The 72,089-nt window shown below is 26.3% G+C and overlaps 3 protein-coding genes and 1 pseudogene across 3 annotated transcripts; 2 read left to right on the top strand and 2 right to left on the bottom strand.

Annotated features, from left to right (window-relative positions):
* Positions 1-3,640: 3,640 nt before the first annotated feature.
* On the top strand, positions 3,641-8,193 carry LOC145836739 (peptidase inhibitor 15-A-like). The gene is made up of 4 exons (XM_082944516.1): positions 3,641-3,898; positions 4,313-4,486; positions 7,038-7,142; positions 7,651-8,193. Exons 1-4 carry the CDS (start codon positions 3,653-3,655, stop codon positions 8,191-8,193), a joined length of 1,068 nt encoding a protein of 355 aa, XP_082800642.1. The 5' UTR covers positions 3,641-3,652.
* A 3,049-nt stretch (positions 8,194-11,242) lies between these two features.
* On the bottom strand, positions 11,243-17,823 carry LOC145836738 (multidrug resistance-associated protein 1-like; annotated as a pseudogene).
* A 9,745-nt stretch (positions 17,824-27,568) lies between these two features.
* Positions 27,569-28,719, top strand: LOC145836737 (uncharacterized). Its single transcript, XM_082944515.1, has 2 exons — positions 27,569-27,668; positions 28,177-28,719. Exons 1-2 carry the CDS (start codon positions 27,585-27,587, stop codon positions 28,717-28,719), a joined length of 627 nt encoding a protein of 208 aa, XP_082800641.1. The 5' UTR covers positions 27,569-27,584.
* Positions 28,720-31,754: 3,035 nt separating this feature from the next.
* LOC145836736 (multidrug resistance-associated protein 1-like) lies at positions 31,755-56,461 on the bottom strand. Its single transcript, XM_082944514.1, has 32 exons — positions 56,399-56,461; positions 48,489-48,656; positions 46,955-47,092; positions 45,228-45,289; positions 44,892-45,020; positions 44,647-44,722; positions 43,916-44,052; positions 43,160-43,337; positions 42,777-42,938; positions 42,340-42,498; positions 41,774-41,911; positions 41,314-41,460; positions 41,158-41,242; positions 40,570-40,636; positions 40,087-40,213; positions 39,589-39,789; positions 39,141-39,308; positions 38,529-38,730; positions 38,193-38,304; positions 37,668-37,758; positions 37,396-37,482; positions 36,872-37,001; positions 36,417-36,571; positions 35,982-36,137; positions 35,439-35,638; positions 34,959-35,085; positions 34,561-34,662; positions 34,207-34,353; positions 33,244-33,402; positions 32,648-32,814; positions 32,206-32,400; positions 31,755-31,866 (listed from the first exon to the last, which is right to left on the bottom strand). Exons 1-32 carry the CDS (start codon positions 56,459-56,461, stop codon positions 31,755-31,757), a joined length of 4,347 nt encoding a protein of 1,448 aa, XP_082800640.1.
* Between the last annotated feature and the right edge of the window lie 15,628 nt (positions 56,462-72,089).

Raw genomic sequence — 72,089 nt, 5'->3', positions numbered from 1 at the left:
GAAAAAAGTGTGATCTAAACTCTGCATGTAGGAAAAAGTCACAGTTACAACTTATAAAGACAAAGGCTTTGAAACAAGCTCAGAAGTTTTAAAACTTTACAGAGGTTCAAAAGATTTTTTTGAGCTGTTTTCTACCCAGTTCACTTTACAATGATGTTTCAAAGATTAAATACACTGAGATGCAAGTTTTAAAAGCCTCTTGATGATTTGTTTTAGCATCATGTAAGTAGCCAATTGATCTTGTAAATATAAAAGTGCATGATGAATTAGAAGATAAAATAAAGATTTTTTTCAAAGGTTTTGCATGAGAAAAATAAATTAGGTTATCAACTTTCAAGACTGTTGATTCCCAAAATAGGTCTTAGACTTACTCACACAATGAAAAAATATAAGAATTTTAGAAGATAAAATGTGCAACAATCATCAAGTTTGATCTTCAAGAACATTGAAAATCAAATAGAGTTTGCTAAAGTGTCCTACAAAGCTCACATAAACAGTATAAAAAGAAAAAAAGGTAAAGTTTACACATATAGCATCCAGAGCTCTTACTACTACAAGTGCTTTTCTCAAAAGAATATTCATTGAAAAAATTAATTTTGCAAAATACTATTTTGTTGTGATGTCACAATAAAATGTAAGATTTTACAGAATTCATTAAAAACTACAAATTGAAACACTATGTTAGCATAGCAGGGTGGTTTTTAGCTTTTTAGAACGTAAAATACTTAACATAATTTTAAACCTTAAATATTTTTTTTGGTAAAAAATAAAATATTATTTTCATTATAATTTATTCTTTTCAAAGTCTTTCTTAATATCTACCTTTTTTTTCTGCATTAGTGATAAATGGTTGAACACATTATTTAATATTTAAGCTACAGTAATTCATTGTGATCATAAAATTACAATTTATAAAAGTATATAAACTAAGTACTTAACTCTAAATTTTACGAAATTGTTTTTTATTTGTTTTAAAGATGTTTAACACTTAACAATTTGTATAAGATTTGTTATATTTAGCTTCAAGTCTTTAATTGCATCTGGTTACATTTAACTTTTGCAAACTCATTTTAGTTATAATTTAGCTTGAATCGTTTTGCCATATTTGCCACAACTAGTTAGTTCATTGTTGTACAACTTTTTGAAGCAGGTAGAAAAAAAAGTTTGCATAGTGAGTGAATGCTAAACAAACACACAATTATAAAAACATTTATGACATAACTCTTTAACATTTTAGTTATAATTTAGTTTGAATCGTTTTGCCATATTTGCCAAAACTAGTTAGTTCATTGTTGTAAAACTTTTGAAGCAGGTATAAAACAAAAAGCCATATTGTGCGTAGTGAGTGAATGCTTAACAAACAAGCAATTATAAAAACATTTATGACATAACTACTTTTATGTTACAAAAAAACTCTTGTAGAACATTTTTGAAACAAAGTTCAAATAGTTTAATAAATAATTTCTATTATAATTCTCACACAACTATTACTTGTATGTGCACAAATTTGAATCTAAAAGCTGATTTTTTTATTTTACTTAGAAACATATTTTGCTCAAACAAAACCATTATTATATTAAGATATTTGTAAAATGTTTCAATAAACAAACAAAATATGTCAACTCTATTTACTGGTTTTTTGTCTAAACACTGAACTATTACATTAACATTAACTTGACTTATAATGTCACATATTTCATTGATACAATTTAAATAATGTTTCCAACATACAACTTTGTTTTTTTGTAATTAACAAAACATAATGTTTTTTAAAACATAACAAAGCATATTTTTTTAATGAAAATATTGTTGTTATGGCCAAACTATAAATTTCAAGCAGTTTTAAGTCGCAAAAATGACCAGTTTAAGTATTTCTTAAGTCATCTATTTGTTTTATTTAACTGAATAAGTATAATACTGCTTCTCATGTAGCTAGACTAAATAATGATATTTTTGGAAAATTTTAATTATGAACATTACCTACTTGTGAACTGTATTCAAACTGTTTCATTTATATGAAACTTTAGTGCTTATAACTATTTAAATTAATCTTTAAAGTCCTTGAAACATTCAAACCATACAACTATTTATACAAATATTTTAAACAGAAAAATATTATTAAGATACCCATCACAAGTAAAAGCTTAATTAAAGGTTAACAATATTGTTAAACTTCTAACAGAAAATGTATTATAAATGTCATCACCAAAAACTCTTTTGACTTCTTCTATGTATGGTATTGTGAGAAGGCTGATCTGAAGCAATCACCTAGTTTTGAAAATGAAATTCCTTCTGAATTTGAGTTGAGATATAGGAGTGAGTGACCCAAGTTCATACAAGAAGTTTTGTAAGTGAGTTTTTTTTAATTTATTTTACTTTATCACAAGTTCATACAGTAAGTTCATCTGTCTGCTGGATTTTACTATTGTTTATTTTACTATGATATATAATCATATTTTAAATCAAACATAACCACCATTATATTATCACATTTTAAAAATGTTTGAACGAACAAGCAACAGGTTAGATAATAAATATATTTTGCAACATAATATTTTTTCAATGTTATTATACAACTTTAAACAGTTTTTAACCTTGAACTTATCATTAAACTAAAAATAAACCCTGAAACGTATACTTTTGAAGGGCATAGGGGGGTTAAAGCACTTTTTTCACAATTTGATCTTATTTTATATAGTTTTCTAAGCTGAATAAAAAGAAGTAGGATGGATTCATTAAGCTTTTATTTTTATTTTTGATTACTTGTGTAATGCCTGTGCTTTTTCAAGCTAAATAAAACTGGTAAGTTAAATATATAAACTTATGTTATTCTAATATTAGTTTTATGTTTATCATTTTTATTCTAAAGCTCTTGTTGTAATTCTAAAATAAATTATATATTTTTTAATTCATGCTGCACACTTTAGATTTTAATGATTTATAAAATATAAAAAGCTTCTTTATAAAATGGAACAGTTTGTTATAATTTTTACCAGTTTATTGTAGCATTTAAGTTTTTCATCAAAACTTTATTGGTTGTAAAAATATTTAATCTTTTTATTGTTAATTAAAAACTTTCAAGATAATTATTAATCTACTTACAGTTCATAAAGAGATAAAAACTTAGTTTAGTATATGCTTTTTAAATAAATGTTAAATATCCGTTCAAACTAAGTACATAATCAACTTAGGTCTTAAAGTTGTAAAAACCAATAAAGAAATTTTAACCAAAAACTTTATTTTATAAAAATTTATTTCTTGTTTTCACTAAATTACTTTCTTTACATTTTGTGAATGAACTGGTGCTATTAGTGATGACAAATCAACTTTTTTAGCTCATGTTTTCCATTTTGACTACAAAACTTTACAAAAAACATCAGGTTTTGTAAAATTTTGATAAAAAATAATTTTACTTTTGTATATGAATGGTAAATAACCAAATGTTTTTTTTTTAATGTTTAAACAACCTTTTAAAAAGTAAAGTTTTTAAAGTATTTTTAAGAGCAACCTTAGTTGAAAACAATCTTACTCTTTAAACTTATATCCGCCTTAGCACTGCTGTTTAACAGATATAAACGAAGACCTCCTGTCCCTAAAAAAATAATGAAAGTTCTAACATTTCTTTCCATTTGCAGAATTTTATTAACACGTCATGTTACTCAGAACAATACTCATACTCTACCTGGCATCTGCAACCCGCCAGATGCAGGTGAACAACTTCTGGTCTGGGGGAAATCCCTCTTACACAAGGAGGTCCTCAACGAGGAGGATGCTGAACAGGAGGAATCCTCTTATTTGGCCTCAAGCCCGGCCAACTCCCGCTCCCAAGATATCCGAGGTGATCACCGAAGACATACAGAAGAGCATCGTGGATGCTCACAACAAGTGGAGGGCTGAGGTTTGTTAAGTACACGTGTAAAAAAGTTTAAAATTATTTTTGTGGTAGTTACTTTGTAAATACTATGATGGTTTAAAACAAACAATCAGAGTTTTTTTTTCAAATTAATTTACGTAGCTTTTAATGATAATCTACAGTAACTTACTCTAGAAGTGTTGACTGTTTCAAGTTCACTAAAATCTTCCTCAAACTATTTAAGTGTTATATAATGTAATTGTCAGTGAGGAAAATCATATGTTGCTAAACATCTGATTAAACCGCAAAGTTAATATTTTCAAAAAGTTAAAAGTTTATATTTTTATTAAATACAAATAGTAAAACATAAAAAAAATGTTTTAAAAGATTATTTACCCAATCTACCACGGTCTATTATATCTTAGAAATGTATATTATATATATATATATAAATTTAAGGTTCAACCAGAAGCGACTAACATGTTGAAGATGAAGTACGACAAGGAACTCGAAGGTTTGGCGAGATTGCACGCGAGCACTTGCTTGTACGGACACATCAAACACGCGGGTACCACAAAGTACAAAATGCACGGCGAGAATATTTACTTCAGCATCAACAGGCTTACTGGCAAGGTAGCTGACATTAGTTTTATTATTTCATTTGAAGTATCAAGCTTGTTATAAAAATACTTTTTTATTTCAAACTTGGAAGGTAGTTTGGTTGTATGAATATAAGCAATAACAAAGATTTGTTTTTTTTTGTGCCACTGCCAGTACTCAGAATAGTTTAAAACATTTATAAAACGTTTTTTTGTCATTGATTGTTATTGTTTTTTAAACTTAATTAAATTTGTGTTTTAGTTAATTTACAATGCACTTTAGATAAAAAACAAACGTATTGATTGAAACACTTATAAAGCTTTTTTTAAAGTATAGATTTACTTTAAAATAAACGAGCTTTCTATAAAAATAGTATGCTTAAAATATAAAATATTTTGTTATTTACATATAAAGTTTTGTTGTTCAAATTTTTAACAGTTTTTTTTTATTTTTCATTTTGACGAACTTATTTAGTCATAAGTAGTATGATTAAAAGGTGGTTTGGTGTTCATACATATATAAACATTGAGGATACAAAGTTTTCGTTTATCCTTTATGACAGTTTATCTTTACTTTATTAACCGACTTAAGCTAGAAAATTGTAGCCACCACTTCATAAGAAATAAAATAAAAACTGTATTTTAACTAGTGATGTACCGGACCCACAATTTTGGGTCCGGCCGGACCCGGACCGGACTTTTTTTTTCAAATTAGAATCCGGCCGGAACCGGATCCGGACTTTTTTTTCAAATTAGAATCCGGCCGGAACCGGACCCGGACTTTTTTTTCAAATTAGAGTCCGGCCGGAACCGGATCCGGACTTTTTTTTCAAATTAGAATCCGGCCGGATCCGGATATCAGACAAAAATGGCAATATCCGGCCGGACCCGGATAGTGAGTCCGGTACATCACTAGTATAAACTAGCCTAAGTCAGAATGAGGTTTTTAAAAACTGAAAAAAAAAGAACTTTAATATAATAATAAGTAGAACAGCTAGCCACAAGGTTTACAAATTTAGGTCTTATTTACAATTAAAAATCTGAAATCAAGTTCTGGAACAAAATACACTAGAAAAATACAAGATATTGAAAGCTGGATCAGCTCAAACTCATTCAAAATCTAAAAGAAAACTAGCCTGAGTTTTTATAAAAAACTAAACTAGCCTAAGGCAGTCCAAGATTTTCTAAATTTCCCAAAAATTTTCAAACTAGCAGGGTTGCCACTGTTTAAGTCAATAAAACTAGCTAGAGTGAGTATAAACAAGCATAAGTCAGAATGAGGTTTTTAAAAACTGAAAAAAATACTTTAATCTAATAATCAGTAGAACAGCTAGCAAAGATTGACAATTTGGTAATAAAGTTGTGGACTGATTGTGGTACACTTAACTTATTAGTACTACCCATCATAATTAAATCCTACCTTATTTAATTAATATCTAACAAATACTAAATTCTAACTGAGACTACTTTCTATAATCAGACATGACAGTTTTGAGTGATGAATCTTTTATATAAAACACAACAAGAAATACTAGCATATACAAAATTATTAATTACTTTGGTAACACTTTAAAAACTGGAAGCTATTTAAATCTATATCAAAAGACTTAAAACAACAAACTAAAAATTAAATAAAACTTTTAGTAAACAAGAAACTGTAAAATTTTTAATATACTATTAAACTTTAAACCTGGCTTAAATATTTAAACAATTAAACACCAGTTGAAATATTCACTTTTAAAACAAAACACTACTTACAATAAGTATTCACAAAAAAGTTCAAGATATTTTGTTGCTTCAAGCTGCACACTAAACTAACTAACTGCTTACATATAAACTACCTGTCATTTTCTGATGTTTTGTTGCATCAGTATTTAGTTTGGAACATTTTGTCATATGATTCTCATTTGCTCGTACATTAATGTATTAACTCTAAATATTCTCTGAGCACAACTTAAAACAATAAATAATGCAAGTATTCATTCCAAAGCTTTTAATTTTACAAGATATGTAAAGAGTTGCATTTATGAAATGATTATTTTTAAGTTCAAATGTAAACAAATGTAAATTAGTCTTGGAACAGAATGAGCCAACCCCGGTAGGTGTTTAATTTTAACTGACGAAAATGACTCTTATTAATTTACACAGGGTTTGTTTTTGAAAAAATACTTTTCAGTATGCTCTTTTTTACTAACTAGATCCGGGTCCGGCCGGATCTCTGTTAGGATCCGGCCGGACCCGGATCCGGACTTTTTTTTCAAATTAGAATCCGGCCGGAACCGGACCCGGACTTTTTTTTCAAAATAGAGTCCGGCCGGAACCGGATCCGGACTTTTTTTTCAAATTAGAATCCGGCCGGATCCGGATATCAGACAAAAATGGCAATATCCGGCCGGACCCGGATAGTGAGTCCGGTACATCACTAATTTTAACAAACCTTATAGGCTTAGTGTTATACTTTGTTTAAAAGTTAAGCATTGAAAAAAAAAATCAGTTTCAAATATACGAACTAGTCTATAAATACAAACTTTAAAAAAATTTAATTTGAAATAAACTATATGTTGGTAATAAGAAACCATAAACAGGAAAACATAGAAAGAGCAATCATGCTTTGGGGTGAAGAATATAAAGATTACAATTACTACACTAGAAAGTGCAAACCCGGTAAGAAATGTGGACATTACACTCAGGTTTGTTTGAAACATATTTACATGAGTCCAGTTAAACAAGTAAACTTTCATGTTGTAAGTGTACTCAAAAAAAGTATTACAATGTGGAAACTATCAAAAAAATATAAATCGAACCTAAGTTTTATAAAAACATTATTTACATTTACAACTTCATAGATTATTAGCTTATGAAATCACAACTAAAAACTTAAAAAGGAGACATAAAAAGGAACTTTACATGCACAAATTTTCTTCTATAAAAGTATTTAAATTTATTTAAATCTTAAATGATAATTATACACTCATTATTCATACGTTACAGTTTAGAAAATGATTTTAATTTGCATAATTACTTTGAGTTTAACTTCTTACTTGTTAACACGTCACAGAAACTAAACGGTAAATATTATTAATTATTTTTAAACCGAAAGAAAGTTAACATTTTTAGATTTTCATTGCTACTTTAACCTTAAACACTTTATAAAATTTGTTAACTAAATTAAACATCAATTTATTTTTTTTTTCACAGATTGTGTGGCATTCCAGCTACGCAGTCGGATGCGCCATCAAGTTGTGCCCCCTGCTGAGAAGAGAAAGGTCCACAAGCACCTACAAAAACGCCAAGTACGTAGTTTGCAACTACGGGCCTGCCGGTAACTGGATGGGGAGATTCCCGTACACGAGAGGGGCTTCCATGAGCCAGTGCCCCGCGGGTCAGGTTTGCGTTGGCAAGGGCGCCACCGTCACAACGACGACTCCCGTGGCAACCAACCAGACAACTGTTGCAATTGAACATGGTATTGATGTTGAACATAAGATTACCAAAGATCTTCAAGTGAAGAAGGATCTCGTCAAGAAAATTAGGGACAAGGAGGTGAAGAAAACCAAGGATCTGAAGAAGAAGGAAGTCGTTAAGAAGACGAAGGATTTGGTGAGTAAGTTGAAGGATCTGCCGAAAAAGACCGATAAGAAGGAGGTGTTGGAAGAAGACAAGAAGCTGCTGAAAAAAATCAAGTGGACCGTGACCAAGTTGGAGAGGCTGCTTAAGAAAATTGATTTTGAAGATATATAGTTTTGAGATTTATGTTTATGTCAAATTGAATTGATTCAATAAATAATTACTAATAACCTTATTTAATAAAGTTTATTCATTGATTTCGAAGACATAAAATATTGATATTTAAGTATATATATCTTATATTAGCTTGTTTTGGTATTTATTACATTTTCAAGTAAGTATTATTTCAAGCGGTTTAATATATATTTTGATTTTGATGAAAAATACTGGTTAAGCTATAAAATAACTGTCGTTATAAACAGTTAACATAATCTTATTTTCAACAAGTTTAACTAGTCCTAAAAGCGTAAATGATATTATTTGAAGTGTTTTTAAATAGAAAACTATTAGCAAGTTTTATTTAAAAAAACACGATTTAAATCTAAAATATGTTTAGTCAAAGTAAATAATTAATACTAAAGAAAAACCTGTTTATATAAGTCTGTTTAATGATGTTAAATATTTGTTAAATAATGTTCAAAACTTAATTTAAGCACAACTTCAACTTAATTTAAGCAAATCGAAACATTTATTATTAGACAATGGGGTTTTTAACAGGTAATACTAAAAATAAAATAAAGTAGTTTTGTGAATATTTGATAAAAATATAAGTCGAAACCTATGATGTTCTTTATTTATATTATTTTTCTTTGTATTTATTTGATTAACAACATTAATAATATCATAAAAAGTAGTCGCATAAATATAGTTCTTTTTCACAAACTTATAAAGTATCCAAAACCTTGAATAAAGGAAAAAAAATGGTTTATACTGAATAATTTTTATTTCGAAACATTTTCTATATATGTCTATATATATCTATATATATTTTCTTAAAAAAACAATAAAAACAGACTTTGTACAAAACTTAATCTAATTAATAATAGTATTAGGTTTTTTTCTAACGTAAAAAAATGTTTAGTTAAATTTGTTGTTTTATCATCTTAGTTGTATACAAACCAATAACGCGCAAAGTAAACAAACGTTAAAGTTACAAAGTAGTTCACTTAAGGTGTATTAAATTGTACAGTATCAACTGAAACCAGTTTTTATACATTAAGATTTATACAAAACATCCATTTTTGTTCTTAAAGAATTAATAAATGCTAGAAATAATAAGTTAAAACCTTAGAGCTATAACTATCTACCTAATAAACTGTGTAAGGTCAAACTGTTAATAAAAATTATCTACTTACTATGTACTTTTTGTAATTTGAATTTGTATGATGTTCAAATTCAGATACAAAATTATTTAAAAAGGAGTCTTGGCCCTTAAACTAAAAGTTCAAATATTGATTTAAATATTGTTACCAGTGTAAGTAAAAATGACTACATTATAAACTTTAAGTCTGTCATACTTGTAATTAAATAAGTTAAATACAAGACCATACTGTTTCTACTTTTTAGCTTGAGTTTCAAATAGTACTGCTATAAGTTACTATTAACAGTTGTATGTACTTTTAATCTGTGCTATTATATTAAACAATTCGTTGTAAAAAAAAGGCTAAAATTAACTTAAAAATATTTAAATTTTGTTAAATTATAATAAATTTAAAAAATTAATAAAGTAAGATAAACGATGCATTTTTTAATTAAAAAAGCTAATATGAAAAGTTAAACAAAATTTATTATTAATAGAATATGTCAAACCGTTTACTAACAGTACATATTTAATATGTTTTGAGATATACATAAGTTTGTCTACAAAGCCCTGCTTAGCTCACCCTTCACGTTTAGAATATTCTTACTTATATTGAAATTTTGACGGAAGTTTAAGCCATTAATAATTTGTACCATACAAAACTAATATTTTAAAACTATCATAAATCGTACAATTTTTTTAGATTTTGTTTGACATATACAGTCTAAAATTTTTTTTTAATTATACTCATGTTTTGAAACCTTAAAATACCATAATCGCTAAGCTACAAGCAATAAAATAGTTTTACAAAACTAAATGGTTTTGCAAAATATGTTTTAAGTTTATTGACTGAAAAACTTTATCTTAAGCTTTAGGTATTTTACGATAATAAATTCTTACTAAACATAAAGGTTTATTTATTTGTTAAACAACTACTTATATAGAAACATGTTTAAAAAAATTTCTAAGTTGATCAACTGTTTAAAAAAAATTAAATTGTAGCTCTTTAACTAAGACATTGCTATCAAGTTTCTAAATGTTATCTTTATCACTGTACTGTACATAATTACAAAATAAATCTAAGACACATTTTCGATGGTAGAAATATAAGCAAGAAAATAAACATATTAAGTCAAAATCAAAGATGAAAAACTGTCAAATTTTTTAAAGTGTTTGTTTTGTATAATTAAAAACATAGAACTATTAACTTGTTTAAAAAAAACTTGGTATATTACAATAATAAAAATTTTAGATAAAGCTAAGTTATAAACAGCTAAAAATAAGTAAAAAAAAGTACAACCGTAAAGACATTAATATTCTGATTACACTAAGTAAAAAAGTTAAGTTGTTTAATATTAATAATTAAAAAATTACTAAAAGATAAAGTATTATTTTCAATATACAATATTACGACGTTTACTCAATCGTTTAAGTTTTGATTAAAACATACTTTCAAGATAATATAAACTACTTTTATACGAGTTTGTAATTTCGCTAGTATAATATAAACAAAAATGAGTTAACTAAACAAGCAAGTTACTCTTTAGTTACTCAACTTTAGGTTTAGCTACAAAATTTTTTAAATGTCGAAAAAAGTTATTTAGGTTAGTGGTCTCCACAGTGTGCATAAAGTTTATTTTGATTTGCACAAAAATTTAAGGGTGCTTAAAACTCCTTTTGAATTTCATGTTAGATTTATGGAGTTAATGGTAAAGGGCAAAAAATAGGTCCGTTGCATTTTAACAGGGAGTTTTGCTCTTGGAATGCACATAATTTTTCTTTTTAGATTTGTAAGCACAAAAGTTAGCTGGTTACAAAGAATTAAAAGAAAAGTTAAAAGTTTATAAACTTTTATCAACAAAAATTTAAAAGATAGTATATAATTCGAAAAAAAAACATAATGGCAAGTATGTTATTTTATTTTTACAATATTCCCGCGTCTTTTGCCATGGCATAAAATATTGAATTTTGATTTTCTAGCAGAATTTTCGGACTTTCAAATTCTTTAACCTCTCCTTTACTTAAAACTAAAATCCTGTTTTTAGAAAAATAAAAATTGTAGTAAAATAAAGAAGACTATTAGTTGTTTTGTTTATATACAAGTAAAAGTTGGGAACTTTTTACAAAAAACTTTCAATTGGTTTTTACTTTTAGCAGAAAGAATTTTAAATTTTTCGCATTATTCAGTGTAAATATAAATGTTTTATACATTTATTTTTAAAAATAAAAATTTTTAAAGCAATTTTGATCAATACAGTAAAATAAACGTTAAATACTATCTTAAAACATTTACTAAAAAAGTTTTTAACCAAAAAAAGTGGATATAAAACCTCTATAATGCAGCAAGTGGGTTATAACTTATAGTTTTACAAACTTATCGTATTCGAGGACGGTGTTCAACCGGTGAGCAATCGCTATTACGGTACTTTCCCGAAACTGATCCTTGATGGTCTTATGTATGAGATCGTCGGTTTTCAGGTCGACTGCTGCAGTCGCTTCATCCAAAACAATAATTTTGCTTCTTCGCAGCAGCGCCCTCGCCAGGCAGATCAGCTGCCGTTGACCCACACTGATAACAAGCATGGTAAAGTAATAAAATGACACTTTTTGGATATCTTGGTAGAAGTTTTTTTTTGTTTTATTGAGTTAAACATGGTTACTTGCAATAAAGTTTGAAATGTAGTATAGTTAAAGCAAGTTTAATAAATAAGTTTTACTTTTTTTTTACACTTTATGACCTTCAAATCAACATAAAACTCTACGCAAGTGAAAATTAAAACTGAAAACTATAAATCAAAAAATCAGCAAAATAAAAACCTGAAGTTTTGTCCCCCTTCAGAACAAGTGTGTTGCAGTTTATCAGGAAATAAACTGATGCATGCCCTCAAGTTGCAGTAATCAAGAGCCCGCCAAATATCAGAGTCTGTGTATAAGTTTAACGGATCCAAGTTTATACGAATTGTCCCTGAAAACAGAACTGGATCCTAAATTTAAATTGTTGACTATGTCAAAAATAACTCGTGACTTTTATTAAGTTAAATAACATCATATTTTGAAGAGTAATTTACTGATTTTAATAGAAACAAAGTCTTGACTGTTGGTTAAATTTAAAGTGTATATAAGTAATAAACAAATTATTATTTCATTAATTAAAAAAAATTGTCAATTAAGGTTTGTTAAAGTAAATATAGTTTTAGTTTATTGAGAAATATTTATAAGTGCACAACGATTATTAATATGCAATAAATATTTAGTTCTTCAAAATACGTACCTTAACTTATAAACTAGTAACAATTAAACTTGAATTTTTTCGTCAATTCAATTAGTTATTACTTTTTAAATCAAGGTAAAAAAACAAAAAAAGATTAATTTACACATCTTAGTATTACACCGAACACCGTTTTACAATAAACCTGCGGTATTATGGTGAGTTTGGATCGTAGTTGGTGCAGACCAATTTTTGATATGTCGATTCCGTCAATAGTAATGCTACCGTGGGTTGCCTCAATTATTCTAAATAGCGCAAGTGCCAGTGAAGATTTTCCCGCACCGGTTCTTCCCACTATTCCTACCTGGCATCGTTCAGAACTATTTTACTCTTACTGCATTTTTCTTATGTACATTGCTTTTTAACGTTTTTATTATCAAGAAGTTAAATATTAAAATCTTCTCACATCTCGATTTGATTTATGTTGCTTGTTAAACAAAAGTATACTGAAAGTTAATGTCTATTCATATAAGGAAGTATTTAAGACTTAATGTTAGACAAAACTTGTTTTGTAAAAGTTGTTTTAGTGTTTTAACTGTTAAATATTTTTAATAAAGTTTTAAAAAGTTTACAGTTTAAGCGATGTATACATATTTGAAATAAAAAGTAATAAAATTTTGAAAGAACATTTAAATTTAATTTAAATTGGTTTTTTATAGCACAAAAAGTTATTTTAAAAAACTTTTCTTTTCTAGTCGATATGAATTACGTAACATAAAATGAGAAAGAAAACTATTAAGTAATATAACAAGAAAAAAAAATGCTATGGTAAGAGCGTGTATTTGAAAGAAGTTTATAAGTTAAACATAAAAATTCCAATCAGTATCACTTTTCACGAGTTCGATTTCTAACAAAACAATATTTTTAAACTATTTTTGATATTACGTAAAATTGGCTCTATGTTAAAATAATTTCAGTTTTCGATCTTTAAAAATAACAAAAAACACGCTGATATGATAATGAATATTATTCAATTATTAGATGTCTTATTAACTTGTAGTATACAATACATTATACACAATACACATATACTAAAACAACAAACATTTTATTTTTTCGTACTTTTTTTAGAAAAACCTCTAGTAAACTAACATTACTATTAAGTACTCACCTTTTCACCAGCTTTAACGACAATTTTTATATTTCTCACAACAAGATCTAAACCTTTTCTGTACCTCGTACAGTAATTGTTAAACTCAACCTGGCCTTTGCTGGGCCAGTTATCTTTCAACTAACTGCATTTTACCTGCCAAGGTGCCTGTGAAACAGCATGTTTTACTAATTTAAAATATTTGGTGTTTGTTTTACTATGAAAGTATGAAAAGCTTGTTGTATGCAAACCGTAATTTTTTGTTTTTTCTGTTGAACAAGTTAATAGCAAAACACATGAAAAAATTTTAGTAACAACTCAACAATTAATGTTTATGTTATGTATTTAATACTTCTTATACTGATCAAGCTAACTTCCGATTCAATTTCCGAATATTCTTTCAACCGCTCAGCCGAGACGACATACAATTCCGTCTCACTCATATTTTTGACCAACATGGAAAGTGAAACTGTCACCTAAAATTTACTATGATACAAACTGCACTGTTTATTGACTGTTTGCTATAATGTAAGTAATTGAAAGTATATCTTCTAGTGAAGGAAAACGTTTTCAATTCTAAAACAAGTACGGTATAAATAAATAGCTTATGTTCTTTACGTAATGTACTAATTTAATTGTGTCTATAATTAGGTAGTCGTATCTTGTTGTTAAAAATTTGTCTTTTTTTAACTCCATAAATTCAAAATTTATTGTTCATTGTAGAACTTAAATTATAATATTGTAGTTAGGAAATAAACAAAATCGAACTCACCTTTAAAGCATAAGACAAAGAAAGGCCGGCGATGGAGCCATTAACAGTTTCTCTTTGAACTACCGCGAACAACGCAGCAAAAAACACTATTGCATTTCCGACCGTGTTTAACCTTATGGCTAACCATCTGTTTATTACCAAAAAAAAACTTTTATATACATATACTGTGTAAATGAATATGTATAAACCTATCACTGTCGATTTAAATATAAAAAGTATATATGATTGTGTTTAGAATAACTTAAATACTGCTAACAATGTTAAAATACAAAAAATATAAATTAAGTAATTCCTTCAAAAACATAGATGCTAGGAATAACATTGGGGCATTTTTTTTAATATCAAGGCAACACCGAGAATTAAGCACCTTAAAATTTTAGGCATCTAACGTGAATCGGTTTAAATTAATACACAAAACAAACTATGTAATGATTAAACACTTTAGAAGCAAAAATAAGTAGGTAGAAGTATGCAGAAAAGTTTTTGTCACCTGTTCGAAACGATGTTCGAGTAGACGAACTTCTGGTTGAGGTCAACCTTATTCATGGAAGTCTGTGTGAAGCGATGTTGCGCTTCGAACGCCCGCAACACTACAGCACCCGACACTGTTTCGCTGAAGTGCTGGTAAATAGGAGATCTCGTTGCACTTTCCATTCGCTTCAGCTGCCTCGAAGTACGAATGAAGTATCTCTGTAGATTGCATTATGAGTAAATGGAAATATATTTAATAACTCTATAGATATGAATAAAAAAGTTAAATCACATGATCAAATTACACATGATCAATAAAATAATAAATATTCTGTTAGGTATTGTGTTTATACTTCATTATTTAAAAAAATGCTTATTATGCAATTTTTTTATACTTATTATTAATACTTTTGCACATATTGCATTCTATCAGCATTAGTTTAGTATAATTTCAAAAGTAAAAGTGTTCCTTAAAACAGTAATAAATTTTGTAAAAAACCATAAAGTCTTATGTATTAAACTTGTTTTCATTTCAATTCTAAACTTATTTACAGACAACACACCTGTACAGCATAGTAGAACGCACCGACTGGTATGATTACCAATCCGAATAAAGGAGTTGAGTAAATAATTACAATGACAACTCCCAACACTGATAATATATTGAGATTGCTGCTTCGAATTGACCAAGGCAACTTTTCGTCTATTACAAACACGTCCTAAATCAGATACAATATTTTTTTTTTGTAGAATTGTTGGTTTTGTAAAAGAATTTAGTTAATACATTTTACTAAGAAATACTACTCTTTAAACTGTTGCAAACTTTTATTAAGTTATTGATTTTTCACAAAACTTTTTTATAGTATAAATTGTTTTTTTTTCTAGTAAATAATTGATATTTTTAAAATAAGTTTACTAACTTATTGTCCAGCACTTATACTTGTTACAATTTTTTGAGTTACTTTGATATATTGTTATAATGTTTTTTGTTTAGATAACAGCATGCAATATTAAATACAAACTTTTGAAAATCTGTTGATAATTCTTCCTAACGGAGTTGTATCGAAGAAGCTGGCCGGAGCCGTCAAAATTTTCTGCAAAAGTGTCTTGTGCAGTTTACTTGATGCTGATAAGCAGCCAACAGCAAGCAAGTATACTTCAACCATGACGAATAGAGCTGTATGTTTTCGTGAATTGTAAACATTAAAATTCATTGAAGTTGTCTTTAAAAAATAATAAATTTACTATTTAGAAAGTTTCAAACTTTATTCTTTTATGTTAACCATCAGGTTTTAGCTAAATATTAAGTCATAAGGAAAACTTGAACTATAAACTAAAAAAAACTACAACCCTATTTATAGATAAATACGAGTAAAGTGTAATTCTTACTTAAACTCTAAACAAAATCTACAGACAAACTAAACTATTTCCTTCAAAAAACAAACATGAGATGTTTTATAAAATATCAAGTTTGAACCTTGTAAGCAGCCGAACCCCGCGTAGACTCCCATTTTAAGACCAGTCTGACTTCTAAACTCAGTGGTGGATAGGTTGTCGGCATCTTCAGACCATTTTTGTATCCACACGGATGATCCAACTACTGCCGTCTGAAAACAATGCATGTAAGCTTTTTAGTTGTTCAAAAGTTTATTTACTTATCTTCATATGTTACGGAGAGTTTAAAGTAGCTGGAAATGTATTTTTTCTAAGCTAATTGTTATAATAAAAAATTAGTGGTCATGGGTTAGTTTAAAAGGAAGTTATTTTTCATGCAAAAATTCATGATTTTTAATTTATTCGCTTTTGAAACTATAGTTTTCTAGTTAAACTATCTGTATTTATTTTGCATTATAACTTAATAAAAACTCTGCCCATAAACTAAATGATTGTCAGGAAAAAAAGTTTGCAAAAACTAACTATGTAAATCTATTTTTTAATAACTTAATATGAATTGTAAATTTATTAATTACTATACAATATTTTTTTACGGCAGCACAAACCTGGAACAAAAATTCAGTAGTAAGAACAATGGAAAACATCGATACTCCTACAGCTTTGATATACGATATAAGCACGGACAGTTTCACCTGGTCATAAGTTTTTCAGATAAAGAAAAAAAAACGATTATTCTTAACAACTATAGCAAAAGCGTATAAATAGTTGTCTAAAATGTTTGTTTTTGTTTAGTTTGTAAATACGCATCGCTATATTTTTCATTATTTTTACAAAAAAAAAACTAACTGAAATAAGTATAATAAACATAGAACTAACAGATCCTTTTTCTACTCTTTCTTCCTTAATCAGTTTTCCTTTGATCAATTTTATTTCATTTTTAGTTTCTTTTTTTAGAGTACCAGTTTTACTAAACAAATTTAGATATAAAAATTCAAAAAAGTACTTTTTAAATAATAAATATGCTAAATATAATATTATTATCTTTTAAGTATGCAGTTTCGTTTTCTTTCCAGAATTAAATTTAATCATTAAATGATTTATCTTCGTACAATAAAGATTGATAACTTATTTAAAGACCTTGTTTAAGCATAAATTTAAAAAATTATGTTTTTTTAGAATCTATCTAAAACCTTGTAGCTCATAACATAACAGTGGTCATAGTTATTTTAGAATGTAGACTAGTTGTGCTATATACAGAGATGAAGTTTTTTTTAAATAGAACTAACAAAAAAGGAATTAGTATAAGCAGCATTGCATAAGTATCTTATTTAACAAAGTTTTGTATCAATTTATCAAGTAAAAATTAAAAACGCTTTGAAAAATAGTAACACTAAAACGTACCTTAGACTTTTCTTGACTATAATGAATTGTTCTTTTAATTTTTCTTTTGCCGATTTTGCATCAAGATAGTTGTCATAAAACTCGTCGTTTAATTTTTCAGATGTCATACTTCCTTTATTTTTTAACATTTATAACTAAAAGAAAACTAATTTAGTATTTCTAATTTTAGTATATTAAAGAAGTTTTCAAAGAATAAGAAACAAACAGGACAACTTTTAATATTACGAATTAATTATAAGCGGGTAAAAGTATCTGTAAGCAAAAAAAATGTGTTTTTTTTAAGTAGAGAAAAATTAGAGAAGTTTGTATTATTATAAAAAACTACACTAGTCTGTTATAAGCGAAAAAAAATATTTATTTATATTGGCAATACACATAGTTTTTTAATTAAATTAGATGTAGAGTAATTAGATAAGATAACTCAAAGTAGGATTACTTGTAGAATGAGTTACGTTATAAAGTAAAAATAAAGGAAAGAAATACTAAATTTGTAAACAACTGCTTCACTTAAACAAACACATGCATAGATTTCTAAAGATCTAACGTTTAGATGTAAGTAAAATTACCCATTCCACATTATAACTCTTATTAAGTAATGCATCCAAAATCAAACTACTGTGATACTTGATTATGGAGCATCTTATAATTTGTTTAATTTGAGGTCATAATTAAACTTTATATTTACAATGAATAGTATGTTATTATAAAATAAATGTGCTTAAAGCAATTTGAATGAATCCTGTTTGTAATTTAATTTAAATTTAAAGGTTATTTTGTGATGCTTGATTGTATATCGTAAATTGTTTAACTTGAGGTCTAAATTAAACTTTATATTTATAATGAATAGTACGCTGTTATCAAAAAAAAAAGGCTTAAAGAAATTTGAATGAATCTCGTTTGTAACTTAACTTAAGTTTTTGCAAAGAAATAAATAGTGAACATTTTACCTTGGGAAAAAAACTGACTACCATAAAAAGTTTAGTTTAACTATATTTAAATATAACTTGTCAACTAAAATAAAAATCAAAACTTCAAAAATAAACAACTAGCCTAAGAGGCAAATTTAAACATTGATAATTTTTATTTTATTAATTATAGTTAACCATTAAATTGTTATTTAAAAATAGTTTAAAGTTCTATTTATACATACACACAGAATAACATCTCGCAAGTAATTTTAAATTGACAGGTTAGAAACCAAAAAGTCTGACAAATGTCGGATTTGAACACATTAAATATGGATTGCGATTTCACCGCCTTAAAAACTCGGCCACCGGACTGCTTGTCAGCTTATTTGATTCGAGGAATATAAAGGTGGGAATTTTGCTAGGGTCGGAACGAAGCGTGTCCCTTTAATTGGAGGACTTTCTGTTTTCAAGGTATTATTCAAACTAGAATTTTAATGTTAGAGATGTGTTCACGCTAATATGTAAGTTTAAGTTTCAAACTAACATTGAAAGTAAAAACAAATTTAAAACAGTGTTTTTTACCAAAAAGGGCTACATGCGCTGAAATATTATAGATACTAAACTAATAGACAAATAAGTATACAATACCATATAAAATAGTATAAATACAAAACGTTACCCATCTCTAATCTATTTTAAAAGGATCAAGTTTAAAATGATATAGTAGGAAAAGTAAAAAATTTAAATAAATAAGTTTGCTCTTTAATTGAAATAAAAGAAGTAGCTTTTAAGATTTAAACTGATTTAAACTTATTGTGGAATTTAACAAACTTAACTTATTTTTATGATAATTTTTTTTATTATAATTTGTTTTTCTTTAATGGTTGTAAAATCTAAAGTATTTTAGTATAACCAAAAATAGTTATTTTTTTCTAAAGTTGTTCAATTGCGACTTCATATCGGCGTTGATAAAGATTAGATCCTTGTGTGTTACTGAAGCTTACAGCTTGTGATTTCTGATTCATGAGTTTCTTAAATATTTAAAACTTTAAATAGACATCCAACAGAAAAGTATTTATCGATTGCATATTTAACAAGCATATGCTGTTTACGCTGACCCATAAATTTTTAATTAAAACCAACTTAATGAACTAATCGAAAAAGAACATAGTTTTAGGATCACTAAGACTTACAAACTTATTAGTAACAGTTTTGCAACCAAAAGTAAAATAAAACCAAAAAAAAAAGTTTATTACCATTTGGTGACTATGATTTCGATAAATAAAGTGTTTACTATTTTAAGTGTAGATTCTTAGCTAAAAACAAACCATCAAAATGCAATCATAAAGAATCGTAAAAAAAACTATACATTTGAACAAGCTGTTATTGGTGTTAATATATTATATCATTAACCTTTACTCGAAACAGACTAACATTGTACAAAGCAAAAATAAAGATATGAATTTAAATGTTACCAAATCAAAAAGTTTGTCTATGTAAACGCCAGTATATATCTTAATTTAATTAATATTTTTCGGTATTTTAAAACAATTCTGAAATTAAAGTGTTTATGAGTTACACACTTGAATATAAATTGATCCATCAACTAAAAAATAAGAACTACAACTAAGCTAACAAAGTTTAAAATGAAAGAAATTATGTTGGTGAAATGTTACGCAGCGAGGGCTCGAACTCGGGTCTCTGTACCGAAAGACACGAGAGATGACCTTTACGCCATCATTCCACATGAAAACAACATGTTTTCGAGCATTATAATTTAAATGAATATAACTTATTTAGTTTATTATATTGTTAAATTGTTTACAAGTTTGTAGCGCTTATGCCTAAAATAAAAAGCTTGACAACTATCAATGAGACCCAAAATATTTTATTGGAATAAGCACAGTACCATGGATGAATTTAAAAAAAGTATATAAATACAACATTAGACACACTTTGATGCTTTTTATACCTTTCAAAGACAGTTAACTTCAAGACAATATATATCATTAGTTCATTAGTAACTAGTAAGATAAGTTATAGGTTTAAACTTTGATAAACGTAAAGTAAGTATATTGTTATTATTATTATCATTTAATGCAAGTTTAAGTAGATTTTTACAAGGTTTTGATTGTCATGAATAGCTAGAAAACTTCCTCATTTTAAAGATAGAATCTAAACAGTTTATAGGAAAGATAAAAATAGACTTGATAATGTTTTAGTACAAAAAGCGAATGAATAAATAAAACTAAAGTCAGGTAACTTGATTGTTACGTCATCTTAACACTTAAGAACATTTAAAAGCCTTTGGGTAATAATTTGTAATTAAGTGACTAATAAAATGGACAGTTTACTAGTTTACTAACATTAATATGATGTCTATTTTAAAACCTAAACTTTATTAAAAGCTTTAAACCAAGAAATAATAAAAAAGATAAAAAATAAAAATAATTTAACCTTTATTAGTTACTTAAACATTAATAATGTTGTCTATGTTGTCAATTACTTATAATGGTGATATAGAGCTAAGGCTTGTTTAAATATTAACAAGTAGTATAAATTGTAATTAAACTGAATTAGTGACATAATTAACTTTAAGTATACGCGAAAACAAGACTTATAGGTGTACTTGAACATTAAAAATAGACAAACTGTGATATATTTGGAATGACAGTTATTTTAGTTAGTAACTCTTGTTTTATCATTTGATACTTATATGACATATTTCGCACTAAATTATAATATCTAAAGTCTAACTCTAACAAATTTATTTACAATAACTGTTTTAAAATTGTTAAAAAATTGTTTTTATTGTTGTCAAATAAATCCATGTGGTATAAATTTTAAGTAAAACAAATAACACGTAGTATGGCTAATTGTAATTAAATTAAAATAGTGACATGAACAACTTTTAACTAACTTTTATAAACAAACAGTCTACAAGATAGTTAAATACTAAACTAAAAATTTATTTGCTATTTATGAGACTTAGCATTAAATAAAATGAAGTAATTTAACAATATGAATTACAATAGATACTGATAAATTAAACTACAACGCAAAACTGTTGTGTTACTTATAGAATAATACCAAGGTTGTCTACTATAAAACTATACCACTCATAGTACAACACCAAGGATATATACTATAAAACATTAAGTTTTACATTTAGTTTAAACCTATATGTTAAATAATAAAATTCTGTTAAGTATTTAATTAGCTTTGGGCTGTTAGTAGAATTAAATACGAAACAGCATTAACTCTCAATAACAAACACTACTAGTTCAGGTTGAACAAAAGTTTAAATAACTTGACAGTCATAAGAAATCATATGTTATCTAAAAATGCGAAATTCGATACAATTTAAAATCGGTAAGAGTGGAACATATATTTTAGTTAATCCAAGAGTTTTATTCACTTATAAATCAATGTTTATCCTACCTTTAACGACCTTATTAGATTTCCAAAACATACAAAATCATTTTAAATATAAATATACATAACTATATTCAGTCTTTACTTAACCTTGGGCCAGATGTAGATTACGAAACAATAAAAAACATAATATAACAGCAAAATAGACTTATACACAAACAACATTAATTAAAGAAAACCCGTAGATTAATTTTTAAACAAACCTTAAAACAGTTTTACTGTAACAACAACAACAAAACAATGAAGTGGTAAATAAAAGCTTTAGTATTGCTAAGGTAAATTAAATCATTGGGTAAAACATACTTTTAAATTCAGAAACCACTTTTTAACCGAGATTTATCAAAGTAGAATTAAATTATGAAATAATAAATTTAAAGTATAATAACAAATCAGACTTATAGATAAACTATAGTATAAATTCATAAGAAACCATACTAACATTTTTATACACAAACTTTTAAAAATTTCCACAGTGAAACATTAACTAAAATATGATCTAATTTCGTTGAGAGGGAAGAAATAAAGCATTATTAAAACTCCTTTTTGAACCATTTCCAAGTTTTGTAAAAAGCCAATACTTATCCAATAAAAAAACTACATTGTTTACAATGAATGCTACAACGAAGTAGTTACATTTGTAAAACTCGCAGACATTTAAAAACGAGAATTAATAAACATTTGCCTAATCAAGTTTTATATTGGTGATAAACAGAAGAAGTATGAATAGTCAAACTCAGAATCGTTAAGAAAAGATGTACAATAAAACATAACATAGGATTTTGTTAACTGTTTTACTTATGGAAACATATATAATACTTAGAGGCATTGTTAAACCAAACAGCTTAGACTTCATAAAACTCAAAATGTAGTACTTATTTTAATGTTTTCAACATTATTGACATATTTTCCAAAAATACAACTTATACAAAACCATTATGTATGAAATACAAAAATACGTCAATTGAACGCTAAATGCTTATTAAAATTTGGTTCATTTAAAACTAAAATCTCTAGTAAATAATTTGTAAGGTAAGCAATTCGTTTAAACAAGTACGTTGCAGAAGTTTAAAAACCAGATATAGGGAACATTTGCTTTATTCAATTGAATTTTATATTGGCAATACACATAATTTTTAATTAAATTAGATGTAGAGTAATTAGATAAGATAATTCAAAGTAGGATTACTTGTAGAATGAGTTACGTTATGAAGTAAAATTAAAGGAAAAAAATATTAAATTTGTAAATAACTGCTTCACTTAAATAAACACATGCATAGATTTCTAAATATCTAACGTTTAGATGTAAGTAAAATTACCCATTCCACATTATAACTCTTATTGATTAATGCATCCAAAATCAAACCAACCAAATAGTAAACTAAATTACGAACAAAAATGAAAAAACAAGAACGTGAATGGTTTATAATAAAACATTAAAAGAAGCTCTTCATCCATACATTTGGACACTTAAAGCATATATTACTAAAATTTAAAGAAACATTATATACTTAATGAGACTATATAATGACGTAATATTATTGGGTGTAAGACAAACATAAATTTCAACTAAAACACCTAAATTAAATGAAAAAAAAAAAACACTTTCGTACTATAATAAAGCATTTAATTCTACGTGGGTAAACTAAGACGTTTATTATGAGAAATTTGAACTTAACTGGTAGTTTTGATTTTAAACCTTTTTAAACTTTATTTGCTTTGCATGGTTATTGTAATGAATTAATTTTGTAATATATCATAAGTGTTAGCACAACTATGTTTGTATGGTTCTATAGTAAAAGCAAGCTATACAACAAAATAGTTAGTACTTCAGTCGGAAAGCAAGTTTAATCTACTAACTTTATTGTAATACTTAAGTAAGTATTTTTACCAATAGGATGTAGCTAAAATTTAAGGCTTTTACCTACTTTAAACGGGTTATCAAAAAAATTAAACAAGAAAATTCATAATATACTTATAAATTCCACACTTATGAAGAAACAAAAAGTTTGTAAAACAACGTAAAAGAATCGCCAAGTAGCTTATTCAGAAAACAAAATTGAATGATCTAATGTTAAACTTAGCCAAAGAAGTAAAAATTTATAGCATAAACATAAATGCCAAACTAAAAATTTAAAGTAATACTTCGCAAGCATAAATAACAAACAAGGCAACTACAACAGACTTTAACACAAAAAAAAAATTAAAGCCATAAAACTAGTTTTGATACACGTTATGAAGTTAAATCAATGAAATTAATGGAAAAAACTGTTACATCCGTAATCATCTGGTTTAATAAAATTGATATTAAGCACAGATTGATAAAAATCTAACGTATGTTCTTGCATATACTGTAGGTTTGAAAGAAAAAACTTCTGAAATAAAAAATGACTGAGTTAGTTTCGTAAACCAGTGAAACAACAGTATTAAATAAAACGTAAAGTTAGAAGCCAATTAAAATTTGAATTGTTTTTACTTATTTTATAGCAGATTGAATTTAGTAGAGAATATTCGATAAACTAAGACAATAAAATGTAAATGAAGATCTATTCAGCCTTTTGTTAACTTAGGGTTAGAAGTAGAATTAGATACGAAACTACAAAATAGAAATGTAATAACGTTTTAGAGTTATAAACAAATGCTATTGATTTAAAAGAGAAACCGTATAAAATGTTATTTAAACTAGCTTTTAATTAATTTTACAGATGCTGAGCTACTAACTTAAAATACAAAATTGGATCTACTCTTAATCTTGTTGAGAATAAGGTATGTTTAATCACGAATGAGACATAATTTACAACAATACCCAAAGTTTTGTTATATTCTAAACCAATATTAATAATTATATTAATTGAAATGAACGCAACAACGTAAATAGTGACAAAATTGAAGAAAATTTACGAGCCACTGTTGCCATAACTGAATACTTTTTAAACGGTACAATAAAGGAATAATTTGTTTTTATTTTTTTAACGTTGGTTTATTAAAAGCTGAAATCACATGTTCGTGCAATTAATTGGTAAATAAAGCAATTTGTTTAAACAAGTATGTTGCAAGTGTATGTTTAAAAATCGAGAGCCAATGAACGTTTGCCTAAATTAAATATTACACTGGTGACAAACAAAAAAAATATCAATAATCGGAAAAGCAAAGAAAAATAACAGAGAAAATTAGTTAACTTTCATAATTGTGAAGATAAATACAGAATTTAATTTAGTTAATTTTGATTGACTTGTTAACAAACTAAAAAACATAAGGCAGAACTACATGATGCCGCATTACAGTTTAGAGAAAACTGTTACCCTTCTTTTCTAAATAGACAATATGTCTTCATTTAAAAAAAACATGAATAGTATTGAAGTTAAACAAGAAAAATAAGTGTTACATAATAAATACATACATGCAAAAGAATAATAATTAAAATAAAGGACAAAGAGATTTTTTGTTTTTCAATTTCATTGACAGCAAGTTTACGTTGTCAAATAAAAGTACCACTAATATAATGTATGGTATACACAACCTTATAAAGAAAAATAAGAACTTACGCTTAAATAACGAGATATAAAGCTACAAAAATTTATGTTGATAAGTTTCTAAGACATCAAAAATAGTTAGTTACTAAACTGGCATAACGGTAGTTATTGAAAAACAAAAGTATAAAGCTGGTAATCGTTTAATCAATTTGTTACTATTTGGTTTACTTAACAATAAAAACAAACTCTGCGTAAAACTAATTGGATACAGAGCGGGAAAACAGATAATAGAGGAAAGATAGTAGGGATGTATTACTGAAAAGAAACAGCTTATCCGTCTAAGTTATAAGTTTAGTAAACACAGTATTTTTGGAAACTTTGAAAATAATCTAATAAACCACCGCAACAAGATGATAATCAATGATATTAGCTGTAGTTTGAACAAGCTTTAATGATATGTAGACACTAAAAAAAAACAAAAAAGGGATCACTAACAACGAATTAAGTGATAAACTTGGTAATTTAGACTAAACTGGTGATCTTCATTTCAAGATAAAAAGTATTCAATCATAACTAAATAACAAAATTAAATGATTATGAGTTCATTATCGTATATATAAATATGTAAAAATCTAATTGAAGCACAAACTATCTAGTATTCATTATGCACATATTATTAGTGTTAGTAATGTTGTTGTTTCATAATACATGAGTTGCACTACTTTGTCCATGCAGTATAAAGAACTTTAAACTAAGATTTAATTAAACAAAATAGTATCTAAAGCTTGTTATGGATTAGCATAGATAGTTAGTGATAGCACTGTCTGCATTAAACAAAATTTAAGTTTAGTTTCCAAAAAAGCACAATTATCTTATACATACTTGTAATGTACTTATTTCTATAATTAAAAGGAAAACTAGTAAGATAACACTTTATGAGACTACTGGATTATGACGTAATAATAGGTAATAAAAAAAAAAAAACTAAAATCTTAACGAATTAAATGAAAAATTATGGACAAAAATAGGATTTTGTTAGTGTTTAATTTAAAAGATGGCCAAAATTTATTTATACAGAACAGAAGACATAAAAATTTACTTATGTAAATGGAAAACTTTTGCTTAGTTTCTCTATTAGTGATATACATACAGTACTTACAAAAGTATATGGATTTGTACTGCTAAGAATGCAATTTATTATTAATAATTTTTGCCCAACCACTTCTTTCTCTTTTAACACTAGTGACGCTTAAAACTCAGTAAGTAATCTACTTAAGCTCTGGAGTATTTGTACTGGTTTTATCTGTTACCTTAAATACAACGCGAGAGTGAAAGTAGCTATTATAATAGATAGTTTAACTTCTAGTAAAGTTAAAATTTAATTCAGTCATGACTTAAAAGTACTAGCACATTTACTCGTACATCCAAGTCATAACTAAAAGGGGTGCCGACCAGCAGAGTAACCGGGCCTAAAGGACAAGAATTAAAAAAAAACTAAGGGCAGGCCGGGGAGATGACAGGTGCGAAGCACCGTGTCATCAACCGGCCGTAGCCCTTCGATGTTTTTTTTTAATTCTTGTCCGCTACCTCAAACTTAACTTTCAAACTCATCAATACAAAACCACTCAGTTAATAATTAAAAAACTATAACCGATATTACCGTCAGGCCTTTAATGGTTATACATCAACAAGTTAGATCATATAAGCTCAAGGTTGTTTAAAAGATAACAGATAAAGACCGTACAAATACAACGCAATAACGTATATTTGTTTGGCAGTTACGCTACTCACGGTCTACTTGACAGAAAAAGAGGGCCTTCAAGAGAATAGGCCGTAAAGAAAAAGAGAAAAGGAAAAGGTAAAAAATTTTCTGTATTTTAACAAACCTTATAGGCTTAGTGTTATACTTTGTTTAAAAGTTAAGCATTGAAAAAAAAAATCAGTTTCAAATATACGAACTAGTCTATAAATACAAACTTTAAAAAAATTTAATTTGAAATAAACTATATGTTGGTAATAAGAAACCATAAACAGGAAAACATAGAAAGAGCAATCATGCTTTGGGGTGAAGAATATAAAGATTACAATTACTACACTAGAAAGTGCAAACCCGGTAAGAAATGTGGACATTACACTCAGGTTTGTTTGAAACATATTTACATGAGTCCAGTTAAACAAGTAAAATTTCATGTTGTAAGTGTACTCAAAAAAAGTATTACAATGTGGAAACTATCAAAAAAATATAAATCGAACCTAAGTTTTATAAAAACATTATTTACATTTACAACTTCATAGATTATTAGCTTATGAAATCACAACTAAAAACTTAAAAAGGAGACATAAAAAGGAACTTTACATGCACAAATTTTCTTCTATAAAAGTATTTAAATTTATTTAAATCTTAAATGATAATTATACACTTATTATTCATACGTTACAGTTTAGAAAATGATTTTAATTTGCATAATTACTTTGAGTTTAACTTCTTACTTGTTAACACGTCACAGAAACTAAACGGTAAATATTATTAATTATTTTTAAACCGAAAGAAAGTTAACATTTTTAGATTTTCATTGCTACTTTAACCTTAAACACTTTATAAAATTTGTTAACTAAATTAAACATCAATTTATTTTTTTTTTCACAGATTGTGTGGCATTCCAGCTACGCAGTCGGATGCGCCATCAAGTTGTGCCCCCTGCTGAGAAGAGAAAGGTCCCTAAGCACCTACAAAAACGCCAAGTACGTAGTTTGCAACTACGGGCCTGCCGGTAACTGGATGGGGAGATTCCCGTACACGAAAGGGGCTTCCATGAGCCAGTGCCCCGCGGGTCAGGTTTGCGTTGGCAAGGGCGCCACCGTCACAACGACGACTCCCGTGGCAACCAACCAGACAACTGTTGCAATTGAACATGGTATTGATGTTGAACATAAGATTACCAAAGATCTTCAAGTGAAGAAGGATCTCGTCAAGAAAATTAGGGACAAGGAGGTGAAGAAGACCAAGGAGGTGAAGAAGAAGGAAGTCGTTAAGAAGACGAAGGATTTGGTGAGCAAGTTGAAGGATCTGCCGAAGAAGACCGATAAGAAGGAGGTGTTGGAAGAAGACAAGAAGCTGCTGAAAAAAATCAAGTGGACAGTGACCAAGTTGGAGAGGCTGCTGAAGAAAATTGATTTTGAAGACATATAGTTTTGAGATTTATGTTTATATCAAATTGAATTGATTCAATAAATAATTACTAATAACCTTATTTAATAAAGTTTATTCATTGATTTCGAAGACATAAAATATTGATGTTTAAGTATATATATCTTATATTAGCTTGTTTTGGTATTTATTACATTTTCAAGTAAGTATTATTTCAAGCGGTTTAATATATATTTTGATTTTGATGAAAAATACTGGTTAAGCTATAAAATAACTGTCGTTATAAAAAGTTAACATAATCTTATTTTCAACAAGTTTAACTAGTCCTAAAAGCGTAAATGATATTATTTGAAGTGTTTTTAAATAGAAAACTATTAGCAAGTTTTATTTAAAAAAACACGATTTAAATCTAAAATATGTTTAGTCAAAGTAAAAAATTAATTTAAAGAAAAATCTGTTTATATAAGTCTGTTTAATGATGTTAAATATTTGTTAAATAATGTTCAAAACTTAATTTAAGCACAACTTCAACTTAATTTAAGCAAATCGAAACATTTATTATTAGACAATGGGGTTTTTAACAGGTAATACTAAAAATAAAATAAAGTAGTTTTGTGAATATTTGATAAAAATATAAGTCGAAACCTATGATGTTCTTTATTTATATTATTTTTCTTTGTATTTATTTGATTAACAACATTAATAATATCATAAAAAGTAGTCGCATAAATATAGTTCTTTTTCACAAACTTATAAAGTATCCAAAACCTTGAATAAAGGAAAAAAATAGTTTATACTGAATAATTTTTATTTCGAAACATTTTCTATATATGTCTATATATATCTATATATATTTTCTTAAAAAAACAATTAAAACAGACTTTGTACAAAACTTAATCTAATTAATAATAGTATTAGGTTTTTTTCTAACGTAAAAAAATGTTTAGTTAAATTTGTTGTTTTATCATCTTAGTTGTATACAAACCAATAACGCGCAAAGTAAACAAACGTTAAAGTTACAAAGTAGTTCACTTAAGGTGTATTAAATTGTACAGTATCAACTGAAACCAGTTTTTATACATTAAGATTTATACAAAACATCCATTTTTGTTCTTAAAGAATTAATAAATGCTAGAAATAATAAGTTAAAACCTTAGAGTTATAACTATCTACCTAATAAACTGTGTAAGGTCAAACTGTTAATAAAAATTATCTACTTACTATGTACTTTTTGTAATTTGAATTTGTATGATGTTCAAATTCAGATACAAAATTATTTAAAAAGGAGTCTTGGCCCTTAAACTAAAAGTTCAAATATTGATTTAAATATTGTTACCAGTGTAAGTAAAAATGACTACATTATAAACTTTAAGTCTGTCATACTTGTAATTAAATAAGTTAAATACAAGACCATACTGTTTTCTACTTTTTAGCTTGAGTTTCAAATAGTACTGCTATAAGTTACTATTAACAGTTGTATGTACTTTTAACCTGTGCTATTATATTAAACAAGTTGTTGTAAAAAAAAGGCTAAAATTAACTTAAAAATATTTAAATTTTGTTAAATTATAATAAATTTAAAAAATTAATAAAGTAAGATAAACGATGCATTTTTTAATTAAAAAAGCTAATATGAAAAGTTAAACAAAATTTATTATTAATAGAATATGTCAAACCGTTTACTAACAGTACATATTTAATATGTTTTGAGATATACATAAGTTTGTCTACAAAGCCCTGCTTAGCTCACCCTTCACGTTTAGAATATTCTTACTTATATTGTAATTTTGACGGAAGTTTAAGCCATTAATAATTTGTAGCATACAAAACTAATATTTTAAAACTATCATAAATCGTACAATTTTTTTAGATTTTGTTTGACATACACAGTCTAAATTTTTTTTTTAATTATACTCATGTTTTGAAACCTTAAAATACCATAATCGCTAAGCTACAAGCAATAAAATAGTTTTACAAAACTAAATGGTTTTGCAAAATATGTTTTAAGTTTATTGACTAAAAAACTTTATCTTAAGCTTTAGGTATTTTACGATAATAAATTCTACTAAACATAATGGTTTATTTATTTGTTAAACAACTACTTATATAGAAATATGTTTTAAAAAATTTCTAAGTTGATCAACTGTTTAAAAAAAATTAAGTTGTAGCTCTTTAACTAAGACATCGCTATCAAGTTTCTAAATGTTATCTTTATCACTGTACTGTACATAATTACAAAATAAATCTAAGACACATTTTCGATGGTAGAAATATAAGCAAGAAAATAAACATATTAAGTCAAAATCAAAGATGAAAAACTGTCAAATTTTTTAAAGTGTTTGTTTTGTATAATTAAAAACATAGAACTATTAACTTGTTTAAAAAAAACTTGGTATATTACAATAATAAAAATTTTAGATAAAGCTAAGTTATAAACAGCTGAAAATAAGTAAAAAAAAGTACAACCGTAAAGACATTAATATTCTGATTACACTAAGTAAAAAGTTAAGTTGTTTAGTATTAATAATTAAAAAATTACTAAAAGATAAAGTATTATTTTCAATATACAATATTACGACGTTTACTCAATCGGTAAAGTTTTTATTAAAACATACTTTCAAGATAATATAAACTTCTTTTATATGAGTTTGTAATTTCGCTAGTATAATATAAACAAAAATGAGTTAACTAAACAAGCAAGTTACTCAACTTTAGGTTTAGCTACAAAAATTTTAAAATGTCGAAAATAATTATTTAGGTTAGTGGTCTCCACAGTGTGCATAAAGTTTATTTTGATTTGCACAAAAATTTAAGGGTGCTTAAAACTCCTTTTGAATTTCATGTTAGATTTATGGAGTTAATGGTAAAGGGCAAAAAATAGGTCCGTGGCATTTTAACAGGGAGTTTTGCTCTTGGAATTTACATAATTTTTCTTTTTAGATTTGTAAGCACAAAAGTTAGCTGGTTACAAAGAATTAAAAGAAAAGTTTAAAGTTTATATACTTTTATCAACAAAAATTTAAAAGATAGTATAAAATTTGAAAAAAAAACATAATGGCAAGTATGTTATTTTATTTTTACAATATTCCCGCGTCTTTTGCCATGGCATAAAATATTGAATTTTGATTTTCTAGCAGAATTTTCGGACTTTCAATTTCTTTAACCTCTCCTTTATTTAAAACTAAAATCCTGTTTTTAGAAAAATAAAAATTGTAGTAAAATAAAGAAGACTATTAGTTGTTTTGTTTATATACAAGTAAAAGTTGGGAACTTTTTACAAAAAAGTTTCAATTGGTTTTTACTTTTAGCAGAAACAATTTTAAATTTTTCGCATTATTCAGTGTAAATATAAATGTTTTATACATTTATTTTTAAAAATAAACATTTTTAAAGCAATTTTGATCAATACAGTAAAATAAACGTTAAATACTATCTTAAAACATTTACTAAAACAGTTTTTAACCAAAAAAAGTGGATATAAAACTTCTATAATGCAGCAAGTGGGTTATAACTTATAGTTTTACAAACTTATCGTATTCGAGGACGGTGTTCAACCGGTGAGCAATCGCTATTACGGTACTTTCCCGAAACTGATCCTTGATGGTCTTATGTATGAGATCGTCGGTTTTCAGGTCGACTGCTGCAGTCGCTTCATCCAAAACAATAATTTTGCTTCTTCGCAGCAGCGCCCTCGCCAGGCAGATCAGCTGCCGTTGACCCACACTGATAACAAGCATGGTAAAGTAACAAAATGACACTTTTTGGATATCTTGGTGGAAGTTTTTTTTTGTTTTATTGAGTTAAACATGGTTACTTGCAATAAAGTTTGAAATGTTGTATAGTTAAAGCAAGTTTAATAAATAAGTTTTACTTTTTTTTTACACTTTATGACCTTCAAATCAACATAAAACTCTACGCAAGTGAAAATTAAAACTGAAAACTATAAATCAAAAATCAGCAGAAGAAAAACCTGAAGTTTTGTCCCCCTTCAGAACAAGTGTGTTGCAGTTTATCAGGAAATAAACTGATGCACGCCCTCAAGTTGCAGTAATCAAGAGCCCGCCAAATATCAGAGTCTGTGTATAAGTTTAACGGATCCAAGTTTATACGAATTGCCCCTGAAAACAGAACTGGATCCTAAATTTAAATTGTTGACTATGTCAAAAATAACTCGTGACTTTTATTAAGTTAAATAACATCATATTTTGAAGAGTTATTTACTGATTTTAATAGAAATAAAGTCTTGACTGTTGGTTAAATTTAAAGTTTATATAAGTAATAAACAAATTATTATTTCATTAATTAAAAAAAATTGTCAATTAAGGTTTGTTAAAGTAAATATAGTTTTAGTTTATTGAGAAATATTTATAAGTGCACAACGATTATTAATATGCAATAAATATTTAGTTCTTCAAAATACGTACCTTAACTTATAAACGAGTAACAATTAAACTTGAATTTTTTCGTCAATTCAATTAGTTATTACTTTTTAAATCAAGGTAAAAAAACAAAAAAAGATTAATTTACACATCTTAGTATTACACCGAACACCGTTTTACAATAAACCTGCGGTATTATGGTGAGCTTGGATCGTAGTTGGTGCAGACCAATTTTTGATATGTCGATTCCGTCAATAGTAATGCTACCGTGGGTTGCCTCAACTATTCTAAATAGAGAAAGTGCCAGCGAAGATTTTCCCGCACCAGTTCTTCCCACTATTCCTACCTGGCATTGTTCAGAACTAGTTTACTCTTACTGCATTTTCTTATGTACATTGCTTTTTAACGTTTTTATTATCAAGAAGTTAAATATTAAAATCTTCTCACATCTCGATTTGATTTATGTTGCTTGTTAAACAAAAGTATACTGAAAGTTAATGTCTATTCATACAAGGAAGTATTTAAGACTTAATGTTAGACAAAACTTGTTTTGTAAAAGTTGTTTTAGTGTTTTAACTGTTAATAAATTTTAATAAAGTTTTAAAAATTTACAGTTTAAGCGATGTATACATATTTGAAATAAAAAGTAATAAAATTTTGAAAGAACATTTAAATTTAATTTAAATTGGTTTTTTATAGCACAAAAAGTTATTTTAAAAAACTTTTGTTTTCTAGTCGATATGAAATACGTAACATAAAATGAAAAAGAAAACTATTAAGTAATATAACAAGAAAAAAAAAAGCTATGGTAAGAGCGTGTATTTGAAAGAAGTTTATAAGTTAAACATAAAAATTCCAATCAGTATCACTTTTCACGAGTTCGATTTCTAACAAAACAATATTTTTAAACTATTTTTGATATTACGTAAAATTGGCTCTATGTTAAATTAATTTCAGTATCGATCTTTAAAAATAACAAAAAACACGCTGATATGATAATGAATATTATTCAATTATTAGATGTCTTATTAACTTGTAGTATACAATACATTATACACAATACACATATACTAAAACAGCAAACGTTTTATTTTTTCGTACTTTTTTTAGAAAAACATCTAGTACACTAACATTACTATTAAGTACTCACCTTTTCACCAGCTTTAACGACAACTTTTATATTTCTCACAACAAGATCTAAACCTTTTCTGTACCTCGTACAGTAATTGTTAAACTCAACCTGGCCTTTGTTGGGCCAGTTATCTTTCAACTGACTGCATTTTACCTGCCAAGGTGCCTGTGAAACAGCATATTTTACTAATTTAAACTATTTGGTGTTTGTTTTACTATGAAAGTATGAAAAGCTTGTTGTATGCAAACCGTAATTTTTTGTTTTTTTCTGTTGAACAAGTTAATAGCAAAACACATGAAAAAATTTTAGTAACAACTCAACAATTAATGTTTATGTTGTGTATTTAATACTTCTTATACTGATCAAGCTAACTTCCGGTTCAATTTCCGAATACTCTTTCAACCGCTCAGCCGAAACGACATACAATTCCGTCTCACTCATATTTTTGACCAACATGGACAGTGAAACTGTCACCTAAAATTTACTATGATAAAAACTGCACTGTTTATTGACTGTTTGCTTCTTTATAAGTAATTGAAAGTATATCTTCTGGTGAAAGAAAACGTTTTCAATTCTAAAACAAGTATAGTATAAATAAATAGCTTATGTTTTTTACGTAATGTACTAATTTAATTTTGTCTATAATTAGGTAGTCCTATCTTGTTGTTAAAAATTTGTCGTTTTTTAACTCCATAAATTCAAAATTTATTGTTCATTGTAGAACTTAAATTATAATATTGTAGTTAGGAAATGAATAAAATCGAACTCACCTTTAATGCATAAGACAAAGAAAGGCCGGCGATGGAGCCATTAACAGTTTCTCTTTGAACTACCGCGAACAACGCGGCAAAAAACACTATTGCATTTCCAACCGTGTTTAACCTTATGGCTAACCATCTGTTTATTACCAAAAAAAACTTTTATATACATATAAATGATTATGTATAGGCCTATTACTGTCCATTTAAATATCAAGTATATATGATTGTGTTTAAAATAACTTAAATACTGCTAACAATGTTAAAATACAAAAAATATAAATTAAGTAATTCCTTCAAAAACATAGATGCTAGGAATAACATTAGGGCATTTTTTTTAATATCAAGGCAACACCGAGAATTAAGCACCTTAAAATTTTAGGCATCTAACGTGAATCGATTTAAATTAATACACAAAACAAACTATGTAAAAATTAAACATTTTAGAAACAAAAACAAGTAGGTAGAAGTATGCAGAAAAGTATTTGCCACCTGTTCGAAACGATGTTCGAGTAGACGAACTTCTGGTTGAGGTCAACCTTGTTCATGGAAATTTGCGTGAAGCGATGTTGCGCTTCGAACGCCCGCAACACAGCAGCACCCGACACTGTTTCGCTGAAGTGCTGGTAAATAGGAGATCTCGTTGCACTTTCCATCCGCTTCAGCTGCCTCGAAGTACGAATGAAGTATCTCTGTAGATTGCATTATGAGTAAATGGAAATATATTTAATAACTCTATAGATATGAATAAAAAAGTTAAATCACATGATCAAATTACACATGATCAATAAAATAATAAATATTCTGTTAGGTATTGTGTTTACACTTCATTATTTAAAAAATGCTTATTATGCAATTTTTTTAAACTTATTATTAATACTTTTGCACATATTGCATTCTATCAGCATTAGTTTAGTATAATTTCAAAAGTAAAAGTGTTCCTTAAAACAGTAATAAATTTTGTAAAAAACCATAAAGTCTTATGTATTAAACTTGTTTTAATTTCAATTCTAAACTTATTTACAGACAACACACCTGTACAGCATAGTAGAACGCACCGACTGGTATGATTACCAATCCGAATAAAGGAGTTGAGTAAATAATTACAATGACAACTCCCAACACTGATAATATATTGAGATTGCTGCTTCGAATTGACCAAGGCAACTTTTCGTCTATTACAAACACGTCCTAAATCAGATACAATATTTTTTTTTGTAGAATTGTTGGTTTTGTAAAAGAATTTAGTTAATACATTTTACTAAGAAATACTACTCTTTAAACTGTTGCAAACTTTTATTAAGTTATTGATTTTTCACAAAACTTTTTTATAGTATAAATTGTTATTTTTAATACAAGTTTATTAACTTACTGTCCAGCACTTATACTTGTTACAATTTTTTGAGTTACTTTGATATATTGTTATAATGTTTTTTGTTTAGATAACAGCATGCAATATTAAATACAAACTTTTGAAAATCTGTTGATAATTCTTCCCAACGGAGTTGTATCGAAGAAGCTGGCCGGAGCCGTCAAAATTTTCTGCAAAAGTGTCTTGTGCAGTTTACTTGATGCTGATAAGCAGCCAACAGCAAGCAAGTATACTTCAACCATGACGAATAGAGCTGTATGTTTTCGTGAATTGTAAACATTAAAATTTATTGAAGTTGTCTTTAAAAAATAATGAATTTACTATTTAGAAAATTTCAAACTTTATTCATTTATATTAACCATCAGATTTTAGCTTAACATTAAGTCATAAGGAAAACTTGAACTATAAACTAAAAAATACTACAACCCTATTTATAGATAAATACGAGTAAAGTGTAATTCTTACTTAAACTCTAAACAAAATCTACAGACAAACTAAACTATTTCCTTCGAAAAACAAACATGAGATGTTTTATGAAATATCAAGTTTGAACCTTGCAAGCAGCCGAACACCGCGTAGACTCCCATTTTAAGACCAGTCTGACTTCTAAACTCAGCGGTGTATAGGTTGTCGGCATCTTCAGACCATTTTTGTATCCACACAGATGATCCAACTACTGATGCCTGAAAACAATGCATGTAAGCTTTTTTGTTGTTCAAAAGTTTATTTACTTATCTTCATATGTTACGGAGAGTTTAAAGTAGCTGGAACTGAATTTTTTCTAAATTAATTGTTATAATGAAAAATTAGTGGTCATGGGTTAGTTTAAAAGGAAGTTATTTTTCATGCAAAAATTCATGATTTTTAATTTATTCGCTTTTGAAACTATAGTTTTCTAGTTAAACTATCTGTATTTATTTTGCATTATAACTTAATAAAAACTCTGCCCATAAACTAAATGATTGTCAGGAAAAAAAAGTTTGCAAAAACTAACTATGTAAATCTATTTTTTAATAACTTAATATGAATTGTAAATTTATTAATTACTATACAATATTTTTTTACGGCAGCACAAACTTGGAACAAAAATTCAGTGGTAAGAACAATGGAAAACATCGATACTCCTATAGCTTTGATATACGATGTAAGCACGGACAGTTTCACCTGGTCATAAGTTATTCAGATAAAGAAAAAAAAACGATTATTCTTAACAACTATAGCAAAAGCGTATAACTAGTTGTCTAAAATGTTTGTTTTTTTTTAGTTTGTAAATACGCATCGCTATATTTTTCATTATTTTTACAAAAAAAAAAACTAACTGAAATAAGTATAATAACCATAGAACTTACAGATCCTTTTTCTACTCTTTCTTCCTTAATCAGTTTTCCTTTGCTCAATTTTATTTCATTTTTAGTTTCTTTTTTTAGAGTACCGGTTTTACTAAACAAATTTAGATATAAAAATTTAAAAAAGTACTTTTTAAATAATAAATATGCTAAATATAATATTATTATCTTTTAAGTATGCAGTTTCGTTTTCTTTCCAGAATTAAATTTAATCATTAAAGAATTTATCTTCGTACAATAAAGATTGATAACTTATTTAAAGACCTTGTTTAAGCATAAATTTTAAAAATTATGTTTTTTTAGAATCTATCTAAAACCTTGTAGCTCATAACATAACAGTGGTCATAGTTATTTTAGAATGTAGACTAGTTGTGCTATATACAGAGATGAAGTTTTTTTTAAATAGAACTAACAAAAAAGGAATTAGTATAAGCAGCATTGCATAAGTATCTTATTTAACAAAGTTTTGTATCAATTTATCACGTAAAAATTAAAAACGCTTTGAAAAATAGTAACACTAAAACGTACCTTAGACTTTTCTTGACTATAATGAATTGTTCTTTTAATTTTTCTTTTGCCGATTTTGCATCAAGATAGTTGTCATAAAACTCGTCGTTTAATTTTTCAGATGTCATACTTCCTTTATTTTTTAACATTTATAACTAAAAGAAAAGAAGTTTTCAAAGAATAAGAAACAAACAGGACAACTTTTAATATTACGAATTAATTATAAGCGGGTAAAAGTATCTGTAAGCAAAAAAAATTGTGTTTTTTTTAAGTAGAGAAAAATTAGAGAAGTTTGTATTATTATAAAAAACTACACTAGTCTGTTATAAGCGAAAAGGCATAGACAAACCTACTTACCTAAACCATCACTTGAAGAAGTTTCTTCTTCTTCGTTATTTTGATTTTGCACGGCAAACTCCTCAATAAATTTTATGAAAGCTGATCCTTCTTGTAAAAGAGTCTGGTAAGTTCCTATTTCGCTTATCCGGCCATTTTCCAACACTACTATGCGGTCAACTTCGGATAGGTGGTTTACGTTGTGAGTTACCAGTATTCTCGTCTGAGTTTTTATTAATTTATATAAAAGTATTCTATAAAACGCATAATTGGCTGCTAAAATTAAACTGAAATTTCAAATTGAACTACAGTTTATTAATTTTTTGTCGAATATCTATCGAATATAAAACTAAAATGATCAATAACGAGTGTGTTGTACTACAAATAAAACACTTTTTAAAGTTTTATTTTGTATTGTTTTACTTGTATTTAAAAAATGTTTTTTGTGGTACTTAAACTGTAGAATAATAATTTTAATTTAATTGCGTTTATTTTCTTTGTTTTCCTATTATTGCCATTACTGCAAAACATACTGATTCAAACTACTAGTTTAAAGCAAAAATGTTTCAAGTTTGAGTTTACAGCTTAAAAGAATGCGAAAGAAGAACTTAACAACATTAACTTTCAACTGACCTTATTTTTCAGCAGCCCATTTTCACCGATCACGTGTTCGAGTATGTGGGATCCGACGTGAGAATCCACCGCGGAAAGAGGATCGTCCATGAGGTAGACGTCGCAACCCTGATAAACCGCCCTCGCTAGCGACACCCGCTGTTTCTGACCCCCGCTCAGGTTTACTCCCTGTTTTGTAATTAAAAAAACTTTTGATGCTTTGGGTAATTTTTTTTATAAAACACACACAACAATAGCTGGACTATCCACAAGGTATACTAATTTCATTATAAATATTTCGTAAGTCTTTTATTATAGTCATTAACAACAAGAACTATAAGTATTAAATATTTTTAAAATGTGTTAAAATAGTAATTTTTACATTACATATATTACAGTAGTTTGTAAATTTAATATTGAATATACTTCGCAAAACTTATGTTTTTATTTAGCAAAATAAATTTTAAACTTTTTCTCCAATTTCAGTTTCATCTGAGGCGGGAAAAATATTGAAATCAGATCGAAGACAGGTTGCGTCCACAATTTCTTTGTAAAATTCCTCGTTTTCGTTTAGGTGCTTTCCCTCGGCATATTGCTTACCGAACAAAATGTTCTCTTTCACTGTGGCGTTTTGAATCCACGCGTGCTGAGAGACGTAAGCGACTGAACCCTAGGTTTGGTTTTGAAAAGTAAGTTTTAGAATTTAGAAAATAAAAAAAAAAATTGTAAAACAACTCATTGTTAAGCAACTGAATAACAAAAAATCAATTTTCTCACAAAACTTGTCAAAAATGGAACAATTTTTTCACTTTTTAAATGAATTACTAAGTATTTGGTATACAAAAAACTACATTTTTGTATGAATATCTTATAATATAGTTTTAGTAGTAAAATAAGTCACTTCTTAAAAAAAAAATCTGAGGTCGTAACTAAATAAATATTCTTAGTTAAATATTTATTCCGTTACCCTAATTCCAACATAACCGCGAGTTTTCTCCATTTCGCCCAACAGCGCAGATATCAGGGACGATTTTCCACTACCAACATGACCGACCACCGCAATAAGTTCGCCTTGCTTCACTTTCAACGAAATACTGTGGTGTCATAATATTTTAAAACCTTTAATTAGCTTCAAACTATGTTTTTAATTTTTAAGATATTTAGATTGACTACGTTAATTTTTTACTGTGTTTTAATAGTTTATATAAATAAAAACCACTTTTAAGTACTGATTTCTGCTACTTTCGTATTGCTTAATAACTATCAGCAAAAAAAAAAAAAACTTGTTGCTCAAACTTACTTTTGCGTAATAATAACTGTACTGTAAAAACGTTACTAAAACTATTTTATGTCAAGCTTGACATATTTAGAAGTTTACAAACAGCTATTTTAAAAGTTAGTGGATATAGATTTTATGGTTATTTAGTTTATGAGTTGTAATTAAACTTACTCGTGCAAAACGTTTTGTCCTTTTTCTTCCCACGAAAATGATCCACGTTTTACTTTAATTTGGCTTGCTGTTTAAAAACATAAAATACTTAGTTAAACTAAAAGTTAATATCAAAAACAAAAAATTTATGAGAGTCAATTAAATAAATGCTAGCTTTTTCTTACAAAAACTTATTAAACAAACTTTTTTTATCAATTTGCTTTTCTTTCTTGCTATAAATTTGTAGAAACACATTTACAACTTACTTTAATTGAATCGCACAAACATAATTTTTTTTATTTCGTAAATATATTTTTCTAAACTAGTGCTTATTCATCGAAAATTTAAGTAATCCGAAGTTGAAATTATTTTAAGTTTAGTCTAAGAGTATATGAAAAAAATTGCAAATATTTTTTGACCTATCTTGTAGATAAAGTCTACTAAACTTTACAATAAAACTTAATATAATTAAAAATTTTGAAGCAACTAGAAAAAAGTTGTAGATTTTTAAATTGATAATCCAGCTGTTAAAAACTAATATAAAAAAAATCATCATCTTACTTATGATAGAACACTTAAACAGCAAGGTGTTTAAAAAATTTACATTACCTCCTTCATGGTCTCGGTTAACTGCGTTCTTGTCAATTTCGGAAGCAAGAAGAAAGTTCGTTATCCTTTTCGCTGAAACTTGTGCCTACAAATGACGAGTATGTAAGAATTAAAACCTTTAAAATACAACAAACAAATTAAAATCGCAACACTTACTTGCACGACCGAAGAGAAAGTGGTTGGAAGAATTCTCAACGGAAACTTGATGATGCTGAACAGAGAAATGGACACAAACGTTGTGGTCGGGTCCAGAATGTTGTCTGGCGAAATGACCAGATACACTCCGAACGAAACTACTGTCACCTGAATTTGATGTTTTAATTGCAAAAAAAAGTAAAAAAAAGCTATTTCGAATTATATCTAACTCAGCTAAATAATATGTTTTGTAAATTGTTTTCGAAAAAATCTTTTATAAATATTTAAAGCAAAGTTTTATCACAGGATAACTTTCAAAAATCTATAAAAAATTTAGACTCAAAATCTAAGTTTTTGAAAACTACTGCAGCTGTTATTACTGTAATTTAAACTTATGTGCTTATTTGTTTTAATCATATTTAAAATAGAGTTTTTAGGTCAGCAGTTTATTAAATTAGATGAAAAGAAAAACGCAACTTACTACAAAAGGAGTACACATAGAAAGAAAAAATGAAATAGCCTTTAGAAAAGCCACTCTTCTCAAAATGCTCAGCTCTTTCGCTCTGATTTCTTCAATTCTTTCTTCAAAGCTTTTCTCCCAAGCGTACATTTTCAAGACCTAACATGATTAAGATGTAGTTTTTTATGTGAGGAACAAAACAACATGAACTGTTTTCACTAGAAAAAACATTTAAAATATCAAGCTTATTTAATGAACTAGCTAAACATTTATAAAAAATAACTAGCAAGAAACAGTAAACAAGGTTACAAATAAAAGTAACTTTAAAAAGCTTCAAGTTAAAATGTAGTAAGAAATGTATAGGTTAACAAAAAATGGTATCAAAAAGAAATATATGACAGCTCTTTTTTAATAATTTTATTTAACAACAATACAATTGATAATTTAATTTTTTATAATGTCTAAACTATGAAAAGTATACATACTAAACTTTAAAAATAAACTTATATTTAACAATATAAAACTTTAAACATTACATGCTAATACTCATATAACAGACTATTTTCTAAAAGCTCTATAGAGCTGACCTTTATACCGCTTAGTACCTCACCGGTCATTTTCATCCTCTCATCTTTAAGCTCCATGTTTACCGCCGACAAAGACTTCATCTTCTTCATAACAAATCCGTTGAGGGGCATTGCAAGGATCATGACTAGCAACCCTGCCAGTACACCGGCTTGCAAATGCTATAAAGAATAATATTTTACTTCTTGTGTTTTACTGTGCTACTTTAAGGTTTAAGGTATAGGATATACCATTTTGAAGAAACTTTGTTTTTCTTATATTTATTTAAAGATAAACTGATAGTTGTAAATGTTTTGAATGTGTTCCATAAAACCAGTTAGGTGTTGAATGTGTTTTTGTATTGATTTTTTTGAATAAAATAAACCACAGCTAGGCTTTTTTTTTGTTTTACTCGCAGTGCCGTTTAACGATTTTTATTGAGTATTTTATTGCAACTAACTTTCCAAAGCATAGAAACAGCAATTGTTATAACAAACGGACTGGAAAATAGCATAATAACGTTTGTCATTAAGTCCTGCAACCTTTGAGCGTCATTTGACATCAGATTGACAGTTTCGCCCAATGTTGATTCTTGTCTCGCTGAATTTGAAATTTTCAATGCCTGAAAAAATAAAACAAGCACTTTGATACTTAAATTGAAAGTTTGCTGTTTCAATAAAGATTTCAAAATACAACTTCAAAGCAGTACTAAATTGTTAGCCATGAAAACATATAAGAAACATAATATTGTTTTAAAAGCAATGAGCTTTAGATAATCTGTTTGATCAAATAAACGCTTGTTGAATATAAAAAACACTGAAATAATTTAAATTAAATTTAAACCTTGTCGTATATTACAGTGATCAGAGAAGTCTTTATTCGCATGCCGACCACGTAGCAATTGAAGTAGTATTGTTGCAAGCATATTGACTGCAGTATTGATACAGCGTACATGCTAACTGCTAACACGTATCCTTGGTACGTAGGTGCGCCCCTATTGCTTGTAAAATGAATCAGTTCGCTGTTTAAAATGTAAAATAAGAACGATTTGATAAACTAAGACTTTAAAGTTTTGCTTGAATGACTTTATGACTGTAGCACATAAGTAACTAAAAATGTATGCTAATTTTTGATTTTGTTATTAGTCTGTTGTTTTGCATTTGCATGTAAAATATCTAGTGAAACAAAAAAAAATCTGTTTTCAACAATTTTTTGATGCGCTTTCTACTAACTATGTCATACACAACTAGCTTGGCAACTTTAAAAATTCACAAAAAATATTATATTCTTAAAAACGAACCCTGATTAAAGCTTAAAATAAAGTAGCATATCTTTGACAATTACTTAAAAATTAAGTTCTACTTTTAAGATTAAAAAAAACTGAAAAAAACAATTTCACGGTTTAAAGCAATAGACAAAGCTGTATAATTGCGGTTAGTTGTTTTGTCTTTCAAAATTTCTAAAAGGTTATGCAAACAAAGGAAAATATAAATATAGGTTTTGCGATACTCCATATAGTTGTAAGCTTCATTGCAAACACATACGACGTCGTACAATTTTGACTAGAATGTATTACCAGATACACTTTTCACAACTTACGAGAGCAAGACAGGCTTGAGAAACTGAATGAGATCCTGAAATACTCGATACAGGACAGCAGCGAGAATTGATCTCCAATGTTGCTTTGTAACACATTTCCACAAACTAGCAGTGTATGGAGATTCCTTGTAATTTATCTTGAATGCAAAACATTATTTCTTGTGAATTTGTTTATAGGTATAATATTTGTAAAAAATAAGAATGGCAGTCTTAAGTAAGGCTTAAATTTAAATTTTTCCCTGTAAATATAAAACACGTTTGTGAATTATTATACATAAGCTTTTTTGATATATTTTTTTTAATCAGTACTCAGTTTTTATCAAAAAGTTCTATAACTGACCTTTGAGTTAAAACTTTAGATTTTTTCTAAATAAAATTAACAAAATATAAACTTAAAAAGAACAAAACTACAAGTTATAACTAAGATAAAGGAATAAGTTTAAATATAAGAATTGGTCAAAAGAAAAATCGAACTTGTAAGAAAATTTGCCAAGCTCTTTTCGATAGCTAACCGGCATTAATTTCTATAGCAAAACGTTTAAGTAAAAACAAATTGTTAAGGAGTGTAAAAAAAATAAAAACTTTTATTGATAATTTCTTAAAACATTATGATGTCAAAAAAAGTTTAATAATGTTTTTTGATCCGAATTAATACTTTTAGTAATTGTGTTAAAACTGCCTTTAGTTGTTTTTTTTTTTGCTCGTAAATTTGTACACGTAAATTTATTCACTTTTTTGTGAACTTCTTCAAAAGAATTTTCACTTGCACTATATTCCATATCAATAGCTTCAGCTTCAATGGCTAGTCTATAAGTAAAAAGTAGCACCATTTACTTTAATATAGTTCGATAAGTTAATTAATTTTATCAGTAAAGTTTACATCTTTTAGTGAAGCTGTAAAAACAGCTTTAAAATTTATGTTTTGCATTCTTTTAAAAATAATATACAACTTATGTTTTTATACACTTATAAAAACCGGCTTTTTTGAAGTTCCTTCTTCCAAAACTTTCTAAACTTTACTCCAATTTTTTGCGAGACGTCATTGGATTCCAATTCCCAGACATCATCTTTTTCTAATGGCCTTCGATATCCAAGAAAAATTAACCTATTAATAAACGGAAATTTAATTTTATTTAGTTGTAGTTTAAACATTTCGTAAGTCTTGTTTTAAACATGAAAAAATTAATCTAGGATAGTATGTTTCTAAAACTGGTTTACTTCTTAATTACTTTGTCATAAAAAATATTTTTACCATAATTACTTTTGGGATTAAAACTTATTAAACAGTACTTTTTTAAATTACTTAACTAACGGTGAATGCCAAGAGAAAAACAACTTGCTTAAGTATGAACTGCTTTCTCTTGGTGATCTTTCCTGTTAAAAAAGTAATTCGTTTGTGTTAATTAAATGGTTTTATTTTTATTATTGATACTATTGTGGTATAGGTAAAGTTTCTAATATAAAATTTACATCTTAGTATCGGTTTCTGTCAAATTGAAGAATAATATTAGTAGAAAAAATAAAACATTAATTTAAAAAAAGATAAGTTTTTTTTTTATTTTGTAAAGATCTGTTATTGCATTTCTAAACATAAAGTTAGTTTTAAATTTTGTCAAGTTCATAAACTAGTTAAACTAATGTTTATTTTTCTTTCATTTATTAAAAGTTTTATAAATTGCAGTAATTTTACATTTATACACAAAATACGTTAGGAACAGAATTTAAGGTGAAACACGAATTTACTTAATTACCTTTTTCATTTTTTAGGGCGCTCTAATTGTTTAGATTTTCAAAACTTGAAGTGAATTTTTTTTGTGTATAAGCTATATAAGTAGTTAGATACTACTTATAGGAATACTATTTAATAGCTTATGTTTTGTTTTATTTTAAACTTATCTATGTGTCAATTAACTATTTTTACAATACTACTTATTAAAGTATAAAGTATTAAAATTATAATTGTTAATTAAAATTATACCTAGTGTTAAACTTAAGAAAATAGATTTATGCCTACTCATTAAACTTTAAATAATTAGTGTTTTCTTTTTTAGGATATAAAACATTGTATTAAAATTTAATGTTTTAGGCTACTTGTTAAACACATTTTCCTAATTGTTTACTATAGATAAGATTTATCGCATTATGTCACAATTAAAAAGTGCATGGTCAAAACAGTATTTTTTTTGCAAAAACAACTTTGAAATAATTTGACTCAAAGTAATTAATTTACATACTAACTTGTTTGTCTTTTTTTGTTTCAGAAAAGCAATGAAGAATAAAGATAGCCAATACAAAGAATACGTGACAGCTTTTAATGATGAACTCAAACAAGTGTGCAGATGATTGCTTCTGTTTTAATAGTTACTAACTATAAGTTTTTGAACAAGTAACTTTTATCTAAAATACTAATCAAATTACATATTAAAAAATCTTGAACAAAAAAAAAGGATGAAAAGCTTTGTACTATGATAATAAATAAAATTGATATTTGTTTTTTTAATAAGGAAAGTAGAAACAAAGTTTACAGTTTTTAAATTCAAAACTTAAAGTACATATACTATTCAAATTTATATCGACTAAAATTTATAATCAATAAACATTTTGCATATGTAATTTTTTTTCAAAACGTTTTGTAGTAGCTTACGTAGCGTATTAACTTGTTAAAACATGTTATTTTTATTAAGTTTTTTGAGTACAATAGAGTAATCTTAAAAAAGTACTTAACTAATTTTATTTTAATATTTTTTTAGATATTTTATTCCAATGTTAATATTATTAATTATTATATTTTATATATATTTCCAATGTAGTAATGTTAGTCTTTTCTTTTCAGTTACTAATATGTAAAAGTTTTAAACATTTTTTTTTACTATTTCTAATAATTAACATTTAAATTTTCTAGATAAGCTAAAACTTTTTTTCACTAGCATTTACATACAGTTATTTGACTGAATTCAGCCTTCCAAACAGGACACATAAAACAACTTTTTAAATAAAAAACTAAAGATATGATTCGAACATTCTCAAGATATTACTAACTAGTTGATTAAAATTTGTAATCTGTTCGGTGTAGGTGACTGAACTGCCCAGCAGAAGTAGAAGCCAGAAGTGAAACAAAATTGCGCTTGTAACTTTTCCCTTGCGTCTCTGGTATTCTTGCATTGCAATAGCTAGTGTCTATTTATTATTCATTAACAGGATAAACAATGTTTCTTCCCTTAGTATTTATTTTAATATTTTTGGTTAGCAGTTATAAATATGGTTGTTCGACTTAATAAAAATGTATTCATTGACAAAAATCATTTTCTTTAAAACATGCTTAGCATTAAGGTTGACTTTTATTTTGGTTTTTGCTTTTATTGATAAAATTTGAATGAATTAGTAATGTGTTTTATTTTATTGTTTCTTTTATAAAACATATGCTGGAAAAGTTCAAAACTATTAGAATAATTGTAACAAAACTCCAAGACTTTTTAGCTAGCTTATCAAATATAGTTTGCTAAACACACTCAGTTGTATTTATGATTCTTGCAACTCAATTTATCAAATAATAATTAAACATGTTAAATCGATCAAGAAAAAATTAAAAAGCATGTTTTCTATTCACAAAAAACTACTAAAATTGTACAAAAGCCTACTCTGTTAGTTTATTGATTTTAAGATAACTTTTAATTTAAATAGCGGCTTGAGTTTAAGTTTACAGCTCGTTTTAAAACAATCAATAGAAAAATAAAACGATAGAAACCAAACTAACACAAGTGATACCAGTAATAAACGGAGATGCAAAACTGGCGTAAGTGTATTTTCGTTCCCCGTTTAAAAGGTGGAAAAATTTGCATATAAACTCACAGCATTTTGTTATCACCAGTAAAACGCAAATTATCTAAGAATATAGTTTTAAATAACAATTACACAAACTTTTTATTCGAGATCTCTGTTATATGATCGAAAATTTTGCTATAAATGTTGTTTCAAAGTACAGTATATTAGTTACAATATAGCTAATGGTGAAAAGTTTTAATATATTAAGATTATAACTCATTTAAAAGTTTTCTGAATAAAACTAATGTTTTAACATTCTGAATAACTTATTTTAATAGTTTTGAAAAACTCTTATTTAAAAACTAAAAATTAATAGTGATATTTTACAGTTACTTTCTACTTGGTTTTTCAAGCACCCACGTTTATTTATAAAATTTGTTAATCTAAATTTCAAACCGTGCTTGTTATGAAAGTTGTAAAGAGTTAAAATAAATTGTATTGTTTTTAACTTAGTGAATTCTATTCGTTTAAATTTTTTGATCTATTTCAATTACTGTCCATGAAAAACGGAGGTAATTAACAAACTACAAAGCTGCAGAAGGTTAAATTAAAAAAGGTAAATATAGATTAAGGTGAATAAAAAGTATATATTTAATATTACTATGCGTTTTTCTAGTAGGTTAGAAAAACTGTTACATCTTTTGACATAAAAAACCTACGTCACAAAATCACTACTTTCACTGATCATACACAGTATAGTAATCTTTGTACTTAATAGACTTTATATAAGAAATAAATAATTAAAACACACCTGCTTGGCAACGTGCAAGCAGCTGAAATCGAGCGGACCCTGCTTGGATTTGTTGAAGTCGTAGAAGAAGAAGGGAGAGGTGATGAGGAGGAAGGAGCAAGGAAGGAGGACGAGGAAGGTGTGATGGAAGCAGGGAGGGAATGAGGGCAGGTGGGTGAAGTTGGCGTACTGTTGGGGAAGAACTAAGTTAATAAAACTGTTTTTTTTAATAATTTTGATAGTTGTTCACTTTTTACGGTTACATTTTACTTGTTTTATTTTATAAACTTTTTTATTTTTTTCAGGTTTATATATTACTTTTTTACTGTAAAAATTGAATTTTGTACATTAAATATAACTATTTTAAATAGACAGTTGCAAATATTTTATTTATCAATTAGTTTTAATACAAAACCATATGTTTTAGAGTCTACTAACTTAAAAAAAACCTACAGCTAAAATAAGCTCTTACACTCTGAAAAACCACAAAAAAAAAGTGTCTCTATATATTTTATGTAAAAATTACAAATGTATGCTTAATTTTAAAAGTATTTATACTGAAAAGCTACTTAAATCAGAAGTTTTGTTTATTTTACTTTTTAAGCTAGCTGTGAGTATCTGAATAAAAATAGCTTTTAATTTCAACAAAAAAAAAGGTTACAAACGTTCAGTACAACTTTTTGAAGTATTTGTTCCTTTAAAAACAAACTAGTAAATATTTTGTTTTAAAGGTAAGACTTAATTTTGATAAAAACTTTAAAAAAAGGTTTTTAATATAAATCATGTTTGGTTGAAGAGTAGCCTATTTGAACAAACTGTTAAGTAATTTTGTAAAAATATAGTATTTATCGCTTAAATTTAATTTACTTTATATGTTTTATACTACATTCTTGCTTTAGAATTTTAAACTGACTTGGTAATAAACATGTTTAAAAATTTGTATTAAATTAAAACTAATAATTAAAAACATAATGGGAATTTTAGCTAGTGAATAAATTTTATACCAAGAGGTTTTACTGTACAAAGTATTTCAGTAGCTTGTATTTTCCGTTTTATAAGCAAATGAAAAGTACAAAAGCAAAGGTTTTCAATTAAAACAATAGTTTCTAGTAACTTACCAATAATGAAGAATTGCAGTAGTCTTTTAAAAAATCTTCATAATACATTCCACATTTGTTTATACTACTCTTCAAGATAGTCTAAAATGTTACGTTATAATATGCATTAAAGTTTAACTTCAAAATTAACTGAGAAATTAAAAGCGAAAAAACACCTACTAAATTATATTTTATTAACCAATCGAATCAAAAACAGAAGATAATAAGTTATTAAAAAGTTATAAATTTTAAATTTTTATATGATTTTTTTATATTTACGGTACAAACTATTATTACACACCTTAAGTTTTAGAAAATTGCTAAAATTAGTTTTGATAATATCCAGCTTAAATACGTTTGATAATTTTATTTCAAATTTAAAAGCGATAAGTTATTTATAAAAAATTATTTTGTTTCTTAGCAACGATTGCTGCAACCATTATTGATCATTTGCAGACATTATAATTGACTTTAGCGAATAAGTGAGATAATCGCTTAATTAAGAATTAGTTTTGTTACGCTAGTTAGTAGAATATCACAATACAAAACAATCATATACTTTTGTATTATGTGAATTACGTTTGAATGTTTTTAATTATTTTATTAATGTAGTTTTAGCTTAAATGAAACATGACTAACTGTTAAATAAAAATGAAAACAAATTGTACAGTTACTGTTAAATACAGTTAAAGTTAAGTTAGTTGAAATATTTTAGTAAGTTTAAAGTTTTTTAAGCGTGTTCAAGTTTTGTTTGTTAGCAACATGTGTTACAATTAACATAGCTGTTTTGTGGTAAGTTAACAAAAATTTAATAAATAAACAACTTGAACACAGTTAGCAATACACTCCAAAGTAACTGTTTCGTTTGGACAATTTAGTATTGGACACGTTAAACAAATAAGGCTTCGAGCACTTACTAGAGTTTGTTAGTAATATTTCAACTTCGCATGTAAAACAGATAAATGCTTAATTATGACTACAATTTTTGCTTTGTTTATATGACACTTTCAACAAGCCATTTATCATATAAGTTTGAATGCAATGACTAAATATGACATAAACCAAAACATTTATTTAACTAGTATGAATGACTTAGTATTTCGTAAAGAATAAAAGTTTTGAAAGTTTTAAAATGTAAAGTTGTGCTCACAGTTAAATAAATTGAGTAAAAAAAATAGTTGAAGCAAAAAAACTGTAAAAGAGGTTTAGTTAATAAAAAAATAAAAAAACATACTTAAACAAAAAACTATCGGTTAAATTAATATCACCTTACTCTTTAAGACTCATTATACTTCAAATTTTTATGTAACTGTATAAATCATAAAATACGTTTTAAAAACAACAAAAAAATCAATGTTTACTTAGACAAGGATAAAAATAATAAAAAGAATACTTAAGACTAATAAAAGCTCTTTATCTTATGTACTTAATTCTTTTATAGAAAACTAACAGAAAAATACAAAAATTAAATAAAAATTAAAACAAGTCCCATAAAAGATGCTCAAAAAGAAAACAACTACACTTTGTAAAAGCTAAAACAAGCTAACTATTTAGTCTAAATTGTAAACAAAATTGTGTAGGCTTCTTGCAATATAGAGAAAGTAACAACAATGTAGTATGGAAGTAAAACTATGTGCAAGCACAATACGTTGTGAAAGTATTTCAAAAAGTAACTTTAAAACGTTTTTAATCAATTATGCTTTTATATTATTTCATTGTTCTATGCTCTATACTTTTATTATTTTTATGAAAAGTAACTATTATAATTAAATATTTTAAATTCAAATATTTTGTTTTGAAATCTATTTCATACAATTTTGATCAAAAACATTAAAACTTATTGTTTTAAAACTGTGCTTTTTTTTCAAGGTTTCCTTTATCTATAAAACAACATCCTCAAGAATCAATATTATTTTAATATTTTATAAATTTAATTAGAAATCTAATAAACAATAAAATTGCAACATATGAAAATTAGTTATTTCAAATTATTTCAAAACGATCACGAACTTAATTGAAAAACTTTTACCACACTATAACACTTTTTAAGCGGCATTTTTTAAATTTCATACGTTATTTTTAGACTAATGGAGAAATTCTACCAAAATTAATAATTAGTCAAGGATTATTAAAAAATCTAAAGCACATAATTTAAGGAAATCAAACATTTATATCAAACTATTTGTTTAAGTAATAAAAGTAATACTTTTAAATGCATAGCTAGTTTTAACTAGCCCTAAAAAATAATTAAACACTTTTGTTTCCTAAAAATTGCGTTGCAGCCTTAACAGAGTTTTACTTACACCATACTTGGTGTTCTACAGTCTACGTATTTTTCTAAAGTTTTGTTTTCATATTTAGACTTTAAGATTATACTTACAGCTAATATGTTACGATCACTGTAGAAATTTATACAACTATATCTTTATAGTGTTAATTTTTAAAAGTGAACATTGAGACTATTATAAGTTTAAAAATGTTTATGTGAGGTTTTACACAAACAAAAACCAACTTCGAATTTTTATTCAATAACAAACATAAATATTTATTTATACGCGTTGGCTAATTTAGATTTTAAAAAGTGAGAGTCGTCTCACATCAACTCACTTAAATACCGATAAAAATTCTGGCAATTAAGCTTTTAGGTAAACACGAACCTATATCGCAGGCTTTTAAATCAATCAATCAATAGGATAAATGCAACAAATATGTGTTATAAGAACAATCGAATTGTTTTTTGTTACTTTAAATAACATAAGTTGTTTTTTTAAGAAGTTATATCCAAGATAATTTAAAGTTTTTAAACATATGTTTAGCTTCAAATTAAAAACCCATACAATTTAGTCGTCTAAAAAAAACGAAAATTGATTAAGGGAAAAAGTTGTTGAGAGAATACAAAAAGAAGATAAATTTAACTGGTAGTTCGATAAAATACTTTTTTTAAAAATGCATGCAAAAAATTATTTATTATTTTATCTTTTACTTATTTGGATGGAAGTGTTTTTTTCATGCATATCGTTTATTGAACGACAAAAAAGACGCTCAAAATATTTTGCCATAGGACCTGGTCCACGAGAAATCTTTCGGTTATTGAGTCGCCCACCACTTGGATGCCTGGACAAGACATGTTGTACAGATATGAAAAGTAAGCAGTTGTGTAGAAGTTTTTAAAGTTGTTAAAAGGCAAGTTTAAAACTACACCTTTATTTTTCAATTATTAATACTTAAACTAGCTTGAAGCGTTTTAGCAACTAGGATTTCTTAAAAGAACCTCAATTTTATCTACATTTATAATAGATATACTATGTTTTTGTACAACAGACTTAAACTAGCTTATTAATTAAATAATAAATAAGTACAAACTAGTAAGTGACTGTTAGTAAAGTCTCATTTGGCTAGTTTTTGCAAAGCTTGGTAGTGAAAAATTAAAATATAAAGTAGAAAGAATAGCGATTTCTATTGTTTATATAAGATAAATTTTATAAAAACTTACGGCTTTTGGTTACTCAGGTTCTTCCAAATCTTGACATTTAAACTTATAAAATTACTTAGAGATAACCACTTTTTTTAAGTTGGAATAAAGAATAACAAAATTATCTAACTAGTACTTATTTTAAACATTTTCTTTTAATGAAAACTCTGAATTTTTTGGTATATTAATTTTAAATATATAAACGTCGCTAGTCTTTTAACAAACTTATTACTGTTAAAATTGTCGTAAATATATTATTTACTTTTAAATAAATTTTAATTTGAGCAAAATTTTATCAAAAAATAACACATTTGTAAGATTATTAGCTATTGCAGATATTCTATTTTATATAATTAAACAAAAGCTTTGGTATTTTACAGTGATTCGCTAGCTTGACGAGCCTAAAAAAATTCAATTATCACTTTAAAAGTACTCTTAACTTATTTTAAAGTTGTAATTTTGTATAAATATTTACTTGCATTAACCCTTAATTTTTCTGAAAATAGTTTAATTGTAAAGTATTAAACTTCAAATGTTTCTCAAACACTGCTTATTTTCACTTTATATAATATACAAACTTATGTAATAAATAAGCTGCTTTTCGAGTGTTATCTACAAAAACACTCTGTTTTTCTATGACTAATTTTCTATTAAGATACTTCAAAACATAAAGAAAAAACAACTAATAGTTAAAATTAGTAATTTAGAGCAAGTATAAGCTAAAACTAAATTTAATGACATATTTACTTCCTTTTGTTGAAAAAATAACTAATTTACGTTACGTTCCGATCATTGTTATTAGATACATATTTTTGTACTTTTTTTTTAATTAAATAAAATAAAAGTAAAAGTTACACAGTAAAAAATATCAAAACTTTTTTTTTTAAATATCTTGCTAATGTGTTTATTTCTGATAACATCAAAAGTTTTTGATCAAAGCGTTTAGTTTTATTGCTCAACTAACAAGTTGTTGTTTTTATGTAATGATGTTTAGAAGATCAGACGTATTTTAACTAAGTATTGAAAAATTTGAGTCTAAAAACTTAATTGAACCTAAAATTTTAAAACAATTTTTATAAAACTATGAGACTTTTAAAACTATAATATTTCATCAAAAGAAAAACAATTATGTTATAAGTGTAGAAACTCTGAAATCAAACGTAAAAGTTAAAAGATTATTGCTTAAGTCGTAATTGTTTTACAAATCCTAAACTTGTTTAAAGTTTTTAATTTTTTAATCTAAGTCATTTTTTAAATAAAAATTCAAGGCAGAAAATTAATATTGATCAAATTTTTACTGTAACCAATTTGTTTTTTGATCTTAAGTGTTTTAAATTAAGACTTTATTTGTAAATTTAACTTGATCTTGACTAATAAAATAGTGCAGTAACTTTTATTCATAATCGAAAATGCCTTATAAATTATTTATAAGCTCATGTATTCTAACAACTTCTTAAAAAACTATTTTTTTCATTTTATAATTACTTTTTTACAAGTTGTAATTCTAAATATTGTAGTATTTTTTCACATATACAAAAAACATGATATTAGTACCCAAAAGATACGTATGATTTGTTTGCAACTGTATGTTGCTTTGTTTTGTTTATAAAATTTTACAAATTCAGCAATTTTATAGAAGTTAAAAGTTAACAAAAGTATTCTTAAATCAATTAAATTTTATATTTTAGTAAATATATGCTAAAAAAAAATAGTTTTATCTCAAAAACAAACTACAGACAACAAAAAGTTTTGATATAAAGTATTGTGCATTGACAATTTCTACGACAGACAATCAATAGCAGCATTAAGTTTTAACTAAACATTTTTAAACTGATGACTTTTTAAATTGATAAAACTTAAAAAAGTTATGTACCATAAAATGTTTACAAATTGAATACATGTTATATTATATTTAATTTTTTATATAGTTTTAATTTTACTAATGCTAAAAAAAGTTGCTATTTTCTATTGAATCGATCAGTTTGACAAAATCAAAACGTACTTAAGCTAAAAATGTTAAATTCTTTACAATTAGCAAATACTCTCACTTGTTTATTGTTTATTGATTAAACTAAGATAAATGTTTTAAAATAGTAACTTATCTAAGTGATATTATTCAAGCAATATACTACCAACTATACTTGGGCGTATTAGAACACTACAAGTATTTTTTGTTCAAAGTTGTGTGAATAAGTTTTTAGTATTCAGCCAAAACGATTGTGTTTAAACAGGCGATTTTATATTTCACATAAATGTGTTAACCACTAAAAAAAGTTCACTTTTACCACAGAACAGTAAAAACATTAACCTGTACGCACAATTTCATGTAAAAAGTTGATCGCGAACTTTTGTAGTGCTCTCTAAAGCTTAGTTTACAAATTTTTCAAGATTTTCTTTTTTTCATAAACCTGTTTAAAATATTTTTTAATTGGGTAAGTTGAGTTTGATTGATTTAAGAAAAAGAAGTATATTGAAAAGAAGAATGTATATTTTCATAAACTAATGTGAAAAAGCTTAGTAAAGAAAAAACTTAATCTTTTTCTTAAACAACAAACATTTTTTCATTACGTTCACTTAGATTTAGTATTAATGAGTAGTTGAACAAACTTTTTTTCTTATTTGCTAGACTGTAGAAATTTATTTTATTTCTAAGTGTTTTAATAAAGATACCAAGATGTATAACTTTGTTTTTCAGTACTAACATTAATTTAAAACATTTAAAATATGTAATTTTAGCACTTGACTATTTAAAAGTCTTAAACAGCTAGTACATTAATTTGTGAATTTATTTTTTATAGTTTCTCTTAGAATTTATTTTTCTGAAGATTATTACAGTATCCGGAAACCAATTTAAACTGAGTACGCTACAGTTGTAATATTTTTATTAAACACAGTATAGTGCTGCAACAAAACACTAAAAGCTAATTATTAAAACGCCACTGTTCCAGTAAGAAGTTTGTTTTTATTATGTGGTTTAGTTTATTATGAAGAAACGAAACTCAGTAAATATGTTTTCAATGATGAAATTTTAGTTAACTTTTGTTTATTATTACTTTTAACTAACAAATGATCGCCTTTTCAACTTAAGTATTGCATAAATCTTAAAAACAAATCACACCTGATGTGAAACAGCAAACCGTTTTGTTTGGTAAACTTAAATAATCGAATTCGTTTAAGTCAGATAACACGAGCGTTTATTGCATAAACGTAGATTTTTAAAGTTTTTTTACTTTCAAGTAAATATTTAAACTTTAAAGTTAATTTTGTAGGTTAGTTACAAACATGGTGTATACACGTTTCATTTCAAATTCAACTGAGATCTCTGTCGTCATGACGCAGCTAGTAAAAACAAGAAAACAAACTTGGAATTCGGATGACACCATTTTAATTGTGACGTCTTCCTTCTTGATTGTTGCTGATTTCATTCTGGTGGCGTTGTTTTTTTACAAAGTTAAAATGCAAAGGAGCTTTGAGATTTTGAGCAACAGGAAAACGACTTCAATACTGGACAAGTTGTTCTATGCCACTTTTGTTATGCTGGTTTTTCAAGGTGTTGTGTACTTTACTATGCTTTTCATTTCGAAAAGTGTAACAAGTGGTGTGACCTGCTCATATCTAAGCTTCGTGTTTCACGATTTACATTTGTTAATTAAGTTTTCAAACATATTAACACTGTATCTTTTCCACTACATTTGGTTCAAGCAAAGAGTCGTAAACTTCTTGTATTTAAACAACAAACTGTATCAACTTCTAAAATCACTATTTGCAATTGTACTTAGCGTAAGTATTGTTTTGCCTTTCAAAATGAACGTAGATGTTGTTTTTGATGTAAAAGATGGAATTTGTCTAGGCATGGGATTCAGTTTTCAACATACTTACTCAATAATTTGCATTGTCGTTGTATGTTTCATAGCGGTTTTTCTTGTTTTCAATCAGCTTTACTTTTTGTTCAAAACTAAAAACGAACAAGCCAAGCATTCTAACAAAAAAAGTGTAATAGTGTTTGCGATTATACGTAGACAAATAAATTCCTTTTTGAAACTTCATTTGTCGGTAGCGCTTCTTTTGGTTGTATATTTAGTGTGCTTGAAATTGTTGCATTATGATGGTTTAGTTAAATTTGCTGACGTCAAATACCTTGTGCTGCATCTTTACAACTACTGCTTCAGTTTAATCTTGTGCTTTTTCAGGCTTACAGTGTCAAAACTAGACATAAAAGATGTTTACTTGAAAATAAAGAACACGTTTTCTACTGACTAGCTACTAAATGCTTTATTAAAGTATTTTTGAGTAATTAAAAAGTTAATAAAAAAAGGTTACTAGCTTTAAAAATTTTATTATCACGTGTTAGAATTTTTGAATTATTAAAGGTTTTATTTTTTTTTTGTTCTTTAATAGATTGTATTGTGTTATGCTTTAATTATAAGTGTTTACATATAAAAATCTGGAGTTCGTTCCAATAGTAAACAAAAGGCAAAATTTTTCAACAATAGTTTTTTTTTTTATGATTCTTGTTTGGTAATGTTTTTTTTATATCTAAAAATTTTAATTTCAAAGCACAAAAATTTACTGACTTTAAGTGAACAATTTTGTTTCTGTTTTATAACTGTACATTACGAAACAATTTAATTGGTTTTTTCAAATTACCTGTTATTCTTAAAGTGTTACACCAAACTTTGTTTGAAATTAAAAATAATTTAGCTTTGTCTAAACGACAAAATTTTTGTATATAACAAGTATGTTTATTGTATTAATATATAAAACTAAAAATCAGTTACACAAACTTAATGTACTACTAAAGTGTGTTAAAATCTTTGTAAATGTAAATAAACCAACTGCATAATTTGTCTTTTTTAAACTTACTTTTATATACTTGACAGTTATAAACTTTCAAAGAAAAATCTATTTTGTTCAAAACTAATGCTAACTTTACTACAGTTATAGAATTCATTCATTAATGACATTGTTAAAACTTTTATTTAACTTATTATACATTTTTTAAATTAACTATACATTTTAATGCCATAAATAATGTTAGAATAAACAAAAATCAACAACTACAGCATAAGTCTGTCGTAATTAAGCCTACTTCGAACAAGTTTTTTTTTAATAATTTGTTCATTTGGACGGGCTTAACTTTATCCGCTGAATTATTTTAATAAAGTAGGCGAAAACAGTAGTTTCAAAACTGTTAAACAAAATTATAAGTTGAAGAAATAAAGATAGCGATTGCAAACGTTTGCCTATTTAAGTAAATGCAGCAGTTTGTTTTCTGAAATATGTATAACTATGAATTTTCAAAAAAAAAACTAGTAAGTTTAATAAATGAATACTTTAAACTTTATATAGATTTATTTGTTTACTTTAGAAACATGATTTTGTTTCATTTTGTTCTGAATAAGGTTGAACACTGTTTTATAGTTTGAAGTGACTAAACCATCTCCTAAATCAAGTATTTTAATATATATAATTTTAGTGTTTATCATGTTGATAATTTGCTTAAAAGTGTAAAGTTTTAAAACTTTTGAAACGATGAGTAAACAAAGCTGTTCAAAACCAACTAACAACGGAAAACAATAGCTTCCTTTTATTTAAACTTTATATTTAGAATTATTTTAAAGTTTTTAGTTCTTTAAAAATAAAACGATTAACTAAAGTTTTAAGTTTAGTAAACATGATATTAAGCATTGCAAAAGTTGGAAATAATGTGGTATGGTTATTATAGAGTATATTTCAAAGGATGGAAACTGTGGTCTTTTCTGTTCGTTAAAACCTAATATGTATAACTACTTACTAGTAGTATATAGTTTTTTACTAATATAAGGTAGGCATAGCGACTTTTACTTTTTCGATTCTTTTGTTTCATTCACAACAAAACTTAAAGTAAAGCAGATTAAGAACATTTTTAGTAAAACTAGAAAAACTACTAAAAACCAACTAAAGTATACATGCTACTTTTAGTAGTATTCCATAAATAATGAACGTACAAGGTAGCCTACGGTATTTGCTCCCAAACTTAAAAACAATTAGCAAAAATCATATAACTAGAAAACAAAATGAATTTTGTATAAAAAAATGTATTTTAAATATTTTTTAGATATTTTCAAAAAGTTACCTTTAGTGTAACCCTTTAATATATCTATTGGACTTTTTAAACTATATGAAAAAATATATGTTAGAAAAAAATCAACAAAAAAATCGACAAAGTCTACAGAGCCGTCATAATAGCAGAAACAGTACATGAAAGTAAAAACTATTCTTTATTAACAAAATCATATAACTTTTTTATAATTTACAAAATAAGAGATTTGTCTGGGTACATACATTTATATTGCCACGTTAGCCAATTTTTAACAATCTTTGAACTTGCTAAGTTGACGACAAAAAAATGCTAAAATAAAAAAAGTTTTATTTCCACATTAATTTAGGAATTTACTGTTTGGACAACTGTTAGTGTAGTTGTAACACATAAAGGCCATGCTGATACAAACTCAGTTAAATCTCATAAGTACATAATCTGTTATTAAACAATGTAAGAAAAAAAAAGTTAAATACTTAACCCGTTTAATTAACATTTGTTGTGTTATCTTTTATGAGTTGCTAACTATTTAGTGCCAGAACAATTATCTTACTCCGTTTGTCAAAGCTAAGTTAACATTTAAGTATTTATCATGTTATTGTTTGTAATTAAAATATTAAATTATTAATGAAGTCATTATCAAAATTTTAACCAGTAAAACTTGAATCAACATTAAATAGCTAAAAAAACATCATAAACAAATGACTTTTAGCTATAAGCTAAAAAAAGGTTTTAATTTGATTTGAGTGAGAAACAAGTATTATTGTACAAGTAAATAGCTACTATTATGCACATAGAAAAGCCGAAGTTGCAAGACCAAATTCTGTCAGTACAATTAATTCTTCTTAATTAAAAAATAGACAAGTCTGAGATTTAACCATAAACTTTCAATGCAAAAATTTTAATGAAGTAGTTTTTTTTTTATTGAAAAAAATCTTTACAAAATGTTCTTACAGTCCGCTATTATTGTTTTTAAATGAAAAAAAACATTATGCTATTTTTTATTTAGTTTTGTAGGAATGGGTTATTAATATAATGAATAAACACTGAATTATTGTAGTAGTTGCTTACTTTTTTTTGTATTTAGACTAAATCAAGTTAATCATTGGTTTTTTCTTTAAAATAATTGAAAAATATTTGTTTTTTTTTCTATCTGATCCAAAAACCAACAACATATAATTCAAACAATTTAAAACTGGTATACTGAAAATATTTTTGGTAAATGTTTGCTTTTAAGAAGCAATGAAATAGAATTTAACAAAACTTACTAAATCTTAAAGTTAGTAAGCACTAAAAAAAAATTAGTGAAAATTATTTAAAATCTGTGCAAGTTTTTGACGAAATGTTTTGTATTTCAAATGCTTTTATTTACACATTTACTTCTGAACAATTTATTTTAAAAACTTAATATTTTGTTTATATAAATTTCATTTGTATTTATACTATAGTTTAAGATTAAGAAAAAATTAAATACTAAAAATGAAAAATTTGAACGTTTTTATATGTAAAACTTTTTATATTCATCATTAAACGAGGTTTAAAACTTCAATATTTTAATTAAACTAAGTTTTGTCAACTATTTGCTTCAATAAAAATATTCTAAATACATTTTAAACTATTTGAAATGCAAATCAGTCTAGCAATTAAAAAAACATTAAAAACTTATAAAACTATTGTGCTAAATTTTACAATACTTCAACTTTAATAAAAACATAACAAAATTGTTTCAATAATAAAGTTTTGTAATATAAATGTAAAAATAAAAAATTTAATAATTCATTATTTGAACCATTTTCTTTACTTTTACTGTACAATGAGTATAATTTTTTTTCAGTTATGCTTTTAGTTTAGTTCGGAATGATAATGTTGCTATACCAACTGAGTAATTTATTGGTTTATTTCAACAAGTATGGTTTTGTTGTAAGATCGTAAAATAACTAAGTAAAGCTTAATTTTTGTACTTTAATTGTAGCTTTAGCAGTTGTAAGAACAAGACTTTTAAACTACTATATTTTTGCTTATGTAAACTATACAACTTGTTGGAAAACAATTTAAAAAAACTTGTAAATTTATGTTAACAGTTTATTATATGGATTTTGTTTAAGTGCACGAAGTGCTTCTACCAATTATTTTATTTAGATTAAACGTTTTTTTTTCTTAAAATGTACATGAAAATCATTGAACTTTAATACAGTTAATGTAAATTACATGTTATTATAAAAAAAAACATTTCGGAAAGATTTTAACCGTGATTTTTAGCGCTAACTTCTTAAAATCTTTTAAAATTCTCGTTTTATATTCGGTTTAAATATAATCTGTCTTAAAATTTTGTTAAGTTTCTCATTTCATTTCAGGGGGCTAAATGGAGTTTTAGTTGAAAAATTGTTCAGTTTATTATAAAAATTCGTTTATTTTTTAGTACTTACGTTTATTAATTCGACTAGTTATCATCTTCATCGGTTTTTACATAAAACTTATTTTAAACATTCTTAGAATCATGATACAATATATGTAATTTTTTTTGGTTTCGAATAAAAACCTAAAAACATGTCTTTGAAAAAAAAATCAATTTTAATGATATTGTTTAGATTAAAGAGTTATTTTTAAAACTTTGATACAATCTTTATTCAGTGTTTCATAAAAACAACTCTTTTAGAATGTCATTAAAGTTCCTCGAATCAGTTAAAGGAGTAAAATACAGCTTAAATCGAAAAATAACTAAAATTGCTGATATACATTTGAAATATTCTTTTCTAATTATATCAATTTCAACAATAAAATTTTAACATCGTTAAGTTTTTCGATAAATAGAAAATTATTTGAATTGTTTTTTGCTAATCTTCGAAGTATATATAATAATATTTTTGGGTTACAGTAATGTTTAACTCTATTTTTAAAATTTCTTGAATATGAACAAAACTATAAACACATGATTTTTTTCTTGTCTAAACTTATTAGTAACATACTATTTTTGTCTTAGCATTATAAAAGAAGTACTTACGATAATTAGTGTACTCAATTTCTGCTTTATATTCTTTTTAAATGCATTTTCAATTTTTATTTTATGTAATATAGATATTTTTAAGTTGAATAGCCTTTGTTCCAGAATTGTTGTATATTAGTATAAAACAACTAAAAAAAGTTACAGTAATTATAAAATGATAAAACTCTACATTACAAGTTTAAAAGTTTTCGGACTGACTGTTTTGTTGGTTGTCTTTCGTAAGTAAGTTGAGAGGTTGACCTTAAAAACATGTTTTGTTTACAGAAGTTAATTATTATTATAAATTTATGCTATAGAATTAAAAATTGGTATATTTAAAATAAACACAAAAAATTTTATCGTTTATTTATAGAAGGTATTATAGCATTATCGCAAGTTATTTAGCAGAAAAACAAAAAAAAAATTATTTCGATAAGCAACAGTCATGTATATTTAAAAGCAAGCGTTTTATAAATCTTTTTTATAAGATTTGTAAAGAAGGTGAAAGTAGTTTAAAACAAAAGTCCAAAAAGTATTCATAAATAGTGACCTATCGGATCCAAAAAGTTAGGATCTGACTGGAGTCGAATCCGGATCTTTTTAAAAACTAAAAATTCTGTCGGATCTAGATCTCTTTTTAAAAACAATGAGAAATAGTTAACCGTATGATAATGAACCAGTTTTTGTTTTAATTAATCATCATGTAAGTTGAAAGTTTTTTTTATTTTGTTTTTAAAATTATTTATTTTTAAAAATGGCTGAAGTTTTAAACAGTATGTAGTCTAATTAATTCTAAATGTAAAATTGAACTTAAAAAAAATTTGGATTCTACTAGATAAATTTTTTTCTGGTTATAATTTACTTATAAAATAAAACGTCCCGAAAAATTCTATGGCGAATAAATCTCGCCAGTTAATTACAAACCGCTGCCATGTCGGATTAGCGAGCTAACCTTGTTATAAAAAAATGGAAAAAGTGTTCGAAGACTGAATCATTTAGGAAAATAACACAACAGTTTGAAAATAAAAAATTGTATACAAAAAAGTACCATTGGTTTGTCATGTAAGTAAAAGAGAAAAACTATTATGAATTAATATATTATAAATAAAAAAATCAACATGTTACTATTGATGTAGCATTGCTTTGGCATGACAATAAAGAGAAAATTTAATTTTTATTTTGTTATTTTATCAAGCGTTTTTTGTTGATAACAATGATAAAACACAAAGATTAACTTAGAAAACTAAAATAAACATCAATTACTACTACTTCAAAGTACTGATAGTGTGAATTTGTTCAAGATAGATAAATTACTTGTGTAGTTTTTTGATAGTGTGTCTTGAGCTTAGTATGATTGTTACTTTAAATTTAACTATTTTTCTTTAAATAAATTTATTGTTCTTTTTACATAATTGAATACTGATAACATTTGACAAAGCAAGTGATCTACCGAATTCACAAATTTCGGATACGAACCTTTTATCAAACTTAAGATCCGACCGGTTCCGGATAGTGGTCCGGTGGATCACTACTGATAAGTACACGTCAATTTATAATATACTAATGGTTTAGTGATTCTATGTTAGAGAGCACTTAAAGTAGGCTTTCAGTTTTAATGAGTTATTTGATGTCGTTAAAAACTAAACAGCTTTTTAAATATAAATTTATTTTAGGTTTAGAAGTTAGGTAGGACGTAGCAATCAAGATATTACCAGGAAGAAAATTAAAAAAAAAAATTTATTACTTTTTTTTGGAACTTTCTTTAGTGAGTTTTACATTTGTTGCTTTTAGTGAACTTTCACAAAGTAGTTGTTTTGTACTCATTAAACAAAAATTTTTTTAAATTAGTAAGATTTAATGTCAGCTAACTGTAGAGTAGATTTAAACTAATTGTAGAGTATATTAAATTTTTTTAAGAAAGTTAAATACGTTAAACATCATTAAAACTACTCAAAATAATGTGTTTATTTCTGCTAAAACTTATCTATTATTCTATTATTAAAAAAAAAAAACTACGTAAAATTCGTGAAAAATAAATTTTAACTTGTGATTAAGCACTTACTAACAATTATTTACCATTATCCTAATTAAACAAATTTTTCTAGTTTAAAATATTTCTCAGCATAGAATAAACTATTTTCGAATGTCAGCAGTCAGTAATTGGCTTGGTAGACGTCGCTTTCCAACACTGATATCTTGTAATCCAGCTCTTCGATGGTCCTCAGCAGTTTATCGGCCTCCCGCCTCTGGTACTTGCCGTTCAACACACTTCTCCTCAACCTCAATTTTCTCAGCCGAGTGACGTCATACCTCGTTGCGGCTTTCAGGTAGGCCTCGTCACCGCTCTCGTAACCCTCGTCGGCCCTGTTCATTTCCCAGAAGGTCGCGTCGCCGACCCGGAACTGCAGGAACATTTTCGTCCCGCGGTTTGCTTCACAATCGTGCAGCAGTTTTGTGACGCGTTCCTGTTGGTAAATGATTGATTAGTCTAAGCTTGAGCTGGAAAGATAGCTGCTTTGTTTTTATGTAGTAATTTGATTTCAGAGTTCGTAAACTACTGTTGGGTGAAACTGAGCTCAGCGTTTAAAGTTTTATAAATAAGCAATAACTGTATAAGTTATATAAATCAGAGTTATACGAAAAATATAGTTTAATTTAGTAGAAGTTAGCAATAACAATGTTGGTATAATAATAAACCAGGTCAAAATTGCACTACTTTACTTTACTACGTCACTTTTTATTAAATCACTTTTGCTTAAAGACAACTTTGTTTGGAGTAATTTTAGCACAGAGCATAATTTCTGACCAGCATCACTTTAGTACAGAGCGTCATGTTCGCGATAAGCGTTACTTTAGCTCGGTTCGTCATTTTAGCATTGTTTTTAACATTTGAAGCTTTATAAACATTTATATTTTTGTGATATGTAAACATGAGTATAAAATTAAGTTGAAAATTAAAAGTAAAGCCGAATTATATTTGTAGAAAATTCAAGCTTAACTTACCACTTTATTTTGAGTTGTTTTAGTATTCATTTAATATGTAGTAATAAGTTTTTTTGACGACGATTTAACAGTGTATATCGTAAGGTTTAATTTAATACTTTAATTAAAAATTTTAACCAAATCATTATTTAAATTTTTTACCAATATGTGATTAATTTTACTGATATAGATATTGTAACAAATTATTTTTGTTGCAAATTATTATTCAGTTTTATAGAGTAAAAGTATTTCAAACTTAAAGTCAAACTTAAACTTAATTTAAGTATATACTTTTGATTGTAGCAATTTTAACTTTGATATTAACTATTAAGATAAAAAAATTTAGTTTAATGTTTTAAAATCGATGTACCTTGTCTTAAAAAAGATTACAAAAATAATAAATTCAGTAAATTAAAAAATTTACAACTAAATTTAAACTTTAAATAAAAATTTGCTGCAGGCTATTTTTAGCTGCAAAAATTGAATGGAACGTCTTAAAAATTGTAAATTCTTTATTAGTGAACATACTAAATTGTAAACTCTAATTATTAGATTTAAAATATATTTAAGAAAACTTTTGCAATTACTAAAATTTATTTTTAAAACTACAGCTTTGTTAAGACAAAACTTTAACCAAGCAACTGCTATTATTATTATTTTGTCGCATCATTAAGTTAGTTTATTTTATAATGTATACGAATATTAAGTTACAGGCTTTAAAATCTTTAGCTTTGATATCAAGTAGTGTTAAAAAAAAAGCTTTGGCAATTAAAAAGAGACAAATGATATAAACTTTTACATTGTTGTTTAAAAATTTGAGTTTTAAATCCAAATAAAAAATATATACTAAAAGAAAATTATATAATTCAAGCGTGAAAATTTTTACAAATTTAAATTGTAATTAAATTTATTTTAAAATTTGCACAAAGAGACGCAGTTAGAAAAAAGACGCATCGGGCAAAAGTGCACAATGTGCTATATTAATGTCTTGCAAAAATAAAAATAAATAAATAAAAAATAAAGTTATGCTTCATGCAAAAGTGAGGTTTGTGCTAAACTGATCCACTGCGATGAAATATATACACCTTGCTAAAGTGACGCCGTGAAAAATAATCAAGCCGTGCAAATTTGACGCCCTGTGCTAAAGTTACGCAGTGTAAATAGACACACCGAGCTAAAGTGTCGCTGTGGTATTCTGATACCTACCCTATAGTAATAATAATAATAATTTTTGATACTTAGAATTCAGTTGAACTATTTATTTACTGTTATGAAGTCATGACAAACCTTCCACCACGAACTGTTTCTGAATCTATGCAAGTAGACGATGTCATTGATAAGATACTGGAATACCTTTTCAGTTGTCAGTTTCTTACGGGGGGAATTTCTGATCGCCTGACGAATTCGCTGTTCAATCGGTACGTTTTGAATATTGGCCAAATATCTCCAATTTTGGTCTCGACTCTGATTTTTATTTTTATTACTGTTAAGTTGTTAAATACTTTTAAGTACTCGTATTTAATGTTTTTGATATAATTTAATTTAACTGTTATTTGTTAGCAGGTTCGTATTTTGTTTTAAGCTTTTCAGAGTGTGCGCCTGTGTATATAAAATTATTTAAGTCTTGCGTTTTCTTAAAAAGTAAAGGAAATGAAATAAGGTGATAGTAAAATGAATATGGACTTAAATTTATTGTTAGACTTGATGAGTTTAAACAATTCTAGAACTATAAGTTGCATTTCATTTATACAACTTTTATTTTTAATTAACATATTGGTAGTCATCTAGTGTGCACATGAAATTTTGGTAGTCTAACTACTACCTACAATATATGTTTTATGATCGTATGTTTTGTGGCTATTAAAATGTAAAAACTTTTATAAAAAATGAGTTATAACTTGAAATAGACTTACTAGTGATTTATATACTTCAAGCACTTGATGAAATATGATAAACTTTACGCTACTTTAGCAGATACCTAAGAATTCTTACGTTTAAATTAATAATTTAAATAAGATAAAGCAAAATTAAAATTTGTATTTGGTATTGATTGTCTTGTGTTTTTGCTGATATTATTATTTTATTTAATCCGTTTGAAGAATAAAAACATAAATTATTACAGGTCAATTTTCCATACATATATAAAACTTTGTCTTTGCAAAATATACTTATCCTGTTTAAAATAGTGAATTTTGTTACTGTTTTAACACAACGTATTTAACTTGTTTTCAGGCTAACAATATATCAATTAAGTATAAATTTTTTAGCTATGCTAGAAATATAATATTTCTTACTAAAAAGTTTTTAAAACGAACCATATCCACAATTCTTCTTACTGGCATTGTTAGTGAAACTTCTGAAAAACATAAAAATTATATAAGTTTGTTTTCATTGAGTACTTTCTTTTTTTAAATAAAGCATAAAGTTTTGTCATACATAATTTCGTACATAATTTAAGTCCAAAATCATAACTAAAAAACCAATGATATTTTTTAATAATTCAAGTTTTGAGATTTAAAGTTCTAATAAGTATAGTAAATAGTTATTACGAATTATCTTTTTATATAGTTTTTTATTCTTTTGTTCTTAAATTGTGCCCTAAAATTTATTAATTAGTATTTTTCGTAGTTCTTTATTTTAATTTCAAACTTAATTGAAATGGCTTACGGAATTTTTTAAAAGAAATAAAACATGGTCATTATTACTAGTAAGAAGATTTGTTTTTTTTTTAATCTTATTTTTATGGAACCTCAATCTTTAATAATTATACGTATAGGTATGTTTTGCTTTTATTAAACTACAAGTTAATTTTTTATATCAGAAAATGTTTCTATAAAGTTATAAGAATTTGAGTTTCTAGAATGTGAACTTTCATTCAAAATTTTTCAATGTTTTGAATTTGTTTTGTGTTGTTTGTTTTTATGCAAGACATGTTATTTTAAATAAATACCTTAAATTTTTACCTAAAGTATTTTTTATTTATCTTTTTTTTGTATGTTATTAATAAAGTTCTTTAAATAATAACGTAGGCTAATAATTTATAATTAAATTTAAAGAAGTATTTTTATTAATAAGATTATAATGATAAATTAACAAAATCGTTAGCTAGTATATATATTTAGAAATACTTACTAATTAGATTCTTTTTTTTAAGAATAACAGTAAGTTTTGCAAAGTTTTAATTTAGCTATTTTTATTAAAAGTTTCGGTTGAACTTAAATTATACCTATACATATTAAGATATTAATAGAAGATCATTTAAATACAAAACAAAGTCAAATATGTTATATAAGTTAAGGTTTTCTTGATTTTAGTAAATATTATAAATGATACAAAAGTTGTATGTTAGTATACTTGCACAAAATAGTAAAAACTTTAACTTAATATGGTTTGTTTCTACTTACAAACTTAAAAGTCAAGCTAAAAGAGTATAAAAAAGTTAGTTTACTTCAATATAAAAAATTTATAGTTTTTGAAGTTTGTTACTTTTAAACTAACTTGTTAGAATCTTTTGTTAAACAAGTTTATGGAATCGGATGCTTGAAATTTTTTACACAAAATTTTACTTTTTTATAATTTTCATTAGCACCTTAGATGTAATCTTTTAAATAAATGATAATTTTAGTTATACAAGTTTATTAGACTAAAGAATTTTATTTCTTTTTATTTATTTATATAGTTTAACAGTTTTGTTTTATATTACTTTAAAAGCCTAATAAAATGTAAAGAAATATAATTTAGCAAAACATTTTAAATTTGATGATTTGATGAATTGTAAGACAAAAAACTTAGGTCTTCAAACAACTAAAGTTAATGTTTAATTTTGTTTTCTTTGAACTTTCAGTCTTTTAAGACACAAAAAGAGTTTTAAAAATAAAGTATTACGTTTTAAAAGTAAGTAGTTTAGCCTTGTTACTATTTTGATTTGACTTTAAACAACAGGGTCTTATAAATAAAAAAAACTTCTTACATAACTAAAGTACAAAATGACTAGTAGCAACAACAAAACACCCATACAAGAAACTTTCGACCATTTTCTGAAAGAAATGACAGAAAACAGACAACTGGACACTACAGACCATTCACCTAAACGAAAAAAGTTTTTGGTACTATTGCGGGCTATTTGTTTTTCTTTTATGGTCAGTACCTTTTTGGGGCTCCTACCTGCAAATCCTGTATATTTAATACTCGCTTATTTTGGGTTTCAGACATCTTTTTTACTTTCTGATTAGCGTTTTGATTATTTTTGTAGTAGAAAATTGTTTAAAATTATGCTTTTTTTGTTCTCCCCAAAAAGCATTTGTCTATGACGACTTAAATGTTTGTTTTTATTCAAGTTGTTCAATCAATTAAAAACATTAACTTTTAGGTATTTTACATTTATCATTACGAAACAATGATGAAATTAAGTACTTTTTTTTTTTTTTACTTACTGGAAACAGGTATAGTTTACACTTAAATTGTTTTGTAATCATTTATTAATACTTTGTTTAGTATTTTTCTACTTAACTTTGTAGAAAATTTTTCAAAAACTTTTAATTTTCTTAATTTTTCGTTTTTAAAATTGAATTGACTCGAAATTGCTGATTTAACATAGGTGTTAGCTTTTATGTTTGAATACGAAAAGTAGTTAATGGATAATTAAATTAGTATTAAAGTTTTTAATAGTATATATGATCTAAATTTGATTATTAGTTGACAATTTCACAGTAAAGAAACTAGCTAAAGTTAGTTTAAGTACAAATGCACACGTTTATTCTTACGTCGTAAATAATTTTCCGTGTAAGAGATCAATTGATTAAACACAAAGATGAATAATAATTTTTTAGCAAGCAACAATTGATAGAATGCGAAGTTATCGAACCACAGTGTTTATAAATACAGAAAAAAAAACAACTTTAAGCGCTCTAAGTTAAAAACTGCTATGAAACTTTTTTGTAGTGTTTTAAAGGTTAAATTGTTGAACATCTTTAATGTTACAAGAGTTTTGCGCGCATTTTAACTTCTTTATAATTTTAACTAAACTTCTTTTTTAATAGATATAGTTTTTTACTTGTTTAAACTGAAAATAGTTTTAAAATTATTAATATCAAAGTGCGAACTCAAGCGGAAGTCTTCTGTATTTATTAAGTGGTTTATGTTTTAAAGTTGTTAATATGTTTGTTTTGACGTGGTTAATTTTGTAGTTTATATTTGTCGTTTTACATTACACTAAAAGTCTTTATAGCATAGTGATTAAAATATTTCTTTGAAAAATATTTATTTGACAGATTTTTGTTATTACTTGTTTAATCTATATAGTTTAAAAAATCTTGATCACAATTAAAGTTTTTAATTCAAAAAAGATTTTTTTTGACTTTATAAGAGTATAGATCAAAAGGCTATCAAAAAGTCTGCTACAGTTACAATACAAAATTTTAACCTAATGAAAAGTTTTTTAATTGATTACTTTCTGTTCACAGAATTAACTGTAAATTTGAATATAAATAAAGAAAAAAAAATGTTAGAATTTAAGTTTAGTTTTTCTAAGGTTATTCAAGTCAAGTTTTTAGTAAATATGGCTTGCTGACAACAAAAATTGTCCACAACTGACCTAAAGATTTCATTAATTTCAAAACAATTCATATCTAAACAGAATTGATTACAGATTACACAAGGCTAATTAATTAAATATTTTAATACACTTTACTGGGCTTACAAGAAAATAACTGTATTTTTTTTCTTAAGCCCTGTAAATTTCTTTGAACACAGCCCAAAATACGTGCATAAAAGTACCAGACTAAATTACATTTCGAACACAATTTATTTTGGCTAAGAAGTGCTTACTTAAGAGAAAAATTACTCTATAAAATCATGGGGGGCGATTTTTTTTATATTTCTGAAAAGTGGGCGATTTAGTAAAAGAGTTTGGGAAACCCTGGTTTAAACCCTAACCCTTACCCTTGGTGATTTTTTTTTTTCCTAATAAATTTTTTTCTATTTTCTTCTATTTTTACTACAGCTATTGCTGCTAACCTTTGGTCGGTATATTCTTTCTATTTTTACGTTTTTATTTTACGCTAGTGCAGTAATGACAATTCGTGCAAAAGTGTCTTCTTCCGTATTTGACCCGTGCCCTTTACTTATTGTTATATTAAATACTATAAAAGGCAAATATAACTAAAGGTTGCAAAAATTTTTAAGTTTGTTTATACAAAGAAATCACTTAAGTAGTAGAAATATTTCAAAATTTTATCATATTCTAAATTAAGCAAACAAAAGTTAAAGATAAGAGCTTTAAGCAAAATTTGCTTTAAAAAAAAAACGGACGGAAATTATAAGCAAACCACATAAACTTGCTTTATCACACTAAATAAAGTAAAAAGAACAACACTTTATTGGAGTAAGGACTTAAAAAAGGCTTTTTATATTAAAGTTTTGGAATAAACTAATAATTTTCTGTAGAGAATAAAAGGAAGTTAACCTTGAAACTTTTATTTTAAAATAATCTAAAGTACATTAAAAACGCTTATTACTATATGTACATGAAAACAATCACAGTTATTTTCCTAGTCTAAATCTCAAGCTTTGGCATCTGAACAAGACTGTAACCCTCAAGTCTCTCGGTAACTCGACACGATTTTTCGCACCACTCCTCCAGGTCCACGTCATAACACAAAACGGTTGACGTTTTTTCACCAAACACAAAAAACCTGTTGCCGACCGTGAACGCTCCCACCGGCGTATCCAGCACGTCATACTTGACCGGCAACGATTTCAGAGCAACAAACTTTTTTGAGAAGGAATCGTACACTTCGCACGCGTCAGTTCCGCCCCCTATGACGAACAGCTTGCTCTTGATCGCCACCGACTGGTGGTAGCTTCTGCGGTTGATCATGCTCGGGAGTCGCGACCAGGAGTTGCTGACGTGGCAGTATCTTTCCACTGTGTTTGTGTCTTTACCAAATTCAGGATCGACCCACATATCTTCGCCTTCTTCTTCGTCTTCTTCAGAGTCAGAATCGTACTG

Source organism: Thalia democratica, chromosome 5, assembly GCF_965202585.1.
Source record: "Thalia democratica chromosome 5, ktThaDemo2.hap1.1, whole genome shotgun sequence".
Taxonomy (NCBI): Eukaryota; Metazoa; Chordata; class Thaliacea; order Salpida; family Salpidae; genus Thalia; species Thalia democratica.
Note: the sequence above shows the minus strand (reverse complement) of the source record. Positions and strands in the feature narration are given on the sequence as shown.

What these genes read in the sequence shown, in the direction of transcription:
- LOC145836739 (XM_082944516.1), top strand. Translation starts at nt 3,653, where the DNA reads ATGTTACTCAGAACAATACTCATACTCTACCTGGCATCTGCAACCCGC. An exon ending in ACAACAAGTGGAGGGCTGAG is followed by an intron (nt 3,899 to 4,312) that starts GTTTGTTAAGTA and finishes TATAAATTTAAG; the next exon opens with GTTCAACCAGAAGCGACTAA. An exon ending in TCAACAGGCTTACTGGCAAG is followed by an intron (nt 4,487 to 7,037) that starts GTAGCTGACATT and finishes AACCATAAACAG; the next exon opens with GAAAACATAGAAAGAGCAAT.
- LOC145836737 (XM_082944515.1), top strand. Translation starts at nt 27,585, where the DNA reads ATGCTTTGGGGTGAAGAATATAAAGATTACAATTACTACACTAGAAAG. An exon ending in AATGTGGACATTACACTCAG is followed by an intron (nt 27,669 to 28,176) that starts GTTTGTTTGAAA and finishes TTTTTTTCACAG; the next exon opens with ATTGTGTGGCATTCCAGCTA.
- LOC145836736 (XM_082944514.1), bottom strand. Translation starts at nt 56,461, where the DNA reads ATGAAATCAGCAACAATCAAGAAGGAAGACGTCACAATTAAAATGGTG. An exon ending in AAGGAACTTCAAAAAAGCCG is followed by an intron (nt 44,723 to 44,891) that starts GTTTTTATAAGT and finishes TTTTACTTATAG; the next exon opens with ACTAGCCATTGAAGCTGAAG. An exon ending in GCGGTTATGTTGGAATTAGG is followed by an intron (nt 39,790 to 40,086) that starts GTAACGGAATAA and finishes AACCAAACCTAG; the next exon opens with GGTTCAGTCGCTTACGTCTC.